The sequence below is a fragment of the Pteronotus mesoamericanus genome, unplaced genomic scaffold (genome assembly GCF_021234165.1).
Source record: "Pteronotus mesoamericanus isolate MK-2021 breed Mesoamerican mustached bat unplaced genomic scaffold, CSHL_Meso_final contig_78, whole genome shotgun sequence".
Classification (NCBI taxonomy): Eukaryota; Metazoa; Chordata; class Mammalia; order Chiroptera; family Mormoopidae; genus Pteronotus; species Pteronotus mesoamericanus.
The window spans coordinates 1,240,480-1,307,077 of record NW_026555258.1 but is presented as its reverse complement, the minus strand read 5'-3'; the positions used below and the strand labels follow the sequence as shown (position 1 = coordinate 1,307,077).

The 66,598-nt window shown below is 64.5% G+C and overlaps 3 protein-coding genes and 1 non-coding gene across 5 annotated transcripts; 2 read left to right on the top strand and 2 right to left on the bottom strand.

Annotated features, from left to right (window-relative positions):
- Positions 1 to 1,184: 1,184 nt before the first annotated feature.
- WDR5 (WD repeat domain 5) lies at positions 1,185 to 15,382 on the bottom strand. Its single transcript, XM_054584786.1, has 14 exons — positions 15,274 to 15,382; positions 12,618 to 12,809; positions 11,985 to 12,093; positions 11,670 to 11,743; positions 11,139 to 11,228; positions 10,960 to 11,049; positions 10,683 to 10,766; positions 7,548 to 7,603; positions 6,452 to 6,498; positions 5,152 to 5,227; positions 4,460 to 4,493; positions 4,051 to 4,125; positions 2,766 to 2,853; positions 1,185 to 2,594 (listed from the first exon to the last, which is right to left on the bottom strand). The coding sequence occupies exons 2-14, from the start codon at positions 12,696 to 12,698 to the stop codon at positions 2,494 to 2,496; spliced, it is 1,005 nt and encodes a 334-aa protein (XP_054440761.1). The 5' UTR covers positions 12,699 to 12,809; positions 15,274 to 15,382; the 3' UTR covers positions 1,185 to 2,493.
- Positions 15,383 to 30,707: 15,325 nt separating this feature from the next.
- Positions 30,708 to 56,488, top strand: BRD3 (bromodomain containing 3). 2 transcript variants are annotated; one of them, XM_054584140.1, is made up of 12 exons: positions 30,708 to 30,777; positions 41,321 to 41,646; positions 42,312 to 42,449; positions 43,439 to 43,532; positions 44,353 to 44,567; positions 46,355 to 46,726; positions 48,241 to 48,369; positions 49,555 to 49,746; positions 50,469 to 50,704; positions 53,553 to 53,845; positions 54,710 to 54,835; positions 56,360 to 56,488. In XM_054584140.1, exons 2-12 carry the CDS (start codon positions 41,434 to 41,436, stop codon positions 56,473 to 56,475), a joined length of 2,124 nt encoding a protein of 707 aa, XP_054440115.1. In that variant the 5' UTR covers positions 30,708 to 30,777; positions 41,321 to 41,433; the 3' UTR covers positions 56,476 to 56,488. The 2 variants fall into 2 exon arrangements, with proteins under 2 accessions (XP_054440115.1, XP_054440114.1); XM_054584139.1 differs by having other exon boundaries at positions 43,385 to 43,532.
- A 4,461-nt stretch (positions 56,489 to 60,949) lies between these two features.
- Positions 60,950 to 62,094, bottom strand: BRD3OS (BRD3 opposite strand). Its single transcript, XM_054584145.1, has one exon. It carries the CDS (start codon positions 61,981 to 61,983, stop codon positions 61,729 to 61,731), a length of 255 nt encoding a protein of 84 aa, XP_054440120.1. The 5' UTR covers positions 61,984 to 62,094; the 3' UTR covers positions 60,950 to 61,728.
- Positions 62,095 to 64,586: 2,492 nt separating this feature from the next.
- Positions 64,587 to 64,730, top strand: LOC129079712 (U4 spliceosomal RNA). Its single transcript, XR_008530075.1, has one exon. It is a non-coding gene; the product is annotated as a U4 spliceosomal RNA (small nuclear RNA).
- Positions 64,731 to 66,598: the final 1,868 nt, after the last annotated feature.

Here is a 66,598-nt window from a genome sequence, read left to right as displayed (position 1 = left end):
TGCGAGTCGGTCTTAGAAACTCAGGGACCAGTAGCCACGTGGGAGGCTCTGGCCTGGAAACCTCCCAGCAGCTCGCGGGGACGGTCGCGCACGTCCCAGGAGCATCATCCCGAGGTCGACCTTTACCTGAGCCCGTTTTATTTTTGCATCTGCGGTGCACACACCTTTGTAATGTCAAAGTAATTACTTTTTCCGAACCCCTCGAAGTACCGCCACCACCGGAGACCACAAATCCTCATTGTTGTTACATCGGTAGTTTTATTTTCCCAGGCCCACAGGTTCCCCCCCCCCCCCGCCATCGAGCCCCCCTCATCCACCACCCGTGGGCTTCACCGAACCCCCGACTCCCCTTTTGATTCTGGCGCATAAAATCAGCCGCAAAGCTGCCCTTTTCTAGAGCGTGTCCTCGGTCCGCTGGGATTTTGCTTCCTGGCTATTGTCATTTTTGTGTAAACAAACTCATTAAAAAATTCATGCAGGTTTGGATGTTTCTTAACTTGACAAATAATGTCTGGGGTTCATACTAAGTAACAAGGAAGGGCAGTAAGTCAGCTGCGTCTCTGAAGCTGGGTGACGGGGGCACGAGGGTTTCTCCCCTTCGTATTTTAAATCTTCCGTAATAAAAAGCTTTCACTTTAGTCAACGTACTAGATGTTCCCTGAGATGGTCTTAGGAATCTGGGCGATTCCTTCTCTTTACCTATTTCTTTTATACTGCGGATAAAAAGGTATCACCCACAATACTCAAGGCTATTTAAAATTAAAAACAAAACCAAACAAAAAAACATGGCCTTTCACCAGAGCGCCCCAGCGGGGAAAGGTCTGAGTTGGGCCCCCCCCCCCCCCCCCCCGCAACAGCTACACGTTAAGGTAAAACGTTCTTATAGGACAGAAATACAAGACATGAAAATCTTTATTTCCAAAAAAGAGAATGTATTTTTACATAAATCTACAACAGAATTCCAATGTAGAAAAAATACACTATATTCAAGGGTACGGCGCTGCGCACACACCCTCCACCCGGGGCCCACGGACATCGGCACCAAGAAAACCGAGGGGACCTCGACATCCCTCAGGCGGCCCCGAAGCCAAGCCCCCAGGACACTGACAGAGACCTCAGCTCTCTATCAACCCGTGGGGAGTGCGGGTCCCAGCCTGAGTGCTGGCCCCCTCCGGCCGCCGCCTGCCGCCCGCGGGCGACCCTGCGGCACCTGCCCCGCGGGGAGTGGGTCCCAGAGGCCTTCGGGACTGCCATGCTCCCCTGCGACAGCGGCCAGAGGGCCCCAGGAAACTGGTCTGAGGGCAGCCCCCACTGCCCTGCCCACCCGTCCAACAGGGGGCCAGAGGCTTTGCCTACCACCTGGTGCCGTTCAGAACCCAGAGCCGGGGCTCGAGGCTGTGCCTCCCCCAGAGGCCTGGGAGCTGGCAGACGGGGCGCGCACCCCAGGGGAGCCCTCGCTCCACACGAGGGCCCCCGGGGGCTGGCACCAGCCACACACCACGGTGCCCTGCGGTCCCAGCCCCGTGCCCACCACTGCAGACCAGGACGGTGCCCCCAGCAACCTGTGTGGCGCGGCCCACAGACTGCCAGGGACCCCAACAGGCCTGCCGGGCCTCAGGCGGCCGCCAGCCTGTACCCCACAGGCCGGAGCCTGAGCCGGGAACGAGGCCCCAAGGCCCGGTCCCCTGGCCGCCCCAGAGCACCTGCACCATCCAGGAGAGTGTTTCAGGGCCCGCAGCTCCGTTTCAGTGATGACCCCCCCAGCCCCCGCCCGAGAGCACGTCCCCAGCAGCTCCAGGCTTCTGGAGGACAAGGGCAGAACGCCGCGTCCCTGGGGGAACCTGTCCTTGACGAAGTCCTTCCACATCCTGCCAACCAGGAGACTGTCACACAAAAGCAGTGGGAACAGGCGTCCGAGCGCCCAGCCGCCACGCCAGGCAGAGCCCCCTGTGGCAGCTGGGCCCACAGTGACGCCGCCACGGCGGCAGGGACCCGACCAGGGAGCGATCTCACACGGCGCCGTCTCCCACGAGGAGCCCCCACGGCAGGGACGGTGGCAGGGGGACTGTCTCGTGGCAGCGTGTGCTGGGCAGACCGGGGGCCCTGCAGGGGCGGCCGGGAGCGGCCGAGTGGCAACGGGTCACAGCACTTGCACTGGGCAATAAAACATCGAGAACAGTACAGAACGTTTACGGGAAAAAAACACAACTCTTGATAAACTGAACTTCACCTCACCCTTTTGTAATAAAAAATTAAAATTTTCGTTGACTGAACACAATACAGACTAGGAACTCTTCCCCAGACAGTGTGAGAGGAACCGGCAAGAAACGTCCCCTTCTAGAACTTTCTGATGGTAACACTTCCCCTCCGCCCATCGTCTTCAGACGCGGCTTAAGTCCAGGCCCCCCGATGCCCGGCTGGACCGGGAGCCCCCAACACCTCGCTGCTCGCTCCGCGCCAGCGCGCGGCCTCCCGGCGGCCCCGGGCCCGGACCTAGCAGTCGCTCTTCCAGAGCTTGATGGTCTTGTCGTTCTCCAGGGCGGCCGAGGCGATGATGTTCTCTGTCGGGTGGCACGCCGTCGAGATCACAACGTCTGAAAGCCAAGGAGAGTCACCGCGGCTCCCTCCGGGAGTGGGGCCGCCCCACCACCCACGGCCGCGGCCCGCCAGGCACCGCCCACAGCGCCGCCCACAGAGGGGCCCAGGGCGGGCCGGCTCCGCCCCCCCCCCGCCCCCAGCCACCACCGTGAGCCCGCTGAGCTCACCTGTGTGGCCCTGCAGTTTCTGTACAATCTCCTTCGTCTGAAGGTTCCAGATGTACACCAGGTTGTCCTCCGAGCCCGACACAATCCACTGGGGAGAAGCACCGGAGGTGAGGGCGGCCCGCGAGGCCGGCCCCGCCCCGCCCCGCCAGCCCCGCCCAGACCACACGCGGCAGGGGCTTCTGGGACGTGCTGGGGGGGGGGGCCCAGAAAGTCCGTTTTTCCATGAAAATAAAAGATGTTTTTTCACTTTCACCAATAATTTGATTGGATTTGGATTTTCTGTAAAGATTTTTTCGAAAGACTTATTTTTAGAGAGCGGGGAAGGCAGTGAGAAACACCGATGTGCGGTTGGCTCTCCTGTGCCCCCCACTGGGGGCCTGGCCCACGGTGCCGGCTGGCGCCCCGACTGGCTTTGAACTGGCGACCCGGGGGTTCGCGGGCAGGCACTCGATCCACTGAGTCCCACCAGCCAGGGCGGATTAGGATATTCGGAGCATGTCGGCTGTCTCCCGCCGTCGGCTTCCAGCGGGGAGAGGCCAGGGGCGCTGCTACACGCCTCCCACTGCATGAGACGGTCCCACCGCCAAGGGTTATTTCACCAAAACTTCCATAGTACAAGAAACTTCACAAGCCACTTTAGACGTGTTTGATCAATCTGCACAAATCTTTTTTTTGCACTTCAGTTGCATTTTTCCTTTTGAAATAATAAAGCCTAATACGCTGAAAACACCGGGTATTTTCTTCCCTCTTCAATATTAAAAGAGACACAAAAGTTTACCAATTTTCAGTAATTTTTTTCAAACGCACACTCTGATGTGACGCTGTCACAATTAATCTAACAAAACTGTTTCAAACGAAGTTAAAGACAATTAAGCGCGACCAGAGCCACCCTACAGAAAAACCGTCCCGGCCTTACTGGCCGACCCGATGGAACGTTCTCTGACACAGCCGCTTCCTACGTGTCTGACTCCCTCGCACTCCACTGAACGTCGCCGTCTCCTCAGCGACAGGCCAGGGCGCACAGGGCCCGCGCCGGGCCAGGCTCCAGGGGAACGGGCGTCCGCCGTCAGGCGGGCACGGAGCCCACGCCTCCCTGAGCGAGCGCGGCAGGTCCAGAGGCAGATGAGCAACACGGCCCCCTATCTGAGTGAGTCACCAACACTACGCCGTGTGACCTCGTTTTGGTCAAAGAGGAGAAAACTCCCATTGTTCTGCGGGCACGGAGCGCGAGCCCCGGCCTGAGGCAGGCCGCCTCGGGCCAGCGGGCGGGCACCGCGAGCCTCACCTTCCCGCCGGTGACGGAGAAGTTCGCGAAGATGCAGTACTTCTCGTTCTTGTGCCCAGTGTACGTCTTCAGGCACTGCAAGGACAAGGCACCAGCCCCCACTCAGTCTCAGCTCCCCGCCTTCCAGAGAAGCCCCCGAATGCCGAGCGCAGGCGCGGTCAGGCCGCCGAACCGGGACCCAGAACGCACTCCGATCCCGCAGCACCGAGCCCACAGTCACAGCCACGACCTTCCCACCGGCCCGGGCACACCCCACGCCCCTGGGGAGCCTGCACCAAATGCGCTCCGGAAGGGCGGCTTCCCGAGTCCCCTCAGCTTCAGGTCCCGGCCCCGCTCTGCCACCACCCGAAGCCACGCCCGGGAAGCGCACAGCCCGAGCCCAGACCCCGCGGGCGCCCGAGCCACTCACCTTCCCTTTGCTGTAGTCCCAGAGCTTCAGCGTGCTGGAAGGCAGGGGGCGCGTCAGACACCCCTCCCGGGGGCCCGTCTGCTGCCGCCGCGCCCCCTTCTGCTGCTTCCAAGTTTGGAGCGGGGCAGGGGGCCGGAGCCCCTCAGCCCCCTCCAAGTGCAGGCACCCAGCAGGGTGCGCAGTCCAGGGGTTTAAGGACACCCCCAGGCACAGGGCGAGGGCCCCAAACATTTATAGTCAGGGGCAGGCTGTGGGGCTGCTCCCTGTGTGGCTCAGCGGGAACCCCGCCCCTGGCTCCAGAATGCTCGGAACAGACCTCGGTGCCGTGCCCCCCTCCCCCTTGCCCCGGGGCAGAGGTCCCCCGCACGGAGCGGGGCAGGGGTAGGAACGCACCGGGGCCCAGGCCGGGCCCCGTCGAGGGCTCCCACCGTGTGCACAGGGAAGCCAGAGCCGAAGGACCTCCCACGGGAAAGTGACAAACCGACAGGCGACAGGGAACCTCCCAGGGCGTGGGGGGACCAAGGAGCTCGGGGCAGACCCAGAAGGCAGCCCAAGCCAGACCCTCGCCCCCAGACAGGGGCTGGGGACAGGGCTGTCCTGGCCACCCCAGCCCAGACATAGGCCCGGCCCGGCGGCCGTTTGCTGCCGGTGGGAACCCGCTCCCCAGCAGGTGGGGAGACAGGAGCACTTACTTGTCCAAGGTCGCAGCCAGGATGTACTTGCCGTTGGGAGAGAACTTCACGAAGGACACCGGGGGGTTGTCATCATCTGCGTGGAGACAGAGGGGCTGACGCAGGGGCCCCGGGGCAGGAAGGGAGACGCCCCATCTTGGCTCAGGACGCGGGGGGAGCGCCGCACCTCCTGCCACCTGGCCGCTGCGCCCGACCGCCTGGCGCTTCTCCAGCCGCGCGGGCTCTGAGGGCACAGGGCCTGAGCGCTCCTGGGCGGGAGGGGGTGGCGAGGGCTGAGGGGCGGCTCCGGATCTAGTCCCCGCCGGAAACCTCCGCAGCCGCGGCCCGGCTGAGGCTGGGACTCAGACACGGACGGGCAGCCTCTCCGGCAGCGGCCTCTCACGGTTTCGGTTTCGGCCGAGACGCCCGAATGCCCCCGGGCCCGCCTCCTCCAGGGGGTTGGCACTCCGAGGGCCGCCCAAAGGGAGAAGGGCGCTTCTAGCTACAGGACAGCCCCGTGACTCACGTCGGGAGGGGATCCCTGCCCCGGGCGCCAGGGCCGGGAGCGTGCGCCCCGCGGGAGCGGGGAGGCTGCGTGCCTGGCCCCAGGGGAGCGGCCTGGCCACCACACGATAGGGCCCGCGCTGCCCACTGGCCCCAAACCCCGGAGGAGGCGGCGGCCCACAGCCTGCACGGTCCCAGGGGCCGCAGGGGAAGACCAGCCACGCCCCTCAGGTGGGGCGTGGCGAGGGCGCTGGCAGCCCTGACCCAGGCCCCTGAGCAAAGCACCACCGGGCCTTGTCCGCACGAGTCCAGAAAGCTCCAGCTCCCAGGTGGAAATGGGGAACGAGACCGGGGACCGCCGCCCCCTTCCAAGGCTCTGGCTCGCCCCCGGCCTCGGGTTGCTTCACCAGCCTCCCCGGCCAGGGGTTGCTGCCCAGCTGTGGGGCAGCCGAGGACCCAATGGAAACATGACAGGGCTCGAAGCGGGGTGGGCGCGTCATGGGGCGGCGGCGGCCGCACCCGGCCTCTGGGGAGACAGCGGGGGATGTGGCCGTGGGAAGGGCGCCCACAAAAAGAGTGGCCCGTCAGAGCAAGAGCCGCACAGGCCACGAGCAGGCAGCGTGGCCCGGGGGACCCTCTGAGGACCCCGAGCTGGGGAGTCAGGAGGGAGCCAGTGGGGGGCAGGGGGTGAGTGCAGGAGAGGGGCCCGGGCAGGCGAGAAGGGCTCCCAGAGGCACAGGAGGCCCCGGCGGCAGCGCCGCCCCCGCAGAGCGCCCCCCGCCCCAGCTGCCCGCAGGGGCCCGGCGGCAGCGCTCACCGATCAGCGTCTTCAGGCACTGGCCCGAGGCGGTGTCCCAGATCCGGCTGCAAAGCAGAGACGGCAGCAGGTGGTGGCGGGGCCCCGGGGCGGGACTGAGCGCCGGCCCACAGCACACGCGAGCGCACCGCTGCACGCCGTGCGCTCGCCCAGCAACCCGCCCGTGTCCTGGGGCCCAGGGCGGGCCAGCATGCATGCCTGGGCCACGCATGTCCATGTGGCTCTTTGCGTGCTACCTGTCCATCCTCCTGGCCGAACCGGTGGTGACCACAGGGGACTTAGAAGGGATTTGAACCCGAGCCTGACCCGCTGCCCGGGGCTCGGCCGCCAGCAGACACTAGCCCGCCAGGGCCCCGGCGCCTTCGCGCCTGTCGCTGGCATCACCCACTCCCACTTGCTTCACTTTTAACAGGAACATGTTTCTAGTCACACCTTTCGGCCACGGGGCTGGGGACCCAGCCGGCGGCAGCTCCGTGCCACTGCCTCCCAATAACCAAACGCGGGACACTGCCACCCCTAACCCCACCGCCGCTCGGCCCGCACGGCCCTGTCCCAGACCTGGCTGCGTCCGCCCAGCGCCCGCCGCCCAAACCCTGCACATGCGCCATGCACCCCCAGCGCCGCAGCTCAGCCCGAGGCTGCACAGGGCCCTCCGCCCGAGGCCCCGTCCCTTGGCCTCCTGCACCCCCGCGGCGGGATGCGTCTGGATGCGCCCATTCGTGACTGATGCTCCCCCAGTGGGACACAGGGAGGGTCAGCTCTGGCTCCTCGGCGGTGAACTTGGTTCCTTCCCGCCCCCGCCCCCCCCCGCCCCCGCCCCCCCCCGCCCCCCGCAGGGCCCATGCGCCTGGTGGCGTCTCCGACGGACTCAGCCTGGCCCAGCCTCATGGGGGGGCCCCTCCAGGGGTGGGCACCCTCCCGGCCTCTACACCAGCCGTCTGCCCCGGCAGCACCTCCCCCCCAGGCTGTGCTCCGGAGGGTGGCACCCCCCTGCCAAGTGCCCATGGCCTCCCAGGGGCCCCCAGCGCAGAGGGCGCAGAGGCAGCCGTCCACATGCTCTCGGCGCGGAGCCAAGAAACCCAGCTTCTCTACTTACCAGAGCCCGTCGTAGCTGCTGGACACGATCAGGGACCCATCGCGATTGAAATGAACCTGAGGGGCAGGCAGGGGGGAGGGGGAAGAAACTTAACTTCCAAACCGCGGCACCGGCAGCGCCCTCCCTGAGCGGCGCCCCCGCCCACCCCGCATCCCGCTGCCCCGGGAGCCGTAGCTGGTGCCGGCCCGAGGACCCTCCTCGGCCCACGGGCAGCACGGGGGACAGCCCCCTTCCCCTGGTGCCTCACGCAGCAGTTCGTTTCACTACGGAACACAAATGGAAAGCCTGCCTGCAGCACGTCCGGACAGCGAGGCCCATCGCGGATGGGACATCCTGTCAAACCAGACGAGGAGACGCGGGGCTGCACTCTGGCCAGGGAAGCCCGGCCCCGGGGGCCAGAGACGACCCCCTGCCTTCTGCCCTGCCCCCTGCCTCCCTCACAGAAGCAACAAAACGGGGTGGGGGGGAGGCAGGCAGGCGCAACGACCTTCCTCAGGACGGGCCGCGGCCCTGCTTGCCACCAGGAGCCTCGAGTCCCCGACACCTGGGCCGCTGGGGCCGCTGGGACACGGGGGCCCCCTGCATTTGCAGAGGGGACGGAAACAAGGCCCAGGCTGCCGATCCTTGGAGCCCGGAGCTGGCGCGGCCCCACAGAGCTGCCGCGCAGCTGGCGGCCCGTCCCTGAGCCAGTTCCCCGGGGGCCCTTCCCCTCTCTCCTTCCTTCTCCCGCCTGGACCCTCACGGGAGCACCAGCGCCGCCGGGCCAGTAGCTCCGCCCGCCGTGCGAGCCCCTGGGTCTGCCTGCGCCCGGGCTGCTCTCGGCCGGACGCGCCCCCAACGCCAGCTGCGCCCCAACACCAGTTGCGCCACTCCCTGCGCCGGGGCCCCAAGTCCTACGTCCCGGACCCGCGCCACAGCCGCAGCGCCAGACGCGTCAGCCATGCCGTTCTCTGCTGCGGAGCCGGCCCGACCCACAGAGGCCAGCGGCGTCCAGCTGGGACAACCGAAACTGGCCTCTGCGCACAGGGCGCTGGGGGTGCGGCTGCGCATCCGCTGGCAGCTGCCGCTGCCAACACCTAACGGGGAGGCGCCCCGGGCGGGTGGCACGGGATCCTGGGCACCTGCAGTGCTGCTTCTACACCTGCTCGATGTGAGGCTATTAACGAGGGACTTCCCACAACTTCCAAACCAGAAAGCGGACTTGAGACTCACAGGGGTCTCACCTGGACTCGGTGCTCAGCGGCCACAGGTGGCGGTGGCCCGGGAGCCGGTGGCCTGGCTCTGGGAGCCTCCCAGCTGTGGCCCAACTGTCCTCCGCCCCCAGCAGCCTCATCAGCCAACGGCCTTTGGCGCCACCAGCGCCTGCCGCCGCCCGAGCCCAGCTCGGGTGTGCGCGCTGACCCACAGCCATCCCGCCGACCACATCCCCCTGTAGCTCTGAACGCGCAGAACATTCCTCCGTGGAAGCTGCTAGGCCAGACGCTGAGCAGACACAGGCCCCCACACCTGCGGCACCAGTGCCACACTGCCCCCAGCCACGTGCCAGCATCGCTGCCGGCAGGCATGGCCTCCCCGCTCGGCCGGCGCGCGCTCAGGAGTCAGAGGGATGCCCGTGGGGACAGCCGGCCCGGCAGCGGGCACGCCGTGCTTCAGCTCCGACAGAGCGTCACTCGGAGCCTCTGCAACGGGGGACCCTGGAGACGTGGCTCGGGCACAGGCTCCGAGGCAGGACACGCTTAAGACGAGGACGAAACGCGGGACGAGAAGGGCGGGCAAGAAGCCTGCACACGCGGGGCTGCGCGAACGCCGGGGCACCTCTCTGTACGTGACCGCCCAACCGCTATGCCACCTACCTGAGACTAGCACAACATGACCCCGAACGCCAACTGCAACGGAAAGAGATGCAGTTGCTGCGGAAGCCCAGGCAGGAGGCCGGGGGGGGGCGCGGGGCGGGAGCCCCCGCGCACCCATGGGAGGCTTGGCACGCGCCCTGCTGTTCAGACACACGGCCCACTGCGCTCCCGGGGGTACTGGCGAGAGGCACAGGGAAGCGGCCGCGGGCGAGCGGCGCTGGGGCGCGGGCCCGCCCGGACGGGGACACCCAGGCCCGCCTGCAGGTGGGCGGCGAGCCGCCACGGGGGCAGCCTCACTGCTACTGAAGCGGTGGCCGCGCGGCAGCGGATTCGGATCTAAACCCCAGGACGCCGGGCAGAGCCACTCCTGCTGCCCCCCCACCCCCCGCAGGCTGGGAGCTCGGGGGCGGACCGGCCATTGGCCACCCATCGCTTTTGTAAGACACAAAAGCGTAAAAAAAAAACCAAAAAAACAAAAAGAACAACACCCCTTAATACAAGGCCCCACCTCTGAGGGAGAACTGCTCTCGACTCATCTGATCCTGATCCTGCCCCAGTCCCCCCAGTCCCCCCAGTCCTCCCAGTCCCCCCAGTCCCCCAAGTCCCCCCAGTCCCCCCAAGTCCCCCCAAGCCCCCCGTGTCCCCCGCAGGCCTGCGATGGCCGGCCAAGGCCAGACCCCAGCAGCACGCCGCTGCACCCCGCGCGAGTCAGGGTTTGGCTCCGTCTCAGCCGCGCAGCGCGGCTTTTCAAGGCTGAAGATGCTTATAATCACGGCCCACGTGCCCCGGGGGGCGAGAAGGCCCACCTGCTCCGTGACGCGGAGCCAACTGCGCACACGTGCGTCCTCCCAGGGGCGGAGAGCCCACCTCCCGCTCCTCGCCTTCGCTGACGGAGGGGACCCCGGCCACGCTTCCCCCGGAGCGGTGCCGGGCCCTGCGCAGCGACTGTCGGGCGCCCGCTGTGCACACTGCTGCCATCCGCGAGACGGCGGCAGGGCTCGGACCACACGCGCCGGGCGCCCACGGGGCCCTGCCAATCAAAGCGATGGACTCCACCTGCCCTGCACGCAGCCCCGGCCACACTGCCCGGGGCGGCTGCGCTCCCAGGGTTGGCAATCCCGGTCCTGGAGGTTCCGTTTGGGCCAACCCCGCACACGCGCTGCAACCACCTGCCCTTCCAAGGGACTGCGAGGTCACCCTGGGTCCCCGCGCCCCATCTCTGGTCATCGCTCTGTGCTGCCGGGCACCTCTCAGGAGTGGACAGCAATGGGGGGGGACTCACGGCCGAGACGGGGTCCGAGTGCGCCGGCAGGGTCTTGAGACACTTCCCCGTCTTCACGTCCCATATCCTCACGCTCTCATCGAACTGGGGACAGAAAGAGAGGTTAAAGCCATTCCCGGGGCGGGCGGGCGGGGCGGGGCAGAGCCTCCAGGACCAAGCCCTGCCACCACGGAGCAGCCCAGAGCAGCCCAGAGCCAGAGCCCAGAGCCAGAGCAGCGGAGCGACGGCCCCTCCCCCGCACCGCCGCCCCCTCCCCCCCAGAGGCCAGCGCACTCACAGAGCCTGAGACAATGAGGTTGGACTGTGGGTTGAAGTTGCAGCAAAAGACATAGTTACTGTGTCCCTTCAGGGTTTTCAGACACTTTCCCTGAAATGAAAGGTCGTTGGATCGTGAGCCCCGGAGGCCGCCTGCCCAGCGAGGCCGGCCTCCAGGGGGCGGCCCAGAGCACCGCGTACCGAGCTCACGTCCCATATCTTTAGGGTTTTGTCATCTGAGGCAGAAACAAGGAGGTTAGAATCCGACGACCAGGCTACATCCGATATTCCCTGGGGAGAAAAGACAAAGGGTCACCATCTCGATGGGACAAAACACAACCAGCCCGAAAAGGTCAAGTCCCCAGCATTCAACTCCAGACAGACAAGCAGGCATCCCACGTGTGGGAAGGGCAGCAGATGGTGTGACCACGCATGAGGTGCCCCCCGCGGCCCGGGGCAGGGCCTGCGCCCCGCCGCCCCGCCAGGCCCCGTGGACCCCAGTCCAGAAAGCTGGGGCCTAGGCCCGCACCCGCGCCCACTCCCCTCCGCCCGTGCGGCTGGCGCACACTTCCTGCCTGCGTGACTCTCTAAACAAACTTTCACTTGTAGTAAAAAACAAAAACAAGTAACTACCACAAAGAACAAAGAATTTGGGGGGGGAACGCGGTATCTCGGCCCGGCGGGCCCGGGAGAGGGGCCTGCGTGCGGCCTGCGCGCAGAGCCAACACCTACCAGCTTGTGACCGGAGATGGTTTTCTCAAATTTCCCGTCGTAGGCGCCCCAGATTTTAATGAGTTTATCTGCAGCTGAAAGAGAGGAGCAGCCAAGCCGCGCTGTCCAGGCACCCGGCGCCCACCGCCCAGGCTTCCCCGCAGGGGTGACGGGGGACAGTGGGAGGCTCCCTGGGCCGGCCGGCACCCTGCCCGCTCCCAACCCGCTCCCAACCCGCTCCCGACCCTGCCGCTCCCTGAGGCAAGGGGCCCAACCCAATGGGGAGGGGCGTCTGCACAGTTAAACCCACAAGCGCCCAGAGGGGAGGGCACCTACACGAACTCGCCAGCCACTCCCCGTTGGGGCTGAACTTGACGGAGGACACGGCCTTCGTGTGGCCGGCCAGCGTGAACTTCAGAGCGTAGTTCGGTTTAACAGGGGTGGGCTGTTGAAGAGACAATACTCATCAGCGAAAAGCAACCGCCGGCGCCACCCCGTGCGACGGGCTGCCAGTCTGGGTGTAGTTCCCCAAACTGAATGTCCAACTCCGATCTCCATCCTGGGCCCCAAATCAGCGCCAAGCGCCTGCCCGAGCCCCGTCTGTGATTGGGTTTTTACCTGGAGAAGTCTAAACCTGAGCTCCTACCCCCTCCCCGCTGCCTGCAGGGTGTCTGCAGACCCGCCCTGGCCCTGGCCCTGGCCCTGGCCCTGGCCCTGGCCCCGGCCTCAGAGCTGTGGGCGGGGTGGGGGACTTCGGAGCAGATGCCCTGGGTCCTACAGAGACTCCACAACTAGGACCAAGGTGCTCCACGGTTGCTAAGGCCCCCACGAGGGACAGGCCTGGGAACCCACACACGGGCGGTGAGACCGGGAAGCTCTGCTGAGGCGGCAGGACAGGCCGGCGGGCCCGAGACACGCCCAGGGGCCCGGCGGGCAGGGCCGCTGCAGCGCCCGGAGCCCAGGACTCGCCTTGCTCTGCGTGGCCGAGGACGAAGGGGTGGGCTGTGCTCTGGCCGCCTCCGTCTCCGGCTTCTTCTCCTCCGTCGCCATGGCTCTGAGGCCCACCGGGCAGGGCAGGAGACCAGGTAAGAGGTCCGCAGCTCAGACAGAAGGCTCACAGTGGGACGGACTCTCTACTCACCGAAACCTCCAGTGGGACACCTGGGCCAGCAAGCAAACCATGTTTCAAAAATTAATTTCCAGGAGAAAGGAAAAAAACCGTTCGGCCACCTTCCTGAGCTCGGATGCACGCTCCACATCGAGGGACCTAGTGATCGACCTCACTCCATGCAGACGCTTCTCAGACACTTTGCTGAGACGCCTGGCCAGGCCCTTCTGTGACCGTAAACGGAGACCCAGCTGCACAGGATTCCCCGCACTATGTCGGGGCATCCGCAGGGGCGCGGCGCGGCACAGGCAAAGGCAAAGGGACGCAGCTTCCTCCTACGAGCCCTTATCCACTAGAAAACCAACCATCACTTTCTTGTCAGGAAACTCTCAAGCCAAGTTACAGGAGACTGAGCTTCGGGGTGTACGGGCTTGGGAATGTATCCAAATCCCCAGAAGCATCCCCAATGATGCAACCTCGCCAACAGCAGTGCTTGGAAACACGCGAGCCCCGGGCGGTCCAAGCCGCGGGCTGTCACGCCGCCCGGCTGTCGCCCCGTGCCAGCCGCAGACACGAGCTGCCTCCAGAGGGCCGGCGGCTCCCAAGGCTCCGAGACCCGGCCGGGGAGCCTGGATCAGAGCCAGCCCCGCATGGGAGCCTGGGTGCTCTGGGGTCGTCTGCAACCGGGCTGCCACTAGGGTGGGGGGGAGGGGCCGTGACAGTGCAAACTACCCAGAAGCTGCAGGGTAAGCGGCAGTTGGCGACCTGGATACCTGCAGCACAGACACACACTAGGTGGCTTTGAAACCGGGGCGCGTTAGTCAGAGGGGTGCCACCAAGCAGACGTCATTGGCCACCCAACTCCCAGAAGCTGGGACCACCCTCAGTGCGTTTACACAGTGTAAATTCTAGTCTGGAGCTTGACACTAAAGCCGGCACAGGCTCAACGTCACACTGGAGTGAAATGGAGGCCACCAAAAAGAGCACGTCTCCAGGCTCCATCCAAACAGGCAGAGGAACGCTGACGCCAGGCAGCCGTGCACGGCCAGCCGGCGTCCAGCCGGCGTCCGGTCACATGCAGTGGGGATGGAGCCGCCGACCAGAGCAGGGGCGGGTGCAGCCGGTACACCTGCCAGGGACGTGCTCACTCACAGCTGAGGCTCAGGAAAGCTCCCCGAGAGCCTCTCCTGCGCCTTCCCCTGGGTGGGTTGGGCAAGTCGGGGGGGGGGGGGGGGGGGCCGGGGAGGCACTGAGGGTGGCAGAGGAGGCAGCCAGACCACACAGGGCTGCCAGGCCGGCACGGCGCGGAGGGAGCTCGGCAGGCTGCCCTCTGAGCGACAAGAGCCCTGCAGGGGGCCCAGACAGGTCCTTTTAGCATGAAAATTGAGACCCAACAGGAGGTGAGGTGTGACCACAGCCAACTGGCTGCCCTCACGTGGGGACAAGACAGGATGTCCAGCCCAATCCACCCACACCTGGGGACCGACCGTTAACCCTCAAAGAACCAGCAGGCTTGCATTCTCCATGAATACTCGGCGGTTCGGTGGAACAACTGTTTTGTGGCCACTGAGACAGTGAACAGCGCAACAGCCCCGAGTTGGCTTCCGCAGACGCTGCCTCCTGCCCGCGGGCTACTCGCCCAGCCGCGCAAGGCCAAGCCTCCCAAACCTCGGGCGCTTCCAGGCTGCACGTCAGGGGGGGACCTCTGAGCTCCGGGACGAGGACCAGGCCCGCAGGTGCCGGAAAACAGGTCGTCACCGGGCGGTCCCGAGGAGGCCGCCCGCGGGCAGCGCGCTCTCCAGCCTGGGTCCTGCCCTGTCCTGGCTCGCCTCCCCGCCACGGCGCCGGGCCACCTGGGAGCCGGCGTGGCGCACAGGGCCTATCCGAGCGCCGGGAATTGGACCCGACTGTCTTTTCACATCGCCCAAAATGGGCCTCGCAGCCCGGAATGGAAGTGGGCTGAGGCTCCAGGGCGAGCCGCGGCCGGGGACCCCATCCTGGGACCCGGAGCTCTCGGGCGAGACGGGGCCTGGCCGCCTCGGGCTGAGGGGCCAGCGGGTCTGGCTGGGCGCTTCCGCCGCAGAAGGCAGACGGGGCGTGCGCGCCTGTGCAGGCAGGCAGGCCCTGGGGCTCGGTGGGTCCGGGGGCTCCCTTTGCGGCGACCCTGGAGACCAGGGGAAGTGCAGGCTGATCGCAGAAGTCGCCGTCCCCGGGTGGAGGGCTTGTCACTAGGCCATTGGGAGCGGCCGCACAGGTGAGCGCCCGGGATCCCCGGGAACCGGTGGGGGTCCATGGGGGAAAGGGGCTCGGGGCCTCCGCGGGCGCGGCTCCAATAAGGGGACGAGGGGCGCAGGGCTGTACCCGGAAGGCGAGGCGGCGTGGACGCGCGGGGCGTCTGCACCGAGGGGCCCCGGGGGCCGAGGCCGAGCCGCCGCAGCACGTGCGGCAGCGATGGTTTGGGGGTGCAACGGTGTGAGCCCACCGCGCGTGCCCGCGGGCCAGGCGTCCCCCGCTTACCTCCCGAGCCGTGGCGGGCGAGAGCGGGCGCTCCGGGAGTCGCGCTGGCCGCCGCCTGGGCGGGAGCCGGGCCGAGCTCGACGAGGCGGCGCGGAGCCGCAGTGCGCGTGCGCGCGGGGCCAAAGCGGCGTCGGGGCGGGGCGAGAGCACAAAGCCGGCCTCTCGGAGGGTCGCTACGGGCCGCGGCGAGGGGCAGAATGCCTCGAGCAGGCCAACGCCTTAAAGGAACAGCACGCCGTGCTCGCTTTCTGCTTAAAAGCCTTAACCCCAAAGGTGGCCGGTGCAGGCCGTTCTTCCGCACTTTCTAAAAACTGAAATATAAAGACACGACCACAAAGTGCTACTGTGCCCCTCGAAAGGTCTCAGCCTGTGCTCGTCCTGCAGCGGCGCACCCGGGGAGTAGCTGGCGGGGCCCCAACGTTTCTTCCAGGCTCACGTCCCTCCCTCCTGCGTCGCGCGCCCGGAGCGGCAGCTGACGCGTCCTAGGCATCCAGCCCGGCCCTGGCCGTGGCCATAGCCGAGTGCCTCCCCGAACGCGCGGGACCCTTACCTTCCCACTTGGAAGCGAAGACCCCGAGCCCCACAAGGTTCCGAACGCCGGCTCTGCGCCCCAGCTCTGGCTCTTCCGCAGGGCGCACCCTCTCCTCTCTTGAGCCCCCCCGCAGCAGAGACAGCCTATGGAGCGTGCAGGCTGCCCTGCCGTCTGCAAGGTGATGTCCCTGGCAGGTATCGTCACCTGCAGTTACACAAGGGAAGCGAAGGCCCACGGAGGGGGCTCAGGGGCGGAAGGAGAACCTAGGGGTGCTGTCCTGGCCCGGAGCCCCACGCATTCTCCTCCTGCTGCCCACGTGGGTCTTCGAGTATCGGAGGTGGCCGCGGTCTCCCAGCTCCACGCCCCACCCCCGCCCGCGGGCAGTCACATGCGGTCTCTTATTTCCCAATTAAAAATGGGGACACCGAATATGACACGGGATCCTTTGCACACAAAAGGACACAGCATTTGAAATGGAAATGCCCAGGGAAGTGAGCTGCGTGGTTGCCATAGAGACAGACCGGAAGTCGGGCAGCTGGTCCGGAGCCCCAAAGGGGCCAAATCCGCGTCCCATCCCGAGCCCAGCTGCAGCCTGGCTCCCGCGGCTCTCCGTGCCCTGGAGGCCCGCGCACCCGCGTACCTGGAAGGTCAGGCGGTGACTAAAGAAGTAACAACCAGTTCAGGATGAAGAAGGGCATCTCCCTCCACCGGCCTGCCCTGGTTCCGCCGCCCAACTGGCCTTGTTCAAACCTCTGAAACACAGTCAGAACCTCTAAAACCCCAGCTCGAATCTGTCACACCCTAGTTTAAGACCCGGAGCTGGCTTCCCATTGCCCTCGGTCCAAACCCAAACTCCACCAACCTTGGAGTTTGGTGAAGGGGAGACCCGCCTCCCCCTTCAGCCCAGCGTCACGCCCAAAATGTGCGCCTCAGGTCCCAGCGCCAAAGCGAAGGTGTCACTTCCAGTCCTCCAGCCCCCGGGTGGAGGCCGATGAGGGCCCCGACCCCAGAGCTCAGAACCCAAACCAGACTCCCAGGTAGACTGGCCTCACCTCCCTCCTCCAGGAGATAGAAACTTCCAGTGAAAAGGCGAAAACCCATCTTTGTTGAGTGTTTTTGCCACCCATCCCCATAGTCATAGCTAAAATCCTGGCACCAAATATCACAGTAGGTAAAGCGATTTAACAAGAACTTTAAAAACTTCTCTAGCCATGGCCAGGTTGCCCAGGTGGTTGGCACGTCACCCCGTGACTCAGGGGTTTACAGGCTCCATCCTTTGGCCAGGACATGGGCTTGGGTTTCAGGCCCATCCAGTCAAGTGCGCTTAGGAGTGGCTCTGAGGTCGGTGAACATAGCCTTTGGTGAGAATTTACATATATATATACAGACACATATATATAAATGTGTCTAAGTCTTAGGCCCTGGCTGGGTAGCTCAGTTGGTTAGAGCGTCGTCCTGATTCACCAAGGTTGCAGGATCGATTCCCGGTCAGGGCACATGCAAGAACCGACCAGTGAATAGATGAATAAGTGCACCAACAAATTGAGGTTTCTCTCTCTGTCTAAAATCAGTTAGAAAATGTTGATCAGGCCCTGGCTGGTGGGGCTCGATGGACTGAGCGCCGGCCTGCAAGCCATAAAGATCGACCGTTCGATTCCCAGTCAGGGCACAGGCCTGGGTTGCAGGCCAGGTCCCCAGTGGGGGGCACATGAGAGGCAGCCACACATGGATGTTTCTCTCCCTCTCTTTCTCCTTCCCTTCCCCTCTCTCTAGAAATAAATAAAATCTTCTTAAAGAAATGTTGATCGGATGGATGGATGGTGAGCGGGTGGACGGATGGACAGATGGATGATGAGTGAGTTAAGGAGTAAAAAGCAAGTGCCCTCTTCTTCTGAGGAGAGAGCAGCGTGGCGTGTCCACGGGAGCAGACAGGGGGCCTTTGGTGGTGGCAGAGCTGAAATGAAGAACATCCCCTTCTTAGAGGCCTTGAAGCTTTGGAGAAGCCATGCTTAGTCACCAAGTGATACATATTTCGCAGGGGCAGTGGAGGGCTTTCCACGAGGTGGCAGTGGGCAGATCGCGTGGGAGAAACCCCGATGCCCCTACAGCCGGCGCGGCTGGGTGGGGGAGCACTGGCCCTTTAACAGCCGAGCCCGCAGCTTTGGATTCCGGTGGCAGTTGATGAGTGAGGGTCTTGGAAGACAAGGGACACCGGGGAAGCCCAGGCTCCCGGGCTTGCAGGAGCTGCTCACTGGATTTCCGGACTGGACGGCCAGCCTCGGCTGGGCCGCCGTTCCCGGCAGCTGCGGACGCTGCCTGGAGAGCCCGAGGGTCCCGCCCGCGCAGGTGAGTGGGTTTAGTGTTAAGTTCCTTTTTCCCTGGCAACTATGACGAGACAGCCGGTTTGGGAGAGTTACGTCCCCATTCCCCCTCCCTGGGCTCTGCTCTCCCTTTGTCCACGCCTCCTCCTCCTGGCCCATCAGGACAGGCATTTTGCCCGCCATCCCTGGGTCCCAGTGGGCCACCCCAACCCTGGTACCCAGAAAGCCACCGCTAATCCTAGCGCACTGCCATCCCGTGCCGTCTGCTCCGGCCTCAGTTTCCCAGGCACAGAAAGACCAGGTTAGACAGGAAGAAGGCTCGGCTCTCGGCATGGACTGTGGGGTCTCTCCTCACCGGAGCTTCCTCCCTCCACGCCTGTGTGCAGCGTGGGCCCCCTCCCACGGACCCATCGCTTCCTCCTCGCCCCCCTGGAAAGCACCCTGGCCTGCTTCCCTGCACCACCTCCCTTCATGCGGCGAAGAAGCCACCTTCCCTAAGCTGACCCCTTAGGCTGCCCCACCCAACGATGACCGAGGGTTCAGCTTGCTTGGCCCTGTCTAGTTTTAAAGCTGAAAGCCACTGCCTCCGGCCATCCCTCAGCCTCAGAGACACGGGGACCTGAATGTCCCTTCCCCGAGGTCCCCAGGCTCAGCCTTGGCCTCCCCGACATGCTCCTCTGTCGCTTCCTGTCCCTGCCAGCACCCTGGCCCGCCCTTGCCCACCTCCCCCACTGCTGGGGGCTCAGCGCAGCAGGGACAGCCAGCCTAGGCCGCACTGCCCGCTGGGAGCCGCACAGAGCAGATGCCTAATAAAGACCCTCCCAGTCAGTCCTGGAATGTTTGTTTTCACTCCCTGTTGCCTCAAAGGCCCCACAAGGAACCCCACCTGCCCTGGGCCTGGCAGGCTCGGGCCTGGGGGTCTCAGGCGCGGCCCCCTCCAGGGTGGCCAGCGTGTGCTGGGCACCAGCCAGGCCCGAGGCCGCAGGGCGGCTCGGGGAGCAGGAATCCCTGGAATGCGGTCCCGGCTCCCAGGCCGGGCCCCACCTGTTCCGGTCTGCAACCCCCTCCGCCCGCGGCCGCGGCCTGGGCGTAATCCCCGCTGGCTGCAAAGGCCCGGCTCGAGAGGAGACAGCGAGGGCTCCCGCGACCGGCAGGCGGAACTCAGAGGCCCAAAAAGCCGCGGGATTGTCTCAAAGCTTTTCGATTTTTTTTTTGGTTGGCAAGGGGGTTGGTTTGTGGAGCACTGGTTCAAGGGGTCATTTAAGGAATATAAATTCCGCTGCCCAGATTCCACCTGTTTCTCTGTCCCGTCCAACTATTGCCACTTGTCCTTGCTGTCACGTTGAAGCCCGCGCAGCTGCTCTCCCTGAGCACCTACTGTGTGCCTTCCTCTGCCAGGGGGCGGTGGGTGCAGTCTCCCGGAGCCCCGCCCCAGCTGGGAGATGCTCTGATTTTCACAGACGAGGAGTGTGGAGGCTCGGGAGCCTCGGGAGCCTCGGGGACTTGCCTCCCAGGCGGTGGAAGGGCTGCCCCGCGTCTCCCCCAATCGCAGGGCCCTGTCGGTTTGCGGGCATCATGTCTGCGTCCCCCCACCCCCGCCCGGCAGCAGCTGGGATCACGGCGGCTCTGCCGCCTCGTGCTGCTCGCGCACAGCCCGCTCCACCGCCCCCACGGCAGCCCGTGGCCCTCGGCCGCCCCCTTGGCTTCCACGACAATGAGTTGTTTCTGTGGGAAAATTTCCAGGAGCACCAGGCTGGCTTAGGAGATGGGAACATTCCCCACGGGGACACGGGCCAGCAGGCGGCCTGGGGGCCCCCGCACCTGGCGCTGGAGGGGAGCCCATGGGGCTGAGGAAGGGCGCCCCGAGGCCGCCACCCAGCCCTCGCGTTTCTGGGTTCCCACGGCTCGCTGAGAATTCCCTGACTGAGGAGCAGCCGCCTAAAATAGAACAGCTGACACCGGGGAACCAGGGGCCAAAGTCTGAGGCCGCGGGGCCGGCGCCTTGCTGTCCAGCCGCAGGCCAGCCCCTCCGTCCCTGCTCCCCTCTGCCTGCCCACCCTCTGCTCGCTCCCTTCTTCCTGGGGTTCTTTAAGGGTTTTTAAATCCCCCCGAGAGCAGCCGAGGGCTGGGCACCTGCAAGGACCGTGGTCGAGGCCTCGCCAAGGCGGAGGCTGGCGGGGGCGCGGGCTCGCTCACAGCTGCCTTCACAGGGCAGGCAGAGCCCTGGGGGGACCGAGCCGCAGGCTGAGCGCCGCGCCCGGCGTGCCCGCCGCACCCAGCCCAGCGGCCCCGGACCGGCGGGCTGCTTTGGGAAGAGATGGCGGGCTGGAGGTGGGCCGTTTGGTTGTGCCTGGGGCCGAAGGGATGGGGTGCGAGTGGTTCTGGATAGTTCTGATCCCAGGCGTGGGGTCCCCATCGATCTCAGAGTGTTCGAGCTGCAGGTCATATAAATAATAGAAACAAAGGTTCCTAAAGCCACACGAAAACCCTACCTCGGGGTCCACTCAGCCCACAGACCCCCCAGCCGACCCCAGGCCCCGGAGCCTTTCCCACCAATCAGCCGCCGGGGACTCCGGCTGCCTGAGGACGTCCCGCCGTGGTGGGTGTAGTGGCCTCGCCAGCCACCCCAGGGACCTGTGAATCAGCCGTGCACTTTGTCCGGGACCCCCTGCAGCCCCGCAGTGAACGCAGCAGCTGGGGACACGGTGCCGTGGAGGGCCGCTCAGGCAGACTGAGAAAAAGCAAGCCCCGTCACACTGTGCCCAGAGAGGTGCGGAGTTGCACAGCTCCGTGTGGGGACAGCGAGTGAGGCTGCGGTGGCAGAGGCCTCGGAGGCGGGAACCGACCTGTCCAGGGTGCCCACCCCGCAAAGGGAGACGGGGGGGGGGGTCTTGCTTGCAATCTCTCTGTCTGGCCGTGTGTGAGGGTGACAGGGGCCTCCGCTTGGGAAGGGCGTGTCCCCGCTCTCCATTTTTGGAAGAGCCTGAGAAGGACCGGTGTCCACTTCCCTGGAAACTCCTAGTAGGTTGGCGGTGAGACCGTGTGGTCCTGGGCTTTACCCTGCGGGAAGGATTTGATTCTGCCTCAATGTCAGGATTCAGTCCGGGTGCACCCGGATTTCGCACTCCCTCCCCGGCCAGGCCTTGGCAGTCTGCGAGCTCTGAGGGATTCGCCCCTTCCCCCAGGTCATTGCAGTTGTTGGCTTTCGGTCCTTTTGATTCCCGTGGGGTCAATAGTAACACCTCACATTCGTCCCTGATTCTGGGAACGGCAGTCTCCCTTTGTAGGTCAGCCTAGCGAAAGGCTTGTCAGGTTTGTTGATTCTGGGGGAAAAAAACAGCTTTTGGTTTAGTGGGTTTTCTCTATTGCCTTTCTATTTAACTCTACCGCCACCCTAATCTCTACGATTGCCTTCCTTTTGCTCGCTTTGAGCCCAGTTTATTCCTTTTCTAATTCCTTGAGGTGGAAGTTCAGGGTATTGACTTGAGGTATTTTCTCTTTTAAGATAGTCATTTGCAACTAAAAACTTCTCTGAGCACTCCCCATTTAAAATTCGTACTGTGCTTCCTAACTTCCCTTACAATGTCCTCTCGGACCCGTGGCTTGTGTAAGAGTATGTTGTCTAATTTTCACGTGTTTGTGAATTTTCCAATTTTCTTTCTGATGTTGATTTCTCACTTCATTCCACGGGGGTCTGAGGAGGTACTTTGATTTTTTTATCTATCTATCATCTATCTATCTATCTATTTTATTTTACTTTTTTAGAGAGAGGGGACGGGAGGGAGGAAGACAAGGAGAGAAACGCCGATACGGACGCCGCACCCCGGCGTGCGCCCCGGCCAGGGACTGCCCCCGCCGCCTTCCGCGCTGTGGGCCGATGCCCAGCCCACTGTGCCGCAGGGCTCAGGGCCACGCTGGCAGTTCTTGCTTTATACGTTCCGGGGCTCTGTTGTTGTGTGCGTACATGTTTGTTGTTGTGTGCTCTGCAGGCGCTGAGCCCTTTATCATTAAATGATGGGTTTGTCTCCTACAACCATTTTTGTCTTAAAGTTCATTGTGTCTGATGCTGGTATAGACATACCAGCTCTCTCTCGGTTATCGTTCTTTTACTTTCACTTCTTTCTATGGTTCTAAAGTGAGCTTCTTATAGACAGCGTGTACTGGGATCACGCTTTTGTCTGTTTGTTTCTCCATTTTGTCAATCACTGCCTTTTATTGGATGATTTAATCCATATTACATTTAATGTCACTACTTATACAGAAGGACTTGCTTGTACCCTTTCGCCATTTGTTTTCTATGTGTCTTACCTGTTTTCTGTGCCTCTCTTCTTCCGCTCCTGTCTTCTTTTGTATTTCATAGGTATCTGCTACGGTACCATTTTCTTCTCTTTCACTATATACACTTATTTCTTATCGGTTACCCTAGAGGTTACAGAGAACATCTTAATTTTTAATAAATCGCTGTAGGTTCAGTTTTAATAGCATACAAAATCTTTCCCCCTATATGGGGACCATCCTTCATCATGTTATTATTGTTTTAAATTACATCTTTATATGTTGGGTACCTACTGACAAAGATTTGTAGTTATGCTTTTATGTAGTTTTCCTTTAAACCATCTGGGGGAAAAGGAGGTGTTCACAGTCAAAGATTCATCAGTGATGAGTTTTATGGTTCCCTGTGTAGTCACTTTTACTGTCCTTTATTTTGTTGATTGGAATCAGGTCATTATGTGTTCACTTTGCCCTGAAGGACCCCATTTAGCATTTCTTAAAGGAGAAGTCTCCCGGCAACAAACTCTCAGTTTTTGTTTATCCAGGGATGCCCTCAGTTCTCCTTCTTTATTGAAGGGTAGCTTTTTTTAAGAACTTATTTATTTATTTCTTTAGAGGAGAAGGGAGGGAAAAAGAGAGGGGAAAAAATAGCGATGTGAGAGAGAAACATCAATCACCACCTCTCATACGTACCTCCCCCAGGGACTGAACCCACAACCCGGACACGTGTCCTGACCAGGAATTGACCCGGTGACCTTTCGTTTTGCAGAAAGACACCCAACCAGCTGAGCCGCACCAGTCAGGGTATATTGAAGGATAGTTTTGTTGGACATAGAATTCTTGGTTGATTTTTTAAAAAGATTATATTTATTTATTTTTAGAGACATGGGAAGGGACGGAGAAAGAGAGGGAGAGAAACGTCAACATGCAAGAGGTACATCAACCCCAACTAGGGACCTGGCCCGCAACCCAGGCAGGTGCCCTGACTGGGAATCAAACCAGCGACCTTTCGGTTCACAGGCCGGCACTCAATCCACTGAGCCACACTAGCCGGGGCTACTTATTGATTTTTTTTTTTTTTTTAAGAAAGAGAGAGACATCGATATTTTGCTCTACTTATTTGTACTGGTTGCTTCTTATGTATGTGCCCTGACACGGGGTCAAACCCACCCTTGGCCTATCGGGGCAATGCTTGAAGCAACTGAGCTACGCAGCCAGGACCCTTATTTTGTACTGTGAGCGCACGTTTATGAAAGCTGGGGACAGTGAAGCAAGGAAGGGCCTAGGATAGACAAGGCCGCATGAGAGCGACGAGGCGGAGCTGCTTCGGATCCAGAAATGTTCTGGGAAAGAGATGAGCCCAGGCTGGGCTGCCGCCAGCTCCCTGGAGAGCCAGGGACGGGGCCTGGGGACAGGCTCAGGGGGCTGGCCTAGGAGGAGCTGCTACTGCCCACTGCCCCCATGGTCGCAAGCTTTGTGGGGTCCCTTACAGTTTAGGAGGTGCCCACCTGCCGGGGAAGAGCGGGAAAGGAAGGGCACTGGCCCGCTCCCGGGAGAGAAAGCACGCCTGCTGCTTCTTAAAAATATTCTTTCTTCCCCATTCCGTCTCTCTCTTCTTCTTGTGCATTTCTTTTTCTTTCTCTCTCCCTGTCTCCCTCTCTCTCTCTTCCTTCCTTCCTTCCTTCCTTTCTAAATACCAAAGGCCGCAAAGATTTCCATGGTCAAACATCGCGTCCCTGATTTCCATGTACCACCCTTTTTTTAAGATTTTACTTCTTTACTTCTATTTTTTAAAAAGATTTGTTTACTTTTAGAGAGAGGGGAAGAGAGGAAGAGAAACGTCAATGCGTGGCTGCCTCTCACAAGGCCCCCCACCAGGCACCTGGTCCGCAACCCAGGCAGGCCGGTGCCCTGACTGGGAATTGAACCGGCGACCTTTCCGTTCACAGGCCGGGTTCCGCCCACGGCGCCACGCCAGCCGGGGCTGCGGCCTGCATTGCGCATACATTGGCGCACTTGGCAGCCCCCCGCTGGGCTCTCACGCTCCGCTCGGTTTTCTGCGCCGCTGTTTCTTTCCGATTCTCCAGTTGGACAGTCTCAAACCATTTACCTCCACGTCCTCTGGTTGTCTCTTCCGCTCGCTCAGATGTGCTGCTGCACCCACCCAGTGAACTTTTTATTTGTTTTTGTTCTTTTGAACTCCAGAACTTCCATCTGGTGCTTTTCATACATGCCTTCTGTCTCCTTATTGTCGACCTCTATTTGACGAGACACTGTGCTCCTGGTCCCTTTAGTTCTTTGTATGTGGTTTCCTCGAACTCTTTAGAGGACATTTAAAAGAGTTGGTTTAAAGTCTTTGTCTAGTAAGTCCAATGTTTGGGCTTCCTTAGGGACAGCTCCTATTCATTTCTTTTTATCCCCCGTGTATGCACCGTACTTTCTTGTGTCTGGTATGTGTCTTTTTGATGACAGCTGGACATGTGGATACTATGATGCAGCAACCCTAGAAGTCAGATTCCGCACCTCTCCACGGTTCCTTGGCGCTGGGTCTGCACGTGGCTGCTGCTGTGTGTTTGATGGCTTTTCTGAACGAATGGGGTAAAGCCAGTGTTCCCTGGTCTGTGTGGCCACCGACGTGTCTGGCTACCGTAGGGGTCCGCTGAGGTTGTCATCTTCTGCTTGGTTGTTTTCCTGGTGTAAGCAAACCTCTGACTAGCTTCCAGAGTGCAGGTGAAGTTCATTCTGACAGTTTTCACCGGTTTACTTGCTCTGGCTGTGGAGGGACAGGCCCTTGGTGTTTTCTCAGCATACACTGGCGCCCTGGCAGCCCCCCGCTGGGCTCTCACGCTCCGCTCGGTTTTCTTCGCTGCTGTTTTGCTGAAGTCACCTCAGCCAACGGCTTTGCAGATCTCTGTCTGTGGCATTTTCTGTTTCTCTGATACATTTAGATATGGGTTGCCTTCTGCGAGTAGTTGTGACTTGTGATTCCCGAGTCATTTCTTCCATCTATTTTGTTAAAGTTTTACCTGTTATCTGTTCAAATAGTTCTTCTCCCCTTCACCTAGTTCTCTCTGTCTTAAGTTCCCAACATAAGGATGATGCAACAGCTCTTCTCTATTTTTTTTTTTTTAAGATTTTATTTATTAACTTCTAAAGAGAGGGGAAGGGAGGGAGAAAGACAGGGAGAGAAACATCGATGTGCGGGACAAACATCACTCGGTTGCCTCTTGCACGCCCCGAACCCAGGCACGTGCCCTGACCAGGATTTGAACCGGCGACCCTTCGGTCCGCTGGCCAGCACTCAGTCCACTGAGCCGCACCAGCCAGGGCTCTTTCCTATTTCTTACCTGAATTTTCCAATCTTCACATTTTTTCTGTCTTTGTTTCTCTAAGCTTCATTCTGGTTGATTTACTGAAACTTAGTGTTTGGGAAACTAATTCTCTCTTCAGCTGTATCTAAGCGGCTGTTCATCATTTTCGCTGAATTTGAAATCTCTGTGCAGCCTACATATCTTCTTCTACACGTTTCAGGATTGTTTTTAAAGACTTTATTTACTTATTTATAGATCTCTTCTTAAGATTTTATTTATTTTTAGAGAGAGGGGAAGGGAGGGAGAAAAAGAGGGAGAGGAACATCCCATGCGTGGCTGCTGCTCGCGCGCCCCCCTGCTGGGGACGCAGCCGTAGCCCAGGCCTGGGCCCTGACCAGGATTGGAACCGGCGACCCTTCGGTCCCGCAGGCCACCGCTCAGTGCACTGAGCAGGTCCTGCAGGCCACCGCTCAGTGCACTGAGCCGTACCAGCCAGGGCCGTCTTCAATCATTTTAAACACAGTATTTCATAGTCTCGGGGTTCCTTCAGAGGCGGGGGGCATGGGAAGGGGACACACGGGGCCACGCTGTCATCAGTGCAGAAAGCTGTCCCGGGGGCCGCCACCCTCACTGTTTAAACCGTCCGACCCCCAGGAGCGGCCAGAGCACCAGCCGCTGGCCCAGGCCCCGCTCCCCAGACTCGGCCTGGAGCATCTCCCCGGCGGCCCTCCCTCCGCTCTACTGCAAGGATCGCCCCTTCCGACAAACCTTGGCTTCACGGTGCAGCGTCTGCCTGTTTGTCACGGAAGGAACGAAGGATCCGGAAGGAACAAGCCAAGGTCGCCCGCTGAGCCAGCTCCCTCGTGGAGCTGCGAGGCCCCGGAGCCCAGCGCCCCGGCTCTCCGGCCCGATTTTCCCCCGCAGCCCCGGGCACCGTCGGGCACGCCGCACGGTGCGTTCACGACGGTCTGCGCGTCCCCCGCGCGCTCGCCCCGCGGCCACCGGAGCTTCATCTCGCTGTCCCTCGCCCCTGCCGAGGCAGGAGCCGGCCCTGGGCGCGGTGCGCCCTCCGTGGGCGCCCGGGGCCTGAGGGAAGGGCCGGCGCGGGCGCTGTCTCGCGAGAACGTGCACCTCGTGCATCCTCGCAACAACCCCGTGGGGCAGGTGGTCACTGTCCCCGTTTTACAGAGGAGCAGGCCCGGACTCTGGGGGGGCCACACACGCCCCACCCCCGCCCCGTCCTCTCGCCTCGGGGCCACAGGAAAGCAGTACAGCTCAGCTCACTCTTTCTGTCCGTGGCTGGGACGTCTCTGCTCTGGGCTTTTAAAGCAGCTACTCTGACTTCTGTGCCAATGATCCGCTTTGCGGGCAGGAGCCCAGGGCAGCGAGAAGGTTTAGCTCCCACCGCCGTCCCCTCCCTCGGGCTCCCCACACCAAGAGAAGGGTTAATGAACTCCGACGGGCATTTGCTCCCTCCAATACACCCCTTTTCTCTCTTCCCACAAGGCAGGCTCCTGTAGCATGGTTTGCAGGTGACATATAAACCCCGCCCTGGCCGGTGTGGCTCCGTGGATCGAGCGCTGGCCTGCGAACCAAAAGGTTGCCGGTTCGATTCCCACTCAGGGCATGTGCCTCGGTTGCGGGCCTGGTCCCTGGGGGGGGGGGGCAAGTGAGAGGCAACCCATCAACATTTCCCTCCCTCTCTTCCCCCCTCCCTAAAGATTAATAAATAAAGTCTTTAAAAAAATGTAAACCCCTCTCTGGGGCCAAACCATGGCTCAGGCCAGTGGTTCAACCTCACTGTGCCGCGTGCCGCCCTTTCATCTGTAAGGCGGGTTAACAGTCCCCACCTCATAGAACTGGTTGGGGACCCAGGGAAACTCTGCGGGTAAAGCCCTAACTGCCGTGCCTGTCCCCGGTAAGTGGCCGGGGAACGCCTGTGTGGCCGGAAACCGGCGCTGCCGCCCGCCGAGCCCTTGCCGCTTAGCCTTGCTTGGTGGCGACAGAAACTCCTTTTTCCTTTAGTTCCGAGAGCTGGCCAGTCTCCTGGGGAAGGACTCACAAGAATTAAACTTTTAAGAGACTGACGTGTGACCGGTAACACAGTAACGCCACTGCTCCGGGCCTTCGCGGCCCGGCGGGCGGCGGTGGCGGCGGCGGTGACAGCAGAACCCCACGGGGCCGCATGCGGCCGGGGACGGTGGTGAATGCGGCCCAGCCCGAAATCACACATTCACCTACAACACGAGGAGACTGTGTGTGTGTGCGTGTGTTGTGATTACGTGTTGCAACATATTTAACGTGTGGCCTAAGACAACTCTTCTTCTTCCAGTGTGGCCCAGAGACGCCCGAAGGTTGGCCGCCCCTGGGAAAGCGGTGAGGCGGCAGCCGCGGCCCCAGGCCCTGTCCTGGCCCGAGCGTGGGCTTGGGGCCGCGGGCCAGCTCTGAGGCCGTGGGTCTGAGGCCTCCGCAGGGCGCTGAGGGGCGAGCAGGGCGGCTGCCTCAGCTGGCGGAGGTCCGGCCACGCCGAGGTTTGCCATGGCGGCGGAGCGGGGGCGGGTGCGCAGGGCACACCTACTCATTCAGCGACGGGTCTCGAGCGCCCGCGAGGTGTCAGACCTGGTTGTGGGCCCTCACGGAGCTGCCGCTCAGAGGCGGGGCGGGAGAGAAGCCAGTTACCAGGCCCCGTAAGTAAGAGACCCAGGCAGGGCAGCGAGCCCCGACCGGGGAGGCCACAGCCCCGCTTTTCCTGCCCGCGCGCCCCTGCCGCCAGAGGATCAGGCCCTATTTTTGTCCCCGTTGACAGATGAGGAAACCGGGCCGGGGAGATTAGGTGGCTCTGCTCTGGGCACTCAGCCGCTGCTGGGGGCCCAGTCCCAGCAGCGGTCAGGCTCCGAGAGCCTGAGAAGGGAGGGATAGTGGCTGGTGGGGACAATCAGAGTCCCCCGAGTCCCTTCCTAAGGCAGCCCTGTTTCCCAAGAAGTCCCAGGGATGGGCTGAGGTGCCCACATTGCTCTCGCAGATTCTGCTCCCCAGACTTCTCCAGCAGCAGGGAGGGGCGCTCCGCGAAGCCGCCTGGGCTGCCCGCGAGTGGGCAGGCCGGCCTGCTGGGTCCGGGCCCTGGAGAGGCGGAACCCGCCTCCTTCCTTCAGGGCCAGTCCCCGGGGGGCGCCCGGTCGCGGCCATGCTCCTGGGGGGACTCCTCTAGTCAGGGGGAGGCCCCGGGGGGTCATCAGTATCCTGGGCAGTCGGTCAGCAGCCGTGGCAGCTGGCCTGCTGGGGGCAGCTTCTGCAAGACCAGGGCTGGGGCAGAGGCTCTCCGTTTCAGCCTGGGGGGAGTGAGGCGGGATCTCGTTAAGTGGTCCGGAAGTGGACCGCCCTCACGGTCAGAGTGCCCAGGTGTCCCAGAGGATGCGACCCAGATGGCAGGACGGGGACAAGGCCTGGGAGGGGGAACAGAGTCTGTGTGTGCGGACAGCAAACCCGCACTTGGAGAGGGAGGCAGCCAGGACAGCGGCCCTAAGGACCCTTCCCCGCCCTGACCTTTTCCTCCTGAGAAGGCAAAGGTCTTCCCCGGCCAGAGCCCTCCTCCAGAGCCTTGGAAAGGGCAGCAAGGTGTCTCCTGGACACCCAGCAGGGGACAGCGGGGCGGCTAGGGAACATTAGGGCCTCTCGGGCAAACTGTCTCCCCAGCCCCCTGGCTTTGGCGTCTGCCCTCCTACGTGTTGGTTCTGTGACCCAGCGCCGCGGCGCCTTGCCTGCAGCCCAGGGCAGACCACCTGTCCAGCGGGGTGTGGGCCTCACCTGTGGGCTTTAGGGATCCTCCTCGTAAAGACGCGAGGGTTCTGCGCAGTGGACCCTTGCTCTGCCTCCAGCACACCCAGTGCCCCCTGGGGATTGGGGTGGGTCCCGCTGACGCGAAGAAACCCCACCTTGCAGTTGTGAGGTTCAGCGAGCACAAAGGAAAATTTGCTGTTTCTGGCGTTTTTATGGAGGGGAGCGGTTAATATACACAAGGTGCAGCTACCTTCCAATGTAGCAGAATAAATATGTACTTACCAACACAGCCCAGTAATTGACACCTAAAGGAGACCCTAAAGCTCTCCACGAGCTGCTGAGCCTTTGAAAGTACAGAAAAAGGGCCAGGGTCCTTCCTTTTACCTTTGTGGCCCACTGCTGGCATCGAGGGTCAGGGACCTTTGATCTTATGCCTGTCTGTTCTCACTGGGCAGATGGGGAAACTGAGGCTGGGGGCGAGGTCCAGGCAGAGGCAGGAACGTGCCCAGCCTCTCGCCAGTCAGGGTACTCCAGCTCCCGGGCCCACAGCCATTGTGGGTACAAAAGGCGGGTGGAGTGGAGGAGTAGAAGGGGGTGGGTAGATGGGGGCGCGGCCGACCGCAGCTCCTCCCCGGGCGGGGCGCCCCTGTGCGCGCCCCGACGCCCCGCTCCCGCCCTCCCGCGCGCGCCCCCGCCAGCCTAATTAGGAGCGCGGTTTGTTTACAAACACGGGCTCTCGGCAGGTGCGCGCCGCCCAGGCCGTGCTTAGCCCAGTCCGAGGGCGACCCCCTACCCAGGGTTCGGAGACCCCGGGTGCGGGTAGTGGCGGGTAGGCGGGCGGGCTGGCGATGGCCGCGCTCCCGCCTTTTCCACGCCTCCGGGGGGCACCAGGAAATTCGCCCAAAGCGCACGTCTCCTGCGCTGGAGGGAGGGCCCCCGGGGTCCCCGCCTCGCCGCCGGGGTCGGACGGGAGGGCGGGCGCCCCGCCCCAGCGCGCCCCCCGGCCCGAGCCCGCTCGCGGCCGGGTCCGCGGGGCGGGTGGCGGGCGGGGGCGCGCGGGGTGGGGCGCGGCGCCGGCGGGGCCGGGACATGTAGTCCGCGCGCCACGGCCTCCCCTGGGCAGCCTCGGCGCGGTCCCGGCCGCGGACTACGACTCCCGCCAGGCGCCGCGGCGCAGCGCATGAGCCCTGCTCGGCTCCGGCGCGTCTATTATGCTGCCGGGGCCGGCGAGCGAAAGAGGAGCCGGCCGCGCGGGCCGGGAGGGGACGGCCGCTGGAGCCGCCGAGGCCAAGTACGCCTTTCTCTTGCTTCCTTGCGCGCGCGGGACGGCGGGCGGCGCGGGCGGCGGCGGGCCGGGCGGGCCGGACAGCGCGGCCCCGCGCCCCCCCCAGCGCAGGCCGCCGGCGCGTCCGGGGAGCCGAGCGCCCGGGCCGCCGCCGCCGCCGCCTTTGTGCGCGGCCACGATGCAACAAAGCGCGGCGGCCGCCTGGGCCCCCTCCCCTCCGCCCTCCTCCCGCTCCCTCCCGGCCGCCCGCGTCCCGGGCTCGGGGGCGTCGCTGCGGCCGGGGCGCGCAGCCTGGAGTTGGCACGGCCTGCGCGCCCCGCGCCAGCCGGCCTTCCGCGCGCCCTGCCTCACGGAAGGGATTTTTTCCCCCTTTCCTCTGCCCGCCATCTTTTGGAGGGGGAAACCGGGGAGGACGCGGCGGGTGAGGTGCGCGGCGCGTCCCGGGCCGCGTCGTGCGCTCTGGCGCCACTTTCCTTGCTCCCGCCCCGCCTGCCGCGGGTTCGGCCGCCGCCGCCGCGAGGCTCGCGCTGGGGCGGTCGACGCGTCCGGGGCGGGGGGCGAGGCCAGGCCCGAGCCCCGGCCCCGCGTGGCCGCCTAGGAGCCGGCGGCGTGGCTCGGGGGGAGCGCCCACCCAGAGTTCGGGGCCCTTTGCCGACTCTGAGCCCCTTGGCAGGGTCGGTGCAGTCCCGCGGGGGGAGACGCAGTTCCCGTTTTAAAATCAGCCTGCAAAACGCTTAATTCGGACGAGGTCGAGTTGGAGCGGGCGGGCCGGGGGTGCTTCCTCTGTTTCCTATTCAGGGCGGGCACCGGTGTGACAGCAGGGTGCAAGCCCATCGGGGAGAAGTGCGCACCCCAAACCTCCAACGTCCACACTTTCCAGTGGGTTCCCGAGAGTAAAGCTGGGGGCTCGGGGGAGGCGGGTCCTCTCTCCACCGGTTGCTTCTAAGGGGGCAGGGCCGGGTAGAGGCCTGGCGCAGCCTGCGGCCAGGGATAGTTTTGGAGACAAAAGTGGGGGCACTCAACGGGGTCTGCAGGAGGTGCCCCTGGGCAGCCCCGTGGTTTATCTTGTGAGCTCTTTCCCTGGGGCCCAATCCCCGCGTGTGCTGCGACCCTTCTTTCTGGCGGAAAGCTTTCTTCCCAGAAGTTCATAACCGGTGTCCCCGGCCCGTCCCCGTGTTCACGGGGTTACTGACTGCACGTTAAGGGGAGGGGGTGTATCAGTGGGCTAACTGCCTGGCTAGAGGGGCCCCTTCTCTTTAGCGGAGGGACCCCTCCCTGGGGCGACCCGGAGGGAAGTTCTCGCCCTAGTTCTTCCCTTTGCTGTGGGGCTTCTGTTCTGGGTCTCTGGAGCGGCCCCCGGAAAGGCTGAAACCCGGGCAGGGTTGCCTGGTCTGGCCTGCTTGGGAGCGGGGGGGGCACTTTGTGCTTTCGAGGGGGACCCAGAAGAGCTCTGAATCCCTGCAGGGCGAACCCCCTGGAGTTAGGGGCTCAGTCACCACCCCTCCCCCGCAGCCCCAAAGGCGGGCCTCTCGTTTGCAAATAAAGGTCTGTGTTTGCCCTTTACTTTCCTGAGGGCTTGACGTGGGCTGGTGGTTACCGATGCGAGAAGGCTGGGCACGAAGCGGCGTGAGGGACGGAAGGCCACGCCAGGCGAGGTGTATTTCCGCGACCCTTCTCCTGACCTGGGGGCCCCGTTGCTGGGCCCTGGGCGGTTAGAAACCCGCGCCTCTAAGTGGCTCCTCGGCAGCCGCCCTCCACGGGCCGGGAGGAGGGGTTTAAAACGCTTTCGGTGGGGTGGGCGGTTGGCACAGTTGTGACGTTTGTTTTGTTTTTGGGAAGTGGAGTAATTGCTTTTCTTCCGCCGCGGAGGCTCTGGCGTGCCCGGGTCGCCAGCTTTGCGTGGAGGGGTCTGTAAACACACCGTTCCCGCTAGGGTCTCGCGGAGCCCGCAGCCACGGGCGGAAAGTGAAAGTGGGGGGTGTGAACGAGCGCGCGGCCCGGCTCGCCTGCTTCCTGCGCCGTCTTCCTCCAGGTTGGCGCGGCGCCAGCCGACGGTGGCGAGGTGCGCGGCCACTTCCTGGTTCTTGGCGGCCGCGCGCGGGCCGAGGCGCCCCGAGTGGGGTGGGCTGACAGGTCGCGGCCTCAGTGCCCAGCGCCCTGGCTGGCTGGCTCTCTGTCCGCTGCTGGTGGGCTCTGCTCTTGGTGCGAGAGCCGCGTTCCTTCCTGGGTCCGTGGGGAGCTCCCGCTGGGTGAGGAGTGGGGCCCCCCAGGCGCAAAGCCCGCCAAACCGCCCTCCAGCCCAGCCGCAGCTGCGGACGGGCCTGAGGCTGCTCTGCAGGCGTCTTGGTTTGGGGGACGGTTCTGGCCTCAGTGGTTGGGTGGCGGCCGGCCTGGTCCCCCTTGTGTCTCCCTGACCGACAGGCAGATGGGAGCCGGCATCCAGCGGTAGAACCGGGGTGGAAAGCAGGCGCCCTGTGTGCTGCCAACGTGCCTTTGGGGAACTGGGGGGTCTGCTCGGGTGCCCTCCATCCCGCCTGCCTGAAGCTCCCCCCCCCCCCCCCCCGTATTTCCTGCAGGGACAGAAGTTCGGGCCAGAGGTGCGGGTGGCTGCCCAGGCACCCCGGTGGGGGCTGGCGCCTCAAGCCTCTCGGGAGCCCTGTGGTCAGGAAGCCCTGGGATGCCCGTGTCCCCATCCTGGCGCCCATGCTCCTGCCACCAGAAGACCGTGGGACTCTGAGAGGCACGCCACGTTGCGGGTCCTCGATGGGCGGGCGCTTTCGTGCAGGGAGAGGAGACCCGCTGGGGTGCGGAGGCCCTGGGACCGCGCGCCGCCGGGCGCTTGTGCGGTAGAAGGCCTAGCGCTCAGCTGCCTCCTTCTTGGGGCCTTTCTGACCTCGCCTTAGAGCCGGCCTGACAACGTGGGGGGGGCCCCTCCGTCCTTGCCGCAGACCCCTGAAGCGTTGGGACGGCTGTCAAGAGTCCGGGAGGTGTTTTGGAAGGTGCTTTCCTGCTCCCTGGGACGTGGCCCTCGGCGCCCCTCAGCCGGGTGTTCCGCCTGTGAGCTGTGGCGGGAAGCTGGGCTCGGTAGCCGGGGCGGCAGCGACTCCAGAAGCGACGTTGGGGAGGGTGACGGCGGGGCCGCTGCATCGCAGGCCCCGCGCCGTCCTGAGGAGCTGGGGCTTGGGCGTGTCCGTCCTGAGCGTGGTGGCCGGCGCCCCTGGTGCCTGCCCGGTGCCAGGGGCCCGTGAGGGGCTGGGGCCCTGCTGGCTGCGGGCGCCAGATAAGGCACGCACCCCGTCGTGCCCCGCTGCCCTCGCCGCCTCCGGGTGCTCCCACCCAGCCGCCTGCAGGTCTGCGGAGGGGAGACACGGACGCCGGTGTCACTGGTGCTGGGGGGCGGGGGGGGGCCACAGCGAGTAAGGTGTGTGGGAGTCGCTCGGTCAACACCCCAGCCCTGGTGCTGGTCCCTCTCCGGGATTCCGGGCTCCGACCCCTGCCCAGTGGGCAGGGGGACATGGGGACGTGGGCCTGTTACGGGAAGGTGTGGGTGCCTGGGGAGCCTGTCTGAGGGGACCTGAGAGCCCCCGGCTTCCCGAGGGGCTGCCCCGCGCTCACCAGCAGGCTGGCTGGCGTGGGGCTCCTGGGGGCAGCTGGAGGGCGGCAGGGAGCGCAGGGCCACGGCCCTGGACACGGGGGTGGGGCGGTGGCCCTGGGCACCTGGCCTGTCTCCCGCTGCCATGCACCTCGGACCCCTGGCCTCTGTGACGAGGGACAGGCTCGCGCTCGCCCTCTGCGACGCTGGCGGGCCGAGTTCGCGGCGGGGGGGCACCCCTGGGAGGGGGACCCCCGGGCTCGGCCTGGGTGACCGTCCTGGGCTGCGGTTTGCCGCGCGGGCCTCCCAGGTGCTGGCGGTTCGTGACGCGGCTGACGTCGGAGACGCGCCTGTTTCAGGTTTGGCCGTCCGGCGGGAGCGGGGCCGGGGCGCGGCGCCGGCGGGCAGCGCGCAGCACCAGGCGGACCTGGCTGCGGCTTTGTTCTCGGTTGTGCTGGCTCTCCGAGCCCTGGTCCCTGCAAGGCCGGGCCCGCGGGGCCAGGGTCCTGCCCTTCCGGCTCCGGGACGGATCGGGGCGCCCCTCGCTGCCCCGTGAGCTGCGGGGCTGGCTGCTGGCGCGCCCCCAGGGCGCAGAGCGGGCGAGGCGGCAGCTGCGCCAGGAGCGCCTCCGCGGCAGGGGCCTTGGGTCCGTGTGAGGTTGACGTTCTGGCGAGACAGGAAGCCTTCTGAGGTGGGCGCGCTGGGGGTCCTGGTCCCACAGGTGCTGTGGGTGTGGAGTCGCGAGGACGTAGGGGTGTGTCGGAAAGGGCGGCACGGCTGCCAGTCCCCGCGGCCTGGTCCCGTGTCTCGGCACAGCCCTCCACGCGCGGGGGAAGCGCCCCTTGGTCTGGCCCCTGCCCACCTTCGAGGCCTCATCCTCCCCTCTCTGCGCCCCGTGTGGCTGGAAGCCCCTCCGTCCTGCGCCTGGGGACTGGGGCCCCCGCTGCCTGTCGGGGCCCCCCGCTCTCCCCGCGGCCACGCCGAAGCTTGGCGCTCTGGCAGGAGGGCCCATGCAGGCTGCTGAGTTTCTCTGGGTGTTTTTTCATACGGGTTCTCACGTTTGGTGGGCCGGGGCTCGTGGGGCAGGTGTGGGGTGCACGCAGGTCCTGCTGTGGGCCCTGGTTGGGGCCGCCTTGCTGTGGCGGGGGCCCTTCGGGGGACGGCGCGGTGGCACCGCTTCCTGCCCAGCAGGGTGTGCTCCCCGGGCCCTCGCCTGCCTGTCTGCCCTCCCCCAGGGCTCCCCGCATGGCCGCGCGGGGCCCCGCCCTGGCCCCACGGGAGGCGGCAGTTGGCTCCGTCTGTCACTGAAGCCGCCCTGCTCCCCCCGGATCCTGTTTCCTGAGGCTCCAGGGCAGCCGCTGGGGCCTGGGAGCCCGGCGGCCACCGGAGGCCGCAGGCCGGCCCGTCCTGCAGCCTCAGCTCCTCGTCCCAGCAGGGTGGTTGAGAGGCTGGCAGTGGCCGGGGTCTGGCGTGGGATGACAGCCTTGTGAAGCCTCTCTGTAACTGGGTCACCTTGTGCCCCTTCCCCTGTGGGCCTCCACCTGGGAACTGGGGCTCCCATGACACCTCCCGCGCCGGGACGGGGCACAAGGTGTCGGAGCGAGAGTGACGCAGCGGGTGCCCCCATCCGCAGGGGTGCAGAGCGCGAGCCCCCCGGGCGCCCACGTTTGGAGGCCACGCTTGCCACCCCGGCTGGTGGTGTGGCAGGAGGGCCGGTGTGGCTGCCGCCGGATTTTCCGGGTGTTCTTATAGTGGCACTGGCCTGGGGTCCCACCTGCCACCCGTTAGTCCAGAACAGGGAGGGGCCCCCTGGGCTGAGCGAGGCAGTGGGCTGGCTTTCGGTGTTAGGGTCCGGCCCCAGCACCCCTGAAGGGAGGAGGCAGGTCCCAGAGTTCAGGGACCTGGGGAGGGGTGGGGAGACGCGCCTCCGGGCCAGCCCCGCCTCCCAGCCCGGATACTGGCCACCTCACCTGGCCTTGCGCGTGTGGGCGGGGCGGCCGGGGGTCGTGGGGCGCCTCCCTGCGGGCTGGCCGCTCCTGCGTCGCGCGTGTGATGGGGGCGGGGGGCTGATCCACGCACCCCCTCCCTGCCAGCCCTCGGGGCCCTTCCTTGGGGATCGCGCCAGAACCCCAGATCTGGGATTTTTGGCTTGATTGTTCGAGGGCTTTGTGGTTTGTCTGAGTTTCCGCTCTGGGTGGTTTCGGATCCTCTCGTGTGGAAGGCGGGTTGTCTGACTTTCACCAGATTTGCAGGTGCTGCTCCTGTCCTTGGCGGGGTCCCGGGAAGTGGGGGCGCTTCTCGGAGCCTCAGCATCCCTCGCAGGGCCTGGCCCCTCCCTGGCCTGGGCCCCTCCCGGCTGTCCCCGAGGGCGCCCCGCTTCCCGGTGCTGGGCTGGGCCTGGCCCGGGCCGGGCTGCGCCTCCTCAGAGCCCCGCCGCCCGCTGTGGCCGTGACTGGGAGGGGGTGCGGGGTGGGGGCACTGGCCACACCAGGGGAGTGTTGTCTGGATAAGTGGCTTTCGGGGGTGAAGTGGCCGCCGCAGCTGTGCGGTGAGCGGGGCGCAGATTCTGAAGCTGCCCTGCCGCGTTCCGGGCTGCAGGCCTCCGGCCTGGCCGGCGTGGGGGGCCGCGGGGGCCCCTCTACCCCTGTGTGTCGGCCCCCAGGCGACACCCCCCACCCACCTGGGGGCACGCGGGGTCAGGGGCAGACTTGCGGCTGGTGAGCCTGTGTGTTGTATCTGGGCTGAAGGCGCCAGGCGCCCCTTGCTGGCCCTCAGTGTTGCCCGCGGTTTGGCTCAGACCTGGGGTTACAGGAGGGGCGCCTCCTGGTGTCCTTGTGGGCTGGCGGCAGCAGGGCCATCCTGTCCTTGCGCTGCCTGTGTCCTCTCGCCCTGGCTTACCCGTGGTGCTGGGGTTGGGCTGGGGGGTGCAGGACCCTGACCTCAGGGCCCACGTGGGTGCCTCGCCCTCAGCAGGGGTGCAGACCTTGCGGGCCGGGCCCACCACCCCGCGTGTTGCATGGTGCTTCCTCCCCTGTCGGCTCTGCCGGGCCCCGCCCTCCGGGAGGCGTGGGCCAGAGGTGGTGGGCCGAGCCGGGGCCTGGGAGAGTCACAGGGCGCAAGGCGCGCAGATGAGGCCTGGCGGGTGGCGTGGGCCCTGCGTCAAAGGCAGAGGCTGTGCCTGAGGCCCTGGGCGGAGACCTCGGCCACTCTGGGGGTCACTCCAGGGCGGTTGACCGCGCTGGTGTTCAGGCCTCCACGTCCCTTTGCCTGTCTGTCACCAGCTTTCACGTCGGTGCTGGACCCCGTGGCGGGTCAGCCGCCCGTCCAAGTTTTAATTTCTTTCTGGAAGCTGCACTTCCCTTCCCGGCCTTGGAATGTGGCCTTGATCCCTCACCCGGACTGGGGCGGCCGAGGGGACAGCTGCTCTGCCTGGGGGCGGCGCGCCCTGGCCTGCTGCTGACAGGCGGGCTCTGCGGGGTCCCTGCATGGCCGGGCGCAGGCGTGGGGCGGCCCCTCTGAGGGGAGGTGCCCTCGGGTCTCCCTTGGGGAACACGCTTGGGGAGGCGAAGTGGGAGAGAGGAGGCGGCCTGGGGCTGCTTGCACGGTGGGCGGGGCCTGGGGGCGCGTCACCACCCTCTGTGCCGGTGGGGATCCCCCGGTCAGCCTGCCAGTCTCCTTTGCTCCTGTTTTTAAAGAACTTACTTATTTTCATATAGAGGGGAAGAGAGAGAGAGAGAGAGAGAGAGAGAAACATCGACGGGCGAGAGAAATAGCTGATCATTGCCTCTCGCACGCCCCCAGCTGGGGCCTGGCCCTGCAGCCTAGGCCCGCGCCCGGACTGGGAATCAAACCGGTGACTTTTCCCTTTGCGGGACGGTGCCCGACCCACGGAGCCACGCCGGGCAGGGCAGGGCAGGTCTCCTTTGCTCTTGTCCACACCTATGGTGTCGCTTCCTGTCTGGTGTAGTGCCCAGGGGACAGGCAAGGCCAGGCTTCTGATGGGTCCACCTTGGCCTGGTCCCTGTCTGAAGGGGTGACGCTGTGTGCGCTCCAGCACGAACCATGTGGCCTCTCTGCTCTGTTCACCGACCCAGAGGGGACAGGGCGGAGGTGGCCTGTGCAGTTTTATGGCCAGGGAGCCCTTTTAGCCTCCTTCTCTCCCGGGGTGGCGAACCAGGGACGTTTCCTTGCTGGCCGCTCTGGCGGGGTTGTGGGGGGGGGTCCTAGCACCTGGGATGGAAGGGGCTGTGGGCCCCCCCAACCTCTTATAGCCTGGCTGCCCTTCACCCTGCTGAGCTGGGGCTGGGGACAAAGAACAAGCTGGGAGGGAACTGTGAGAGGCGGGAGGTGGCTCTGCCACCCTGGCGGGGGGCACGTATTTGCAGGGCTCTGAGGCTGTGGGGCCATCGTCGCTTCAGCAGAGGTGTGGGGTGGCGTCCACCTTTGCAGAAGAGGGGAGCCCCCATTGCCCGTGCAGGCCCCGAGGCCCAGGGGTGCCCATCTTCCAGACCCATGCCAGGCGGTCCCTCTGAGCCTCGCAGACCCGGTCGTGTTGGTTCCCACCCGCTGAAGTGAAGCTGGGGGCAGGGAGCACTTCTGGCCGCAGTGGGGGGGCTCCCAGTGGCCTGCAGTGACCGCTGGCATCCAGGAGCGTGCGCGGGGCCAGGCCCGGAGCTCAGGGCTCGCGGTCTGTCTATTGGGACCACCCCTCCCCCCTGTCCGTCCCCCCCCCCCGTCTCCCACCTGCAGTGCCTGGAGGGCGCCAGGCGCTGCTCCTGGGCACCTGCCCCGGCACCGGGCTACGTCTTGCAGCTGTGGCTGGCCCTGGCTTCCTGCTCCGCCACAGGTTGGGGGAAGCTAAGGGCCAGGCCAGGCGTGTCCCTGCAGAGAGACATGCTTGTCTGTCCTCGAGCCCCCTGTCCCCAGGTCGTTTGCAGCCCCTGGCTGCCTCCTGCCCGTCCCCTGGCCCCCAGGCCATGGAGCAGCACCAGGTGCCGGCCGCCACCTCCCCACTGGGCGCGGGCGACCGGCAGTCGGCCGGTGCAGGTCTTGCCCCGTGTCTGGCGCCGGCCTGTGCACTATTTGTCTGACTCCGATCTTAGAGCCTCGTGGGGGGCAGGGCTGGGATGGGCACCTGGAGCAGCAGCCCCGAGAAACCGGGGGTTCTGGCAGGGCCTGCGAGGCCCCTGCAGGCGGCGGCGTTGGAGCAGAGCGGCCCGAAGGGGACAAGGGCGTGAGACCGCATGGGGCACTGCTATCGCAGCGGCCGGGATGGGGAGGTGAGTCACTGGCCACACTGGGCCCTGCTGGTCAGGGCAGGAGGGCACTTTGATGCTGAGCGACAGAGCCACGCGAGGGTCTTGAGTGGGGAGGGCAGACCCCCAAGGGGTTTCATGGAGATCCCAGCAGGAGGTGGCGGTGCTCAGACCAGACGCGGTCAGACTCTGGCCGAGTTGGCATTTGCCGACTTGCTGGACGAGGGCGCAGGGCAGCGAGGTGTTGCTGACCAGGTCTGTGCTGGGCTCAGTGGCTTTCTGGTGGTGAAGACCCAGCCTTGTGAGCACCAAGCGACACGGCCAACGTCCCTGCGGAGCCACCAGCCTGGGGCTGTGACATTGTGCTGACCTGGCCACTGGCCAGGGCTGGTGGGACCCAGGCCCATGAGAGGCGCCGGCTCACCGCAGGAGGGCGTGGGGGGCGGGGCGGCGCTCCCCAGGGGACAGACTGGGCGCCGGGGTGGGTGTTCGGGTTCCCCCAGGGGATCGGTGCGCAGGGCAGGCTTGCTTGGTGGGTGCGATGTGCCCGAGGGCTTGTTTGAGCCCCTTTCGCTCTGGGCTGCAGTGAGGAGACAGGGGGGTGCTCGTCAGTGTTTCACAACCAGCGCCCTGGGGCACAGACTTGATGGTGGCGCCGACGCCACTGCCGCACAGCACAGGCCACCAGGGGCGCTGACCGGCTCGGGAAATTATCCAGGTGGCGCCGATCTGCGTCTGCAAGTTGTGGCTGGTCGTCCCGGAAGCCGCCTGGCCCCTCACGTGGTGCCGCGGCCACCGGCCTTGACCCTCCTGAATGTAGTGACGAACGTAGTGACGACCACGAAAAGCTAAAATGCGCAGCCTATGCAGATGCCTCTGGCGTCGGCTCCACGCGCAACCCGTATCCACCGGGCCTGCAGGCGGGAGGGAGAACTGGTTCTCATCGTGGAGATGTGGGGGCGTCTTGTCCGTTCTCGCGCTGCGCGGCGCCTCGCCGGGCTCCATGGGTCCCCCGATGCCACCCGAGGCGACCGCGCTGCTTCCTGCGCCGCGCGCCAAGAGCGTCGGGAGGGCCGTGACCAGGGGAGGTTTGCCCCGCCCTCACCCCACCCCCGCCCTGCCAATCACTGGGCGCGCTGGCGCATCCCCGCCTTTCCCATTGGCTGCGGACCAGCGACGTCACAGCCTGGCTGGCGTCATAGACCCGCAGTCGTTCTAGGGTCTCGTGGTTGCGGCAGAACCTGGCTCGCCTCGTGGTGGGCAGCCGCGCTCTGGAGGGCTCTGCCGGCCGGGCTCGGCGCTGTCGGGGCCCACGTTGTTGCTCTCTAGCTGCGACGTTCCCTAAACAGCCGCCACAGCCGAGGACAGTGTCGCGCGAGCGCAGGCGGACGGTCGGCGGGCAGTGAGCCGCGTCGGGCGCCGGGCCCGGGGCCCCGCGCCCTGCCTGGGCGGCAGCCGCTTTCCCACCCTCGAGCTTCCTCGCCTGCCCAGGTGGCAGGCGCTCGTGTGATCGCCTGTCCCCCGTGTCTCCCTGCCCCGCAGCTTGACAGCGGCAGAGAGTGGTGGTGTGGCAGGTGAGGACTGGCTGGGCCAAGGCAGGCGGCTCCGCCGTGAGGACACGGGAGTGCGGGCTGGGCGGTGTGGGGTGGGGGGGGGCGGCGGGGCCTGGGTGACCGTCTTTCCTCTCCTGCCCTCTCCGCAGGCGCTGCGTGGTGGGGCCCGGAAACGGGATGTCGCGCCTCTGCGGGCGGCACAGAGGAAGCGAGGGCCTCCCTGCGCCGCTGCTGTGACGGCCAGTGAGCGAGCCGCCGGAGGATGTCCGCCACGACGACGGCCACCCCCCCGGGGATGCCGGCGGCCCCGGGCCCCGTGAACCCGCCCCCGCCGGAGGTCTCCAACCCCGCCAAGCCCGGCCGCAAGACCAACCAGCTGCAGTACATGCAGAACGTGGTGGTGAAGACGCTCTGGAAGCACCAGTTCGCCTGGCCCTTCTACCAGCCCGTGGACGCCATTAAGCTGAACCTGCCCGTGAGTGCGGGCGCCCTGACTCCTGGGAGGGCTGCCCTGCCGGCCGTCGCAGAGGCGGTGTCTGAGCTGTGGGCGGTGCCGGAGGGCCAGGCACAGCCCGAGCCTGTGGCGCGGGAATGGCTCGGAACCGCGGCGCCCAGGCAGGGGCTGCCCAGGGCTCTTCGAGGGGGGGCAGGGCGGTGCTGGCCTGCGGGTGCCGGAAGAACCCCCCCTCCCCCGCCCAGCCTTGTGTGCTCTCTGTGCCCCTGACGCCCCCTGCAGAGGTCAGGTGCGTTCTGGGGGGCCACCCCGGCTGGCGCTCAGTGGCTTATCAGTGGACCGTGCTAGAGAACCCCAAGTGTTGCAAGCTGTTAGCCCTTGGTAGTGGGGCTCTGGATCGAGCTGAGCCCCCGCTGCCCACGGGCCCTGGAGAGAGGTTTGGCTTCCGGCCGGGACTGGGCCCTGTCTCCAACGTGTAACCCGGCGCCAGCGCCCAGCTCCTTGCCTCTCTAAGGCCCAGCCCCCTCATGGGGCCCGCGGCGGCCCCTCCCGCCCCCACCCTGCCCTCGGGGCAGCCCCAGCCTCGGGCCCGCCCTGTCCCCAGCTTCTCCTGGAAGGCCAGGCCGCTGCTGCTCTGCCACCGCCCTGGGGCTCAGGGAGTAATGCCTCTGCGAATCTCTCCCCAGGATTATCATAAAATAATCAAGAGCCCGATGGACATGGGGACGATTAAGAAGAGGCTAGAGAACAATTATTACTGGAGTGCGAGTGAATGTATGCAGGACTTCAACACCATGTTTACAAATTGTTATATTTATAACAAGGTAAGAAGATGCGGGTGCCGTGGGCCCAGAAGACCCCTGCAAGCCGCCAGCCAGCCCAGGGCTGGCCCGGGGGCGGCTCGGTCGGGCTCCGTGTGCCATGTCCCCGTCCCCGCGCGCGATCCCCGCACGCGGGTCCTCCAAGAGCCATGGCCTCCTGTGGGCCAGGTCCCCAGTGGAGGAAGTGAGAGCATTTTCAGAAGAAAGTGACACAGGCCAAACCCTTGGAAACGTCCACATCCATGGCCGTGGGTGGTGTGGCTCAGTGGGGTGGGTGTCGTCCCACAAACCAAAGGGTTGCGGGTTCGATTCCTGGTCGGGGCGCCCACCTGGGCTGCAGCTTCGGTCCCGCTCAGGGCGCGTATGGATGGCAGCCGACCAGTGTTTCTTACGTTGGTGTTTCTCTCTCTCTCTCTTTCTCCGTTTCTCTCTCTAAAATCAAAAATTAAAATAAAAACTTAAGACACCCATACCTTGGACCTAGAAACCGTCCCTGTAGAGATAATGACAAGAGTCACTGCAGGCTGGCTCAGGTGGAAAGTTCCGAACCTTTCCCCTGCACAGCAGCTGGAGATGGCTGAACGCATTGTGATACCCACACGCAGCCATCCCAAGTGACGTGGCGCACCCCACAGCAAGGGGAAGTGTCCACGGAGGGCTTTCAGGGCGAGGAGCACACACCGGGGCTCCCTGGGGCACCCCCCCACATGCCCCTGCTGGGTGTGGGGTCTTTGTTTTAAGTGACATGGTAAAGGTGGATACCCGGGGCGCAGAGTGGAAGGCTCTCGTTCTGTCCCGTGGTAGGGAAGGGTGGTTTTCGGCCTCCGCGGTCTCCTGAGTCTTTTAAGGAAGCGTTTTCTCGAGCTAAGCCAGCTGTGTCTTCTGCAAGCGCCTGGCTCCTTCCGCAGCGTGTAACCTGCACTCTCCCGTGTCTTCAGCCCACAGACGACATAGTGCTAATGGCCCAAGCCTTAGAGAAAATTTTTCTGCAGAAAGTGGCCCAGATGCCCCAGGAGGAAGTTGAATTATTACCCCCCGCTCCAAAGGGCAAAGGCCGGAAGCCGGCTGCGGGAACCCAGAGTGCAGGTACAACAGGGGGTGGCTGTGGTCCTTCTGAGCTGCCGCCGCTGGCGGAGGCCGCGGTTCCTGGTGCAGGCCGTCGGGGCGGCCGTGAGGTGCCCCCCGGGAGCCGGGTCTCGGCTGCGGCCACGCGGGGTCTGGGGCGCGGTGGCCCCGGGTGGTCCCTCAGGCCTTCCGGGGGAGGCACGGTCCGGCCGTGTCCCCGCGCCGCTCCTGCGGCCCTGCTCTGAGCACGCCCCTCCTGGGGGCCTGGACGGAGGTCACGGGTGACCCACTTGTCCCCTGCCTGAGACCTGGCCGCTTTGGCCCTTGTGTTCTCCGTGGCAGGAGAGGGCTGTGTCACCTGCGGGGGAGCGTGGTGGGGGTGAGGTTAGCACGGGCGGCCCTGCGCCGCGGACGGAGGGCGCGCCGGGAGCGGCCCAGCCCGCGAGGGGCCGGGCCGGTGGCCAGCGCTGCTGATGTGCCGGTCTGCAGGCGGGGACTCGGGGTGGGCGAGCAGCTCCGTCCGGGTCGCTCAGCCGGTCACCGATGGGCCCGAGTTCACCTCGGTTTCTCGGGCGCAGGCCTGGCTCTCACCGTCCAGGCTGTGCGGCTTGCGCGAGCCCCTCCTGCAGACTTGGGTCCTGGCCAGAGGCGGGGGGCCTTGTGTCGGTGTGGTGGGCTCCGTGGAGGCGGCTTGAATGCTGGGCTGGCAGTCTCGGGAAGCGGGCTCTTCCGGCATCTGGACGCTTCGGAGGGGATGGTCCCAGAAGCTTCCAGAAGTGCTGCGTTTCCTCTGTCTGCCGAGCGAGCCTGGTCTGTTCAGCCTCCTTTCCTTGTCCTCAAGGTGCGCAGCAAGTGGCGGCCATGCCCTCTGTTTCCCCGGCGACCCCCTTCCAGAACGTCCCCCCTGCTGTCTCCCAGACGCCCGTCATTGCTGCCACCCCTGTGCCAACTATCACCGCAAACGTCACGTCGGTCCCGGTGCCCCCGGCTGCCGCCCCACCTCCTCCCGTGACACCGGTAGTCCCGGTGGTCCCTCCCACGCCGCCCGTCGTCAAGGTGAGCGGCCCCGGGGCTTGCGGTTGGCCTGGGTCCTAGCAGTGGTCGGGGTCCCGGCTTCGGGCAGGCATGGGGCAGGCCGGAGGGGGAGGGGCTGAGCCACCTGTCCCTGGCCGCGCGCCGCCTGTCGGGTGTCTGGGGCGCGTGACTTGGGAGTGATTCTTGCCGCGCTTTGCCTGGGGGGCTGGGCCGCCGTTGCTGACGCAGATGAGGAGACCGAGGCTCAGGGACCCGCGGGTCACACAGCTGGTGAGGGCAGGCTGCTCTCGGCCCCGCTTCTCGGCCCGAAACCCTGGCCTCTGCAGAGCGGCCCAGGTGGGGAAGGTAGTAAGAGCAGTGTGGGCGGGGTCCCCCCCACCCACTCGCGGGCGTTTCCGGCCATCGGCCTGGGGAGGGCAGTGGCCTGGCCGTGTCCTGTCCGTGTGTGGCCCCCTCCCGCCGTCTTGTGCCCTGTTGGCCTGAGCACCTGCATGTGCGTCTCCCGCTTGCCAGTCCCGGCCGGCCGGGGCTCCCGCGGGCTGCTCCCTGCCAGGTCTGGGCTGGCGAGGACACCGTTCCCGCGCGGCTCTGAGCAGGCCCCGTGCAGCCCCTGATGCGCCATCTTCTCCAATTTGACCCTCACAGCGACCCTCTGGGGCAGGCAGTGTTCCCCCATCTTACAGATGAGGAAGCAGGCGCTCAGAGGGGTTTATGGCTTCCCAAAGGTAACATGCCGCCTCCGCTGCTCCCCTCCCCCGGCCTTCACTGCCTGCACTTGCCGGAGGCGCCGGCCAGGCCGCGCCACAGTGCCTGGCTGTCTCGGGAGCATGCCGTTTGCCGTGGCCAGACAAGCCCCCGGGCCTCTGCGGCGCGCTTGGCCCCCGGGGGTGCCCGTGAAGCATTATGGGAGGCGGCCTGGTGGCGCCTAGACAGCAGGGCCCTGCGGGCGCCTGTGGCTCTGAGGGGCCCCGCTGCTTGCCGGGGCCGAGGCACTCGTGCCGGCTGAGCTGGTTTGGGGACGCTGAGCCTGGGCTCTGGAACCCGGGAGCGGCGCCCCAGGGCCTCATTGTCAGCCCCCAGGCCTGGGGAGGCCTGCGGGCCCGTCCGCCCGCCCTGACCTCCAGTCCGCCCACTCGCTGGGCACGCCCCCTGGGAGTGTCTGCCCTGGGCACACCCACTGAAGGCTCCGGGGGCGTTTAGTTTCCGTTTCTCCCCTGGCAGAGGCTCCCACTGCCTTTGGGGTCCAGTCCAGACCTGCCCCTTGCTCCGCCCTGCAGTCCTGGTCCCGAGCCTGCTGTTTCTGCCTGTGTCCTATCTCGCCCCCACCCAGCACGCCTCCCCCGCTCCTGCTCCAGACAGTTGTCCTTGGAGCACAGTTGTCAGGCTTGTGTGGGAGCTTCCCTCTGTCTCTGCCGTCCCCGAGCCCGAGTCCCGCTTGGTGGCATCTGGTCATGGTGCCCGCTCATCCTGAGTCCGGAGCCCCCGGCGCGGCGCGGGTGCTGGTTAGGTGCGGTGAACTGCATACTGCACCCCGGCTTGGGTGTGGGGACCGCGGACCGCGGAGCCATGGGGCAAAGGCAAAGGGCAGCTCGGGGTAGATTCCAAGTCTGTCCTCACCACTACCAGCTGTGTGACCTGGGCCGGCGACGTGGCCCCTCTGAGCCTCCGTCCCCCATTGCGCGGGGGCAGCTGGGAGGACGGCCGCGGCCGAGCTAGGCTCGGCCTTGCTCGGGGCGTGGCGGGTAGTCGGGGCTCCGCAGGCGCAGCAGTGGGCGTGGCCCTGGCACTCACGGGTTTTGCTGTCACAGAAAAAGGGCGTGAAGCGGAAAGCGGACACGACCACGCCCACGACGTCCGCCATCACCGCCAGCCGGAGCGAGTCGCCCCTGCCGCTGTCGGACCCCAAACAGGCCAAGGTCGTGGCGCGGAGGGAGAGCGGGGGCCGGCCCATCAAGCCGCCCAAGAAGGACCTGGAGGACGGGGAGGTGCCCCAGCACGCGGGCAAGAAGGGCAAACTGTCGGAGCACCTGCGGCACTGCGACAGCATCCTCAAGGAGCTGCTGTCCAAGAAGCACGCGGCCTACGCCTGGCCCTTCTACAAGCCGGTGGACGCCGAGGCCCTGGAGCTGCACGACTACCACGACATCATCAAGCACCCGATGGACCTCAGCACCGTCAAGGTCCGCGGGCGGGCGCTGGGCTCGGGCCCCCTTTCCTGGCGCTGCCCGCGTCCTGAGGGCGTGTCCTGGGGCTGGTGCCTCGGGCGGGTCTGGGCGGTTGGTGGCTCCCCGGGCCAGCCCCGCCTGGGCACCGGGGGTGTTCTGCACACTTGTCCCTGAATGTGCGGCGGCGGCGCCACCCCCTCCCTTGGCCCCGGTGGTGTCATGTCTTCGGGGGGCCGTCCCGCCCCCGTTCCTCATCTGGAGGTTCCTGTCCTGTCAGGCCCTCCTGCCGCCTTCCGTGGAGCGGCAGTGGGGAGCGCAGGGCGGGGAGGGACTTGGTGTCCCCGCTGCGGTCAGGCGGCCTGGGCGGGCCTCCGTCTGGCCTTCTGGGCCGGCGGCGGGGCGGCTTCCTCGCCTGCTTCCCTGGACGGGGTCAGCGCTGCCCCTGCTGGGGGCCTGGCGACAGCAGCTGCTCCTGTCCGGGCCGCGGTCCCCCGTGTGGGTGAAGTGCGGGGAGCGGGCCCCGTCACAGTTCGGGCAGAGCAGAGGCAGGTGGGCGGGGGGCCCCACCTCGTCTGCCGCTGACCCTCTGGCCAGTCCCAATTCTTGGGAGTGAGTGGTTTAGTTTTTTCTGAGTTCGCCTCCAGCCCTGGTCAGCTCTCTCAGGGCAGGTTTTGACCGTGGGGGCAGCGGGAGCGTGGGCTGCGGGGCCCTGGCTCGGGGCTGACAGCTGTCGGCTGGCCCTCAGCTCCTGTCTCACTGCCCTGCCAGGCCCACGTCCCCTCGAGACAGGACTTGGCCTGGACCTGGGGAGCAAGGGGACGCAGGGACGGGGCCTCCGAAAAAGGGGAGTGTTCTCGCACTCCTGCCCTTGGCCCCGGGGGGCGGGGGGCGGGCCTGAGGGTGCTGCCGTGCAGGGCGCCCTCTTGAAGCCTTAAGCCGCGCCTGCGGGGGAGGGGCGTCCCTCCGCTAGGAATGTCCCCGCACCTTTATTAGCTTTCTTTCTGTCCTTAGCCGCCACCTGCAGTGTCCGTAGCTGGCGGCGCGTCTGTCTCATGTCCCCCGCTCTCCCCGCTGGGGCAGCCCGGTGCCTCTGCGAGGGGCGAGGGGCTGGCTGGCAGCCCCTGGGTTTTCATGGGGGGAAAAACAAACTTTTGGAGAATCCAGTGGACCCCTGGAGCCGGCGGAGTGCTTTCCCGGAAGCTCCTCTTCCCCTGGAGCCCCTCCCCTCGGGGACCTTGGCATGTGACAGGTGACCCTGGAGCCGAGCTGGAAGCTTTGGGAAAAGAAGGGGTGAAGTGGTGGCCGGGCTGCAGGAGCCAGACTTCCTGTTGAGCGCTGTTCCCCCCGGGGCATCCCGACCACCCCCCCCTTGCAGGCCTCTGCCCCGTCCTGCCTGCTCCCTGGGCTCCTGGGCCACAGGTCTCGGGGGCTGGCGGCGCCGTGCGGGGGTCTGCGTCCGAGCGCGCAGGGTCGGCTGGGACGGGGGTGCCGGGCAGTGCCCCTCACGCCCTGGCCCTTCTGTGTTACAGAAAAAGATGGACAGCCGCGAGTACCCGGACGCACAGGGCTTTGCAGCCGACATCCGGTTAATGTTCTCCAACTGCTACAAGTACAACCCGCCAGACCACGAGGTGGTGGCCATGGCCCGGAAGCTGCAGGTAACCTGAGGTGCTCTCAGGGGGCGGGGCCTGCGGAGCACAGGTGGGATCGGCAGTCCCGGGTTGGGCCCTGGGAGAGACAGGCATCTCTGGAGGCCAGGTGCGGGGGGGGGGGGGGGGCCCTTATCTACGCAGCCCTTTTGTCCTGATGGCCCTCGGGGACTTGGTGACAAACGGGCCCCGCCCCTCTGCCTTCTGGGAGCTGCAGCTCCCGGCTGGGGTGGGCAGCGAGCAGGACGTTCCTCCAAACGCTGGGGGAGGGGTCGCCAGTGGCTGCTTTCCAGCAGCCTCACCGACTGCGGGGTCCGGCACGGCCCGGTGCAGGGGTTGTGCTGCAAGCCCGTCAGGAAGGGGGCTCCCGGCGACAGTGACCGCTGAAGCCGGCGCTCAGCTGTTTGGCCGCAGAGGCCAAGAACCCGCACGAGCGACATCTGTGCGGTGATCGGGCCGGGTGTGTGCACCGGGCAGGCCAGGTTGTCCCTGGGAGCATCTGTGCGCCTCCGGGGACGTCAACAGCCTTGGAGAGAAGCCTCGGGCCAGGGCCCAGAGTGGGCGGCTCTGGGAGCCGGGGCCGCGCCCAAGGGGTCGCAGCTTGTGGGCGCAAACCCAGGTGGATTTGGCCACAGACGGGGCAAAGAGGAGTCTCCCCACGCGGCCTCCTGGTCGCTCCTCCCCGTCGGACGGTGACCAGGGAGGGGATCTTCACTGACAGTGCTCCTGGGGCCCGGGTCCTGCTGGGTGGGGCCCTCGGCAGGCCTCCTGAGACCAGTCCTGATAGGACCTTTGCCTTTTAAAGGGGGGCGTCCGGACCGGACCGGCGCTGCAGTGCTGCTGCAGAGCGAAGGCGTGGGGGCCGGGGCCCACAGTGCGCTGGAGTGCCAGGGACAGCGCTCCCGCTGCGCGGCTCCAGGGGGCCGCCCCCGGGGCCTCGGACAGGCCGGCGGGAGGCATGCGTGGTTGCTGGGGGGGCCGGCAGGCCACGTCCCTGGCGGCTGGCCGCGTCTGAGGCTGTTGGCCCCGCGCCCTCTGCCTAGAGAGGGAGGAGTCCAGCCTGGCCGCTGCCTCGCAGGGCCTGACCTGCGCAGCCTCCCTGTGGGTCTGAGGGCATCTTGGGCAGCCGGGGGCCCTTCTGAGGGGCTGCTCCGGGGGCGTTCGGGACCTCAGGCGGCCTCTGCTCTTCCACAGGACGTGTTTGAGATGCGGTTTGCCAAGATGCCGGACGAGCCGGCAGAGGTACCCACGGTGCCCGCCCCCGCAGCCCCGGCGGTGAGCAAGGGCACGGAGAGCAGCCGCAGCAGCGAGGAGAGCTCCTCGGACTCGGGCAGCTCGGACTCGGAGGAGGAGCGGGCCACCAGGCTGGCGGAGCTGCAGGAGCAGGTGAGCGCCCCCGCCCCCGCTTGTGAGGGGCCCTCTTGGCGGGGCCTGGGGGCCTCTGCTGCCCCGGAAGGGCCTGGCGGGGAGGCCGTGGCAGGGGCAACCGTGTGGCCCAGCAGCCTGAGGCGCAGCGCGGCCTCCCTGGGCACGCGGCTGTCCCGCCCCGGCCCTGCCGCCGAGGCTCCCTCCAGCGTGCGGCGTTTGCGGTGAACTGAGTGACGCCTGGCGGCCAGCCCATGCTGGGGCTTCCGGCGGGGACAGGAGAGAGCAGAGTGGACTTGGACCTGGACCTCGTTAGACGTGACCCTGTCAGAAGGAGGCTTCGGTGCAGGGGCCGCACCGGCCGGAGGCCTGTCGGCCCACCCGCCCACCCGCCGGGCCTGGGGCACAGTCGGCCCTCACGCCACCGGGCACCGTCTGCACTGGGGCGCGCCGGCCTCTAGACCTGCTGTTCGGTCGTCTGCTTTGTGCCACCGGTTAAGCCTGTGTTCCCTTCGTCTGAGAAATAAAACTAACGAGAAAAATGGCGCGTGCCCCGGGCTGAGTGTTTATTTCGCCAGGCTGGTCTTACCGCTGTCCGAGCCGCCTGTGACCAGGCACCTTCCCTGCCACTTCCCTGGGGGCCAGCAGCCACAGAGGGCAGTGGGGGCGCGGCACAGTCCTGGGCCTGTCGCAGGGTCCCCGAGGCGCCCTGCGGCCCCCCTCAGCCGCCCGCTCTCTTCCAGCTGAAGGCCGTGCACGAGCAGCTGGCCGCCCTGTCTCAGGCCCCCGTGAACAAGCCAAAGAGGAAGAAGGAGAAGAAGGAGAAGGAGAAGAGGAAGAAGGACAAGGACAAGGACAAGGAGCGGCACAAGGCCAGGTCCGAGGATGAGAAGAAGGCCAAGGCTGCCCCGCCCACCAAGCAGGCCCAGCAGAAGAAGGCGCCCACCAAGAAGGCCAACAGCACAACCGCGGCCAGCAGGTGGGCCCTGGCCAGCCCAGCGCCACGCGCCACGGGGGCTCCGGGGGCCGGGGGCCGACCCCCGGGCAGCAGGGCAGGGGGCCCATGGTCCTTGCCCGCCACCTGGAAAGGCGGCTGGGAGCGAGGCGGCCGTGGGGGGCGCCGCTGAGCTCTCCATGGGGCTGGCCTCTGTGCCAGGCCCTGGACCGGCCCCGCTGTCTGGCGGAGACCTTGTATCTTAAGGTTTTGGGGACACTTTTCCTCACGTGGGCTCAGGAGATTAATTTGAGGACATTGGGCTTGGTCACGTGGGCTCTTGGCACTTCACTCCCGCCAGCCTGGTAGGTAGAGGGTGGCTGTGGCACAGGTCAGTTCCGCAGTCCGTCCCCCGTGACCAGACGCGGCCACAAACCAGCAAGGCCGACGGTGGGCAGAGCGGGGTGGGGAAGTCGCCCCAGGTCCCGGGCGCCTGTCAAGGCTGCCCCAGGGGTGGGGTGGGTGCACAGGGGCCAACTCGTCCCCAGAGGGCAGGGCGTGGTTCCGAGAACCGGCAGGCAGCGCCCGGTCGGCGCCCTGGAGACCAGCAGACATGCCCCTTGCGGGGATTCGGGCGAGTGGGCGCCCGAGGTGGGGAGAGGGTGGGCTGAGGTGGCTGAGGTTGGCTGGCTTTGTGGGTGTGTTTGCATTTTGTCCTCTGAGCAAATGAAGGGGGTCGTGGCATGTTTGAAAGGGGTCAGATCCTGGCCTGTTGGCGGGAGCGAGTGGGAGAAAGGCCGCACTTCTGGAGGTGACTGTGGTCCAGCAGGCGGCGGGGGCGGGGGCTCGGAGAGCGTGTGGGCGGCAGGAGGCCCGGGGCGGGGGGGCGCCCCGGCCGTGGGGGAGGCGCAGGCCAGAGGGCAGGCGGTGGCAAAGGCCAGGGCTGTTGCCCCCTCGTTCTCTCCTTCCTGGAAGGGGAGGGGAGTCAGGGTTTCTTGCGCTGTCTCTGTCCAGGCTTGGTGTTGGGGTGGCACCGCCCCTCCTTGTCCCACCCTGGGGCAGGTGTTCGGGGCTGGTGTTAGCTCTTGCACACTTGGGGCCTCCCCGCTGGGACAGCCTGGGCCTGGAGCCTAATCGTTGGAAGATGTTAACCGCGAATTCAGTTCTCTTCTCGGAGGGAGGGTAAGTCAGGCAGCGAGTTTGTTCTTGGGTGAGTTTGGGGCGTCCATGCCCTCTGAAAGCGTTTCACCGGAGGTGCGGGAGGCACGAGCAGAGGCGTGTGCACGCCGCCCTCCGACCGTCTTCACGTTGCAGGGCCTGGGCTGGCTGTCCATGCTCGTTCCTGACACCGGTCAGTTGTGTCTTTTTCCTGGTGAGTTTGGACAGAGATGGATCAGTTTTGCTGCTTGCTCTGATGTCACTTGGTTTTCTCTGCACTTTTTCCCTTTCTCCTCTTATTTCTACTGTTTCCTGTTACTGGCTTTGGAATTAAGCTGCTCTCCTTTCTCTGGCTGCTTCAAGGAGCAGCGCAGGCCCATTCAGAGACCTTCTTTTGTAGTTAACGCTGCGCAGCTCTGCCTGCGCACAGCGTAGGCCAGGGGCTGCGCGCCCAGGGCCTTGGGTTCGCCTTGGGTTCAGAACCGTCGCTCGTTCCCCTTCGGGCTTTCCTTTTGACCGTGGGCCCCTAAGCAGTGTGTTGTCTAATTCCGAAATATCTGCGGATTTTTTTAGAAACGTTTCAGTTACGGGTTTCGGCAAGCAGCGCTTTCACGTTTGTTAGGATTTACTTTACGGCCCGGGGTGCGGCGTAATGCCGGCTGGGGGCAGCCTCCCACAGACGGGAGCCTGCGGGTCAGCCTGGCTTGGTAGCGGGTCGTGGGGTCTTCTCTGTTGCTGATTTACCTGTCTTACTAGTTACCGAGAGGAAATTGCTGAGTTCTCCGGCTGCCCTTGGGCCTCCCCGCCCTCCCTTCAGTCCTGCTGGTTTTTGCTTCACGTATTTGGAAGCTGGGTGTTTAGATGCACACACATGTCAGGTGTGACATCCTCTGGGTCATCTGAATCCTTTGTCATTACGCAGGTGTCCCTCTTTTTCCTGGAACGGTCCCTCTTTGAGGTCTGCTTTGTCTGAAATGAATTGACTGCAGCTTCCTTTTGACGGGCATTTGCGTGGTTGATTTCTTTCCCCTCTTTCGTAGCCTCTTTCTGTCTTTTTTAAGGTTTACTTACTTTTAGAGAGAAGAGACAGAGAGAAGCGTCCCTGTGTGGCTGCCTCTCGCATGCCCCTCACTGGGGACCTGTCCCGCAGCCCAGGCCTGGGCTCTGACCGGGAACCGAGCCGGCGACCTTTGGTTCGCAGGCCGGCGCTCAGTCCGCGGAGCCGCACGAGCCGGGGCCTGCCGTTACATTTAAAGCGGGGTTTGTGTAGATAGCATCCAAGTTGGGTCTTGTTTCTCACTCAACCTGCTCATCTCTTTCTTCTCATTGGTGTTTCCGGACCATCTGTATTTAATGGAATGACCGACCTGCTTGGATTTTGGTTCACCAGTTTGTTGTACCCTGTCTGTCCCTCTGTTTTTGATTTTTCTGTCCCTCTGCCTGCTGCCTTGTGGATGACAGAGACCGGTTTTGACCTTTTGAGTCTGAGACGCCCATGGGGGCACGGTGGGCAGTTGCTTCTTCACTGAGGCCTGGGAACCGCCCGGCCAGGGGCATCCTCGGCTCTTACCTGGGGGCAGGGTCTGCCATGTGCTGCCTGGTAGGAGGTCCTGGTCCTGGAGAGGAACGCCCCGGGGAACTGGATGGGGCGGCGGCCCTGGGCCCCGGGGCTGCGTGGGGGCGGGGCCAGGGGCCCAGGGGTCCGCGCCGCGACGCGGTTCGCCTTCTGCCTCAGACAGCCGAAGAAGGGCGGCAAGCAGGCCTCGGCCTCCTACGACTCGGACGAGGAGGAGGAGGGCCTGCCCATGAGCTACGACGAGAAGCGCCAGCTGAGCCTGGACATCAACCGGCTGCCCGGGGAGAAGCTGGGCCGCGTGGTGCACATCATCCAGTCGCGGGAGCCCTCGCTCCGGGACTCCAACCCCGACGAGATCGAGATCGACTTCGAGACCCTGAAACCCACCACCCTGCGGGAGCTCGAGAGATACGTCAAGTCCTGTTTGCAGAAGAAGCAGAGGAAGCCGTTCTGTGAGTCGTCGCCTGGGGCTTGGCGCCCGCAGTCCCCCCTGCCCTCCAGGGGGGGGCCAGGCAGTCCCTTGCCCCGGTCCCCCCTGTCTGTGCTCGGCTGGGAACTGCGTGCGGGGCCGAGGCCCAGCCCCACCCCAGCCAGGTGGGCAGCCCGGACCCCTGCTTGGCCACAAGCCCCCACTCACTCGAGTGCACTTACGGTCTTCGCCCCCCCTTTCCTGAGTCTGTGGGGCCCCTGCTGGGGTAACCAGCTCCCTTTTGCCTGGGGTCGACAGTCCAGAAGCCTCCTGGGAGGGACATGGCGCTGGCCCGGGCTCACCGGCTGGGAACCAGGGCCCCGGGGAGCGAGAGGAAGGGCAGGTCTGAGGCAGCCGCGAGGTAGCAGGAGGACAGGGCGGCTGAGACCCCCCCAGGACCCCGGAGCCTGTGTGTGGCCCCCCGGGGGCAAGGGGTCCTCCCCTGCTCTGAGGGGGCAGCTGCTTTCTCCTGGGGGCAGTGGTTTGTGATCCTCTGCAGTCCCCCCTGGCCTCAGGTGGTGGACTGGGTCCCCGGCGGCGGCTGGGCACTGCTCTGGCATGGCAACACGGAGAACCCTGAGTTGGACGGTCGGGGCTTCACGCCAGGCCCTGCGTTTCCACGGGCGTGTCACCGAGCCACACGGGGCCTGACCGCGCTTGTGTCTCGGGGGTTTTGTGGGAGAGAGGCCCGGCTGCATGTGCACCGGTGCGGGGCCTGCCGGCAGCCCTGGGGGCCAGGCGGGGGTTGAGAAGGCCCAGGAAGCGGGCGGGAGGGGGTGGCAGCGCGGGGGAGGCCAGCTGCGTGCCACTCCTCCGCCCTCCGTCTCAGCTCCTCCTCCCTCCACAGCGGCGAGCGGGAAGAAGCAGGCAGCCAAGTCAAAGGAGGAGTTAGCTCAGGAAAAGAAGAAGGAGCTGGAGAAGAGGCTGCAGGACGTCAGCGGGCAGCTGAGCAACAGGAAGCCTGCCAAGAAAGGTACTCGCCTGCGGCGGCCTCGCGGCAGCACCGCGCAGCCCCCCTGTCCAGAGGGGGCAGGGCCGGGCAGGGCCGTGGGCGGCAGACCCAGGCCGGCGTCAGGGGCCGCCCCGCGCCCCGGGACCCCAGTTTCCTGGTCTGTAAACCGGGGGCAGAAGCCCAGCCCGCGGGGAGGGTGAGCCGGTGGGCGCCACGTTCCCCGGCGAGGGCTCCTGGGAAGGCCCGGATGTGTTGTTTGGGGGCTGGACCCCGAGCTCGGGGGACGTCAGGCCGACCCCCAGGCCCCTGCAGCGAGCTCCCTGGCTGCCCCCCAGTTGTGGCGCGGGCTCCCAGCCTGTGACCCCACGTCCCCGCAGGGGCGGCTCTGCGCGCCAGCCCAGGCCAGTGCTGCGTGCGCTGCAGGTCTGTCTTCCGGGCAGCCGGTTTGCCTGCCGCCGTTCTCTGGGCCCCGGGAGGGGCGGCGGGGAGGGGTGGGGGTGGTCAGCTCCCATGATTGTGTGTCAGCTGGCGCTGCGGCCCTGCCAGGCCCTGCTGCCTAGTGCCGACTGCGCGCCGCTCTGCCTGTGCCCTGAAGGCTGGGGGCTCCCCTCCGGTCAGCCCCCGGGAGGGCGGGGCGGGGGGGGGGGTGGCCCGTCGCTGCTGCCTGCTGCCACCTGACAACAGGGTGTCTCCGTGTGTTCCTGGGTGGGGATGCTCAGCCCCCACCCTCTTCCCATCAGCTCCTCCTAGTGGATTGCCTTCGTTTTTTCCATCTCCCGTGCATTAGATGGGTGTCCAGGAGCTCCGGTCAGTTCTGACACCATCTGCTCAGGGTTAGCGGCCCCCCCCCCCCCGCCCCCACAAGAGCACCCGCGCCTCGGGTCTGGGGCAAGTCCGGTGCTGCCCATGGGTTCCCACGCTCCCGCCTCAGTTCAGGCGGGAGCCAGAGCTGCGCAGGAGAGCCCGTTGCTTGCTGTTAGGGTCGTACTGAAAAGGCTGACCAGGAACCGTGGCCCTGGCTAAGAGGGGCCCATGTCCGCGGCGGACCGAGAGCTGCCCCGCCCACCCGGCCGGCGCCTGCGCGTGCGCCCGCCTCCCAAGGGCTTGCTCTTCCGGCACCAGCGGCCTCCTGTGGCTGCCTGGGGGCCCCAGCCTGGCCATTCATTAGCATAAAGTCAGGTGTGGACCATAGGAGCTGCTTATAAATAACAGGCATTCTTCCCCACCCCCGGAAATTTCGGGGGTCTGAGGAGCTGCTGCCAGGGCCCACAACAGACCCCAAATAGATGCCTTCCAATGAGACAGACCCGAAGTAGACGCCTTCGCGTACCGCGGTCCCATAACGCGTCAGTCCACTTAGATTTATGGTGTTCAGGTTTATTAAGTGAGCGGGCCAAGGAGTGGGTGGGTAGGGGGCGAGGCGGGCGGGGCGGCGGGGCCTGCGGGGAGTGAGTGGGCGGGGAGTGAGTGGGCGGGGCTGGCAGGTGGGTGGAGCCAGGGGAAAGGCGGGCGCGAGCGCGCCCCTCACCTCCGCGTCTCCCCCAGAGAAATCGGGTGCGGCGCCCCCCGGAGGGCCTTCCCGGCTCAGCAGCAGCAGCTCCTCCGAGTCCGGGAGCAGCACCTCCAGCGGATCGAGCTCGGACAGCAGTGACTCGGAGTGAAGTTGGGCTCGGCCGGCGCTCAGCCCCGCGGCGCCGCGCGCTCGTGCCCGCCCGCCCGCCCACCCGCCGGCCTCCGCAGTGTTCCCTCCCGGATAATATACTACTACTTTTGTTCATGGTGTGCAGGTTTCTTTTTAATCCAGTGTTACGGTATCTTCCCGTTTTGCTTTAATAGGTCAGAGGTCTTTTGTCGTGTGTACACTAGACTTTACGAGCAGGTGTGAGTCTGCATAAAGTCTTTCCTTCGCCACTGAATCCGATCGCTTGGAGGTGACAACTCCAGACGCTAACCTGGTAACCGTAGGAAACCGCGGAAGATGTCCTCGAACGCGCCTGCAAACCCCTTTCCTTAGGCCCAGCCCGGTCCGCAAAGAACGATTTCAAAGGCCCCTTCTCCAGGGCGGCTTTGTGTTGGGGAGCCGGTGCCTTCCCAAGCCGGCGGCGGTGGCGGCGGCCTCCCTTGAGCCCTGGGCTCCGACCCTGCCGTCCGAGGGCACCTCCTCCGGGGCCGAGGACCGCGCACCCGCGGAGCTGCCCGGCCGGGCGGGCGGGCGCGCGGACAGGTGCAGGTGCCTCTGACCTTTGCGGTCCAGAGCTCCCAGCGGGAGCGCAGTGGCTGCGTGTGCAGCGGGCAGGTTTCCAGACACTGAAACTTTTACCTCAACTTAAAAAAAAAAAAAAAGGATTAAAAAAAAAGGAGACTTTTTTTGTAAGGTTCAGCAATTTTCTACGAAAGTCCAGCCCCGTGTGTGTGTCCCCACCTCGTCGTTAGCGCTGCCGCGGCCGCACACTCCGGAACCATTTTCCCAAGTCCATGTATATATGAATACTTTATTTATTAACACCATTGGTCATTTTTTTTAAAAAAAAAAAAGAAAGAAAAGAAAAACAGAACAAAAGAAATGCATTAAAAACATGGCCGAGATGCAGGCCTCCCGCGAGGGTGGCAGGAGAGCCGCGGTCCGTTCCCCCCCCCCCCCCCCCCCCCCCCCCCGGTGCTAACCTCCCGACCCGCCGGTGCTCAGTCCCGCCCGTGCTCCCGCCGGGCGCTGGGGCTCCGTCGTCGTCCCGTGCGTGTGCGTGTGTGCGTGGGTGCGTGGGTGACGTGTGGAGACCTGCAGGCATAGACAACTTCCCGCTGCAGCACGCTGTTCATTGGGTTTGTTTAGTTGTTTTGTATTCTCGTCTCTCTCTCTAGGGCTGTTTTCAAAGAAACCGATTTAGGGAACCCCAGTTATATAATATAAACTTTGTAACCTGAGAGGAAAAAAATGTATAGTAAATCTAAGTCTTGATTTTTAACTTTCTATTGTAAAAAAAAATATTAATAATATACAGAGTTTAACAGAAGGTTATGTTTTGGTTTTGTTTTTTCCAGAGGCTAAACCACATGGCCTTTGAGTGCAGGGAGGCCCCCTCCCCGCTGCCTGCCCAGCCCCCCGGCCGCGGCTGGGGTGCCCGGTCCCCTCCCCGCCGCCCCGTGCAGTCTTCCAGCCACCAGCGGGGCCTGGCCAGGCGCGCTTGGCACGTCCCTCCCCCGGGGCGAAGGGCCTCTGGCCCCAGGAAGGTCCCTCGCTGAGGACCACACAGGGCCCCCGCCCAAGCGTTTTCCGTTGAGCACCGAAATGGCCGGATCAGGGCGCTTCCCGGCCCGCCCTGTGGCTCCTTGCGGAGTGGGCGCCGACCTGGCCTTGGGTCCGGCGGCGAGTGCCTCCCACACTCCTGGCTGGTTAGGGGAGCTAGTCAGCAGCATCCTGATAGGTGGCGATTTTTAAAAAAGTCCTGAGGCCGACTCAGATCGCACCGACCCCCAGGGCTGCGGGTGCCTGGTGGAGACGGCTGTGGTGAGGGCGTGGGTGGTGGGCGCCGCCGCTCCTCCCGCCGGCGATCCTGACACTGGGTGAGTTTTGAGCCAGTTTGTTAAACTTTTAGGTTTTGTTTGTAATAAACATATAAGTGGATTTTAAACTTGCCATTTTTTAAAGTTACCCTTGTTTTTCAAAGGTGTTTTCTAAACAGGTCTTTAATGGCATATTTAAACTAGGACTAAGGAGTTGGTACAGCAGCTCAACAGGTCTCACGGGGGCCCGCGTGGGTGCATGCAGCCCGCCCAGTGTGGTGCCTGGGGCGGGCCCTGTGGCGCGCCGGTCCAGCGTGGGGCGCGGAGGGCTGCCAGTGAGCGGCAGCGGGAGGAACACCGGCCCTCGCGGCGAGCACAGTGGGAGCCCGGCAGAGCGCGTCCCTGTCTGCGGGTCCCACGCGCTGCTGTGGACTCTCGGACGTGCCGTTGCCCGGACAGAGGCCGCTGGCTTCGCGAGCTCCCGGGGGGCGGCCATCCCCACAGGGCAGCCACGGGCTGTTGGTGCTGCAGCTTCTGAGGCTTTCGGTCCAGACTTCACCCCGGTCTCCCATCAGCCTGGGGCGCCTCCTCCCTCCCGGAGTGCGCCCGTGGCTGTAGGTCGCTTCCATCCGCACTGGGAAGGCGGCAGCTGGACAGCCGGGGGGCCCCAGCGCCGGGAACTGCAGGGCGGCGCCCCTGCGCCGCTTCCCCGGGAAGGGCCGGCCGGGAAGGGCCGGCCGTGCGGGGGAGGGCTTCGGACGCGCGCTCAGTGGCTGTGACCGCGTGGACTGCGGGCCGCCTGCGGCACCGTCCGGCTTACACACCGTAAGACACGTTTTCTTTCTGTTTTCGTTCCTGTTCTTTTGCTAACTCACATCCTCGCCCGTCGTGCGGGGGAGGAACAGCCCCCGTGGTGCGGACCCGTCGTGTCCAGAGCAGGGCTGCTCCTTCACACGTGTGACGCTTCCAGGACGTTTTCCTTTTTTTATATTTAAAATGTTACTTTTCTGTATGATGTGCATGCCAGTTTACCGTAACTTTTCTTAAACTTTTTAGTGCCGTTTCTAGTATATTCCTGTAAATGTCAGTTACTGAAAATGAGTCCAATGTAAGTAGTTTTAGCTTGTTTATTGCAATGCTGGCCTCAACACAACCGAATAAAAATGGTAGAAAGTACTCTTTGATGTTTCTGGTAATCATGGACCCTTCTCCTGGGCATTTGTTTTGTTTTCATAATAAAAGCAAAAGAAAAAAAAAAAGATGCCCGTGTGTGCCTTGTGCTTTCGGGGCTGCTCCCTGCTCACCGCCTGCGGGCGCAGGCTTGGCGGGGACGTCCCACCGGAGTCTCTGAAAGGGGTCCTGGAGCCGTGTCGGGGGCTCGGCCTGGGCCTGGGCCAGGGGCAGCAGGGATGAGGGAGCGTCGTTTTTTGGCCAAAGAAAGCTCACAGCCCCGACCCTCTCCGGGGCGCTGGCCCTCGCAGCGGCGCGGGCTCCCTGCCTCCCCATCCTCGCTCAGCGCCCTCTGCCCTGGGAAGAGCCGTCCCTCCTGCGCCTCAGGCTGTGCTCAGGTGGCCCGAGTGGTTCCCGGGACTTAGGCACCAAGCACTCGCCCGGTGGATGTTTCCCTGCACCCATGTCAAGTAGGTTCAGGTACCGAGGTCCCCACTGCCCAGCTTCAGGGGGGAAGAACGAGGCCTCGTGACAAATGAGGGCTTTGACACCATTTTCGAAACGCTGCCGTCCTGGGGAAAGGTTCTCACCCAAGTTCCAGCCTGATGACACCACCCCCAGGCCGCTCGTAGGCACCCCGCCTGTGTTCCCTCGGCCTGTGTCGCCCCCGTGCGGACTCAGCCCCTCTCATCGGGCCGCCTCCCCGAGGACAGGGCTGGCTGTGTGCCAGGGTAACCTCAGGCAGGTGGCGTCTGCCTGCTCTCCAAGCCGCTAAGTGGCAGCTGTCCTGCGAGGGCCCTAGTGCGGGGTCGCCTGCCAGGCACTGCCTCTGAGCCCGGGGCCGGCCCAGGTGCTGTCCCGGCAGAGGCCCTGCTCGGGGTGGAGGGGCCGGGCTCCCCTCCGCCGCGTGCAGGGGACCGAGCAGGGGGATGTCAGGCGTCCCGGCGGACGCGGCACCCTGGCCGAGGGTCCCTCAGCGAGGACTCTAGGCCTTGGGCCGGGCGTGAGCGCATGGGGACGGCGGCATGGCCCCACAGCGCCCCTTCTGGCATGTCGGTTGTCACAAGTTTGTCCAGCTGCCCAAGGAACTGCCCAGCGACAGCGTGGGCACCTCATAGCAACACTGCTGGCCAGGCAGCCGGAGCACACGCGTAAATGCTAAGCGAGAACAAAACGGTGCACAGGGCTCCCACCGCTGTGCACGTGGCTGCACAACGGCGGCTGCACGTCTGGGGCAGGGGCACCGCTCCTTCGCCTGCACGTCGCTGTGCTGGGGTCCAGCGATCGTTCGACACGGCTGGAAGCGGAAAGCCAAGGCACCAGTTCGGGATCAAACATAAAAATAAGAGCATGAGGAGAGTCCTAAAGCCTTTATTACACAAAGCGAGTGAAGAGAAGGCAGCTCTGACCAAAGGTACCTCCCTGCTCCCGAGCCACGCGGACTCCGTTACAGCAGACGGCATGTCCTTCCTCAGTGACCCGATGGCCCGCTCGTGGGGCATCGGCTGCCTGTGCGCGGCGCTGACCGGACCCCAGGCCCTGCAGGCGGTGGGGGGCTGCCGCCACCGCCGCCCCGGGGCTGAGACACTGTCCCTTGAGAGCCTGCCTTTCCCGGCCCGGCGGTCAAATCCGAAGTCCCTGTAAGCAACCGATGGGCGCTCGGAAGCGATTCTAGGTTTCCTCAGCGTGTTCTGGGCGCGCCACCTGCCAGTCCTCGGGCGCGTGGAAGCTCGTGTGGAACCTGCCCAGCGCCTTGCACCCGATGGCCTTTTTGATGGCCAGATTCTAAACGCAGATGCGACAAGTTCTGGCTGAAACGCATTGCTGACGGTTTAAGTTACATTCGTTCTGGTCCTACGGGGATGATTTTCACCTTTTTTCTAGATCTGACCCATTCTTTAGGCAGATGTGAATATGAACAACAACTTACAACCTGAAACTACTACTATATGGAACATCGGTTGTAATTGAAAAATAAATAGAAACCACCTACCAACCTTGAAAAGGTTGTGTGTAAACAGAGCGCCCTCTTGGTCGATGTGCTGGCACCTACCCAGAGAGGCGTGCCGCGCAGAGTGGCCGGGCCGCGCCGTCGCACCGCCTCTGTGCCCGGGGCCTGGCGCCGCTTCCGGGGTTTGTGGGTTCTCGCGCCGCGGCCGGTCCGCGAGGCCTGAAAGCCACTGGACAGTGGACGCGGGGCCCAGGTTCTCCGTGTGGCCCCCAGCCCCGTCGTCACACTGCAGTCACATAATTGCGCAGAACTTGGACTGGCCCGTGTCCCGGGAGACCTCGCGCTTGTTCTTGTCGCGGACCAGGATGGCCTCGTTGCCGTACTGTGAGTACCACATGCTCCGGCTCCTGCTCAGGTAGGTCCTGGGCGGCACCGATTCCAGCTGCTGCTGCTGCTGCTGCCAGATGAGCAGGGAGGTGTCCCGGTACCGCCGCCGGGCGTAGCCTTCCGACAGGGCTTTCTCTGCCAGCGGGACGCGGCCGCTCATCCCGGGCTGGAGCCCCCAGCCTGCGCTCCGGCGCCTGAGGCCGCTCTGGGCCAACCCTCCCCGCCGCTTTGCACTAAATGCGCTGAGAATTCCTCCTTTACCTTAATGGTAGAGGCGAGGGGTCAGGCTGCTGGTGGGAGGCGCCCCTCGGAGGGGGTACTTGTGGGAGGCTTGAGCCCCTGAGCGTTCTGAAGATGCCGAAGAGCCACCGGTGACACAGCAAGCGGGTCCGCGTGGCTCCCTGCCGACAGCTGTGGGCACTTCATTAGGTGTGCAGCAGACTGGGCGCCTGACTCGGGGAGATGGACCGTCGGGTGTCTACCGTGATTCTGACAACGCAGCTTGGACCGCTTAACTTGAAAAGACCTACGCACCGTCCTGGCTGGAAGGACATGGTACAGCTAGACAGATGCTGACGCCTGTGCCCAGGGCCGCCTCCCCCGCGCAGGGCGATCTGGGACTTGTCAGGGGTGTGGTGGCGGCGTTGCTCGGAGCCTCGGGTCCGGCTAATCGGCAGCTCTTCCCCAGGGTGACGCTGCAAGAAACGAACGCGCCGTCAGCTGTGGCGGGGGGCGGGGCGGGGGGGTGCGGTGGCGATGAGGTTTCACGGCACAGAACCTTGACTCCGGAGCAGAGTGGTGAAGCAGGGCTGACGACCCTTGCCTGTGTTCCTCGCTCCGGGATGAGCCCGACCGAGCCTAACCCTCCTCGGTTTATTCACTAAGGGGTGGGGGCTTCCTGGCAAACTGCTTATTGGAGGGTTCGCGTCTGCTGCAGCGGAGCAGGTCCTCAGAACCTGAAGAGGCCCAGGTCACCAGGGGCCGCTCCCAGCAGGCCCCCGACCTGCCAGGAGGGCGTTCAGCCAGGCTGCCAGGCCGGGGGCGCCGGCACTCACCCAGCCTCCAGCTCCTTCTTTCTGCTTCAGGGGCATCGGGAGGACCCTGGACCGGAACGAAAAAGGCCGCCGGTGAAAAACCAAACGAGAAACCTGCGCAGCACCCCTTCCCCTCGTCCAGTCCCGCCACGCTGCTGCTGAGTTCCTCTTACCCCCTGCCTGCGTCCTGGATCCCCCCACGGCACGTCCCCACCGACTCCCAAGCATCATGGGTCCCCCCCACGGCACGTCCCCATTTTCTCCCCAGCATCCTCGGTCCCCCGCGCCCGACTCGCACCCCAGGTCCCCCCATGACCTGTCCTCATCGCTTCCACAGCATCTTAGGACCCCTCCCCGCACCGCCCGCCCGCCCGCGCCGCAGTCACCCGCGCGGCGGGGTTCTCGGAGACGCCCGGGGCGCCGGGCGCGGCGGCTTCGGATTCAGGCGGCGCCAGTTGGCCCGAGGGCCGCGTCTCCATGGCAGCGCCGCAGGCATGCCGAGCCGAGCGCCCAGTCCGGGCAGGCCCGCGCGACGAGCTGGAGCCATCGATCGCCCCGAAGGGCGGGGTCGGAGCGCGGCCCTGTGGGCGGGGCCCGCCGCCGGAGGAGGGGGACGGGCGCGGGGCGCACCGGCTGGGCGGGGCTCCGAGCGCTTTCCCGACAGGGCTTCCGAGCCGCCGCTCCTGTCCTTTCGCTGTGGCCGCTGCTGTCGCTGTTCGCACTCACCGCCAGTGACCGATGCAGCGGCTTTTTAATAATTTAACGCTGTGCGGGCGCGTCGTCGGAGTCGGGTCTCGAATTCGCTCTCGCCGCCGCCGCCGACCCTGCGCCACCGGCCCTCTCCGGGCTCCCGTCCTCTGCCTGACTGCAGCTTTATTAAAACGGGCTCTCCAAGGCCAATTAGGAAAGCGGCGCAACGGGCACCCCGCAGCGCCGAGCCCACAGCTGTGCGAGGCACTCTGCGAGGGCGCGGGACGTTTCCAAACAGAGCCCCTCCGCCCGCCCCGGCGCCAGTTCCGGCGCGTTTCAAAGCGCATTCCTCCTGCCTGAGTAGGTCACGGGAAAAGTCGCCTCTAAAGCGGCAGTGACCCGGTAACTAGAAGAAAACCCATATATTTGATCATTGAGAATACATACTTAAATTTCTTACGGGCCAAAGAGGAACCCGCAATACAGATTAAAAAAATAAAGTAAAGGCATGATGACAGAAATACAGCGTATCAAAAAGCGTGGGTTGCAGCTAAAACCATGCCTGGGGAAATGCGTAGCCTTAAATGCGCATCTTCGAAAATGAGGTTAAGAATTAAAGAGCTAAGCATCCATCTCAAGATGTCAGGGGTCAAAAACAGCAAAAGTTAACCTAAGTAAAGTACATGTAATGAGGATGAAGGAAGAAATTAAGTAAAAAATACAAAATATGATCAAGAGACTAACAAAAGTAGTAGGCCTCCGATTAAGAAAATAGAAAGAACACAAAACTAAGATAAAGAATTACAGGGGCCCTGGCTGATGGCGCTCCGTGGACTGAGCGCCGGCCTGCGACCCAGAGGGCCTCCAGTTGGATTCCCGGCCAGGGCACAGGCCTGGGGTGCGGGCCAGGTCCCCAGTAGGGGGCGCGCGAGAGGCAACCACACGTCGATGTTTCTTTCCCTGCTTTTCTCCCTCCTTTCCCTTCTCTCTAAAAATAAATAAAATATTCTTTAAAAAGAAAAGAATTACAGAGAATTCTAGCTTTGCGCAGTTCCGTGTCGTAGCCAATGAGGTTTATCCGAGGCGCGATTATTGCTCATTGAAAACGTTCCCCAATACCCCGCAGCGACTTCAGGGCAGCATGCCTGGAACTGGAGAGCGTTATGCTAAGTGCAAGAAGGCAGGCGGCGAAAGACAAGTACCACGGGATCTCCCCCTGTAAGTGGAACCTAATCAAGAAAACAAACAAGCAGACAAAATAGACCAGAGACAGGGAAATAAAGAGCAAACTGACAGTAACCAGAGGGGAGGGGGCGGGGGGAGGGTAACAGCGGAAGGAAGGGGAAGGGTCGCCAAGGAACATGCATAGAGGACCCGCGGACAAAGCCAGAGGGGGGAGGGTTGAGGGTGGGTTGTGGGGGTGGGTGGAGCGGGGAAGAGTAACGGGGGGGGGGGGCGGGGGGAATGGAGACAACTGCAATGGAAGAACAATCAATCAATCAAGAGGCTCCTTTTCGTCCAGAACAACCACCTTCCAGTAACTCACCAAAGTGACCAGCACAGAGGGAAGGCGGAGTGGCCCCAGGACACGTTCCGGGGGCCTTTTCGAAGCAGGGAGTCGCTCCCCTGGCCGCGCACCTGTGAACCCCCAAGAAAGGTGACATCGTGGACACCCAGGGAATGGGCATGGTCCAAAAGGAACGCCCCGCGTGGAAAAGTCCGCAAGGCCACCCAGCATGCCCGGGCATTGTTGTGAGCGAAGGAGAGCAAGGTTCTTGCCGGGAGAATCGACGCACGTCCTGACCGCAGGCAGCCCTCCGAGGGCCCAGGTGGCTCCCTGCCCAGGCGTGTGGAGGAAGATGATTGGAGAAAGGAGGAAGCCGCGGGGGAATGGGCGGTGCCTGGCGCGCCCGAGCGCTGCCCCAGCTCCGCCCAGAGCCGCGCTGCGGGAGGGCCCGCTGGGACCCACTCCCGGAGCATTGGCGGCACGATGGGTGTGGGAAAAGAAAAGACCCCTGTACTAGTATTGAAAAAAAAAAAAAAAGAACTAAAGAGGACTTACAACGGAAGCCGTGCACGTTAAAAAGATGATAAAATAATACTATGAACAGCCTGATGTCAATAAATCTGTAAATTCCGCTAAGGGGCCAACCTCTGGGAAGATACAGTTCATCGGGATGAGCACAAGAAGAAACAGACAGCTTATATAGTCCTTCGAAAGAGTGGGATCTGTCACGTCAGCCCTCCCCCAAGGCAGCGCTAGGCCCACATGGCGACAGTGGAGAATCCCGTAAGCATTTAAGGAGGTCATACACTCGCGCTCACGCCAAGGTCTCTGGCGGGCGTCAGGGAGGGAATAGTGTCCAGCGCATGTTCTGCCCTAGCCTGGCCTGGGCCTCAAAGCTTCAGGGACAGGCCGGGAAAGGGCCGCTGTCGGCTCCTCTCGCGCAGGAGCATCGAGGTGAGACGCCCAGACGAAACGGCCGGTCTGTGTGGTGGACGTGCAAACACACACACAGCCTGGTGACCGGGTCGGGGTTACACCAGGTTCGTCCGCTGTATGTCGCCACCGGAACAAATGAAAGAAGGAAAAGCATGTGGCCACTTCGGTGTCTGCGTTTGACTCAATGTAATTTTCACGGTTAAAAAAATCTTCTTGGAAAGCTGGGAGTAAGATTTGAATTTGTTTGCCCCGGGCAGGTAGCCTCAGTTGGTGGGACGGTCCTCCCATGGCACCACGGTTGTGGGTCCGATCCCCAGGCAGGGCACATACAAGACCCAGCCGAGGAATACCATATTTGGCCGTGTATAAGGCGCACTTTTTGACCCAATTTTTGAGGGAAAAATAAGGATGTGCATTATATATGGGTAGTACTAATTCCACATCTATATAAATGTTTTTCATTGTTTTCTTCATGCTTATGCGTTAAGAGTGTAACTCTAGGAAGCAGTAACAGTATCCATTTTGTTTCTAAATATAAATAAATACATCATTGAATTAAAAAATTAAAATGAAAAATTTTTTTTTCCTGAAACTTTGGGCCCAAAACG

Coding starts and splice junctions, on each gene's coding strand:
- WDR5 (XM_054584786.1), bottom strand. CDS start 12,698: ATGGCGACGGAGGAGAAGAAGCCGGAGACGGAGGCGGCCAGAGCACAG. Junction 11,050..11,138: donor AGATATGGGACGTGAGCTCG/GTACGCGGTGCT, acceptor CTTTCATTTCAG/GGAAAGTGTCTGAAAACCCT. Junction 4,494..5,151: donor CTGGCTGCGACCTTGGACAA/GTAAGTGCTCCT, acceptor CCTGCCTTCCAG/CACGCTGAAGCTCTGGGACT.
- BRD3 (XM_054584139.1), top strand. CDS start 41,434: ATGTCCGCCACGACGACGGCCACCCCCCCGGGGATGCCGGCGGCCCCG. Junction 44,568..46,354: donor CCACGCCGCCCGTCGTCAAG/GTGAGCGGCCCC, acceptor TTGCTGTCACAG/AAAAAGGGCGTGAAGCGGAA. Junction 53,846..54,709: donor GAAGCAGAGGAAGCCGTTCT/GTGAGTCGTCGC, acceptor CTCCCTCCACAG/CGGCGAGCGGGAAGAAGCAG.
- BRD3OS (XM_054584145.1), bottom strand. CDS start 61,983: ATGAGCGGCCGCGTCCCGCTGGCAGAGAAAGCCCTGTCGGAAGGCTAC.